Source organism: Triticum aestivum, chromosome 3B, assembly GCF_018294505.1.
Source record: "Triticum aestivum cultivar Chinese Spring chromosome 3B, IWGSC CS RefSeq v2.1, whole genome shotgun sequence".
In the NCBI taxonomy this organism is placed as follows: Eukaryota; Viridiplantae; Streptophyta; class Magnoliopsida; order Poales; family Poaceae; genus Triticum; species Triticum aestivum.
The window spans coordinates 812,225,277-812,297,054 of record NC_057801.1 but is presented as its reverse complement, the minus strand read 5'-3'; the positions used below and the strand labels follow the sequence as shown (position 1 = coordinate 812,297,054).

General features: G+C 43.6%; 3 protein-coding genes and 1 pseudogene across 11 annotated transcripts; 3 read left to right on the top strand and 1 right to left on the bottom strand.

The window, feature by feature from the left end:
- Positions 1-15,240: 15,240 nt before the first annotated feature.
- On the top strand, positions 15,241-16,329 carry LOC123066787 (uncharacterized). Its single transcript, XM_044489798.1, has 2 exons — positions 15,241-15,650; positions 16,016-16,329. Exons 1-2 carry the CDS (start codon positions 15,422-15,424, stop codon positions 16,117-16,119), a joined length of 333 nt encoding a protein of 110 aa, XP_044345733.1. The 5' UTR covers positions 15,241-15,421; the 3' UTR covers positions 16,120-16,329.
- A 66-nt stretch (positions 16,330-16,395) lies between these two features.
- LOC123066786 (epidermis-specific secreted glycoprotein EP1-like) lies at positions 16,396-18,213 on the bottom strand (annotated as a pseudogene).
- Positions 18,214-36,506: 18,293 nt separating this feature from the next.
- Positions 36,507-59,172, top strand: LOC123072595 (uncharacterized). Of its 8 annotated transcripts, XR_006435272.1 has the most exons (14): positions 36,512-37,102; positions 42,018-42,138; positions 42,787-42,932; positions 43,606-43,701; positions 44,217-44,444; positions 44,670-44,785; positions 45,053-45,240; positions 45,466-45,581; positions 45,672-45,813; positions 46,609-46,750; positions 53,660-53,865; positions 54,679-54,846; positions 56,118-56,456; positions 56,558-59,172. XR_006435272.1 is itself a non-coding variant. In XM_044496175.1 (2 exons), the coding sequence occupies exons 1-2, from the start codon at positions 36,875-36,877 to the stop codon at positions 42,961-42,963; spliced, it is 405 nt and encodes a 134-aa protein (XP_044352110.1). In that variant the 5' UTR covers positions 36,507-36,874; the 3' UTR covers positions 42,964-43,179. The 8 variants fall into 8 exon arrangements, 1 of the variants encoding a protein (XP_044352110.1); XR_006435271.1 differs by having other exon boundaries at positions 42,018-42,932; positions 44,688-44,785; XR_006435267.1 differs by having other exon boundaries at positions 36,513-37,102; positions 42,018-42,932.
- A 10,027-nt stretch (positions 59,173-69,199) lies between these two features.
- Positions 69,200-70,484, top strand: LOC123066785 (uncharacterized). Of its 2 annotated transcripts, none has more exons than XM_044489796.1 (3): positions 69,200-69,491; positions 69,829-69,986; positions 70,100-70,484. In XM_044489796.1, the coding sequence occupies exons 1-3, from the start codon at positions 69,270-69,272 to the stop codon at positions 70,326-70,328; spliced, it is 609 nt and encodes a 202-aa protein (XP_044345731.1). In that variant the 5' UTR covers positions 69,200-69,269; the 3' UTR covers positions 70,329-70,484. The 2 variants fall into 2 exon arrangements, with proteins under 2 accessions (XP_044345731.1, XP_044345732.1); XM_044489797.1 differs by having other exon boundaries at positions 69,201-69,491; positions 70,105-70,227.
- Positions 70,485-71,778: the final 1,294 nt, after the last annotated feature.

Genomic DNA, 71,778 nt, shown 5'->3' with positions numbered 1-71,778 from the left:
TTGTCCGATGTTGCAATGTTAGGAGTCTTAGTGTTAATTGTGTAAAAGTTTTCACAAATTTTGCGTGAAAATGTTTTTTAGCCATTTGTGCAACCGGGGCAGCTTTGCTTGTGCAACCTGTTATATTGAACTCACCAATTTCATGTTAAAAATAGCCAACCTAAATTTTTGTTTTTGATTGAATTTTTTATTTTTGGTTGGCTGTTTTTTTGGTACAGCTAGGCAACAAATCATGTGCAACTTCTTTTTTAATTCAACCAGGGTAGTCTTTTTGAGGCTGTTGTTTTTTCAGTGGCACAATGCGGATGCAAACAATGTGGGTCACACGGTGATACAAAGGCATTTTGTAGCCAAATTTGTTTTGCAACTAGGTAGGTCCCCTTATCCAAGTTGTTTTGATTGGCTTGCCAACCAAGCAGTATAATCGTTTCTGGGTGGCAATTTTTTCACTCACCCAGGTAGAAATTCATGTGCAACTTTCTTTTTAATTCTTGTGCAACTTATTATCTTGAGTTGCCAACTTCATATTAAGAGTTGCCATTTTTTCTGCCCATGTGCAACTTGTTAGTTTCACTTGCCAACTTCATATGTAAATGTAGCGTACCACACCCCCTTTTTGCCCCCCACCCCCTCCTGTGCAATTTTGTTAATTTTGACTAATATGTTTGTTCTTTTCTATTTTGCAGAGACAAAATGGTTGGTGAAGGAGAAGTGCCTGGTAGTGAAACAGAGGTTCATATTTTCTTTTTCTTTTATCCTATGACCATTTTTTATGCTATTTTCTTTTACCCTCTTAGTAGTTCAGTCTTTTTTGCTCATTGTAGGGTTCTCCAAATAGGACCTCTCGACGGAACTTAAAACGGGTTGCTAAGCAGCAGCCACATGGCACTAATAATGATGGGGATGGAGAGGATGATGATGTGTCATAGAGAGTATCTGACTGAGCTGGCATCCTCAGGCTTTTCTAGTTGCACACGAGTACCTGATTAGTTGGCATGCTCAGCATTTCTAGTTACACAATACCATCCAACTATTTGACATCTTTAGTCTTTTTGTAGTTGCGTTGACACACTCATCATTTTCTTCTAGGAGCCTGAAACCTGAATGTGCAATTTTTTCATTGGTCATGCAAGTGTTGAATATTTCTTTTCCCAAGAGTATCTAATTAATTGGCATCCTCAAGATTTATAGTTGCACAAGAGTATTTAATTAGTTGGCATCCTCATCATTTCTATTTGCACAAGCAGTATCCAACTAATTGACATCCTCAGCCTTTCTAGTTGCACAAGAGTAACTATTTTTTAGTCCCATCATCAAATTTTTTAGGGTTGCCCAAGAGTATTTAATGACTTGGCACCCTCAGCCTTTCTAGTTGCACAGGAGTATCTACTTAGTTGTCATCCTGAGCATTTTCAAGATACACAATAGCATCTAACTAGTTGACATCCTAAGCCTTTCTATTTGCACAAGAGTAACTATTTTAGTTGGCATCCTCTGCATTTTGTAGTTACACAACTAACATAATACCAAATTGGCATCGTCAACCTTTTTTATCTAGTTTTTCTGAACAACAACAAATATTTTGTATGCAGTGTTAACTAATCACCTTTGGCACTTTTTGTTTAACCTCAGGTGAGGACGTCGGAATGTGATCACCTTTGGCACCTTTTTCCGATGACAAGAAATAGAATGTCATTTTCTTTTCTGTTTCAATTTTAGTATATAAAACATCCTATAGAATATATTCCCCCTATTGCAATTTGTGTGAGACAAGACTACTTGTAGGCTCCTTTTTAATATTGTTCTTGTGCTTTTTCTAGTCTGGTTTCTTTCCTGCACACATTTAGAACAAAAGTTGGATTTGGATCCAAGTTTAGCTGCATTATTATATGTTTATATTTGCACAGACAGCAAATCCAGTCTTTTTTAGTTTCATCTAGTCTGTGTGTTGGTTGCACACATATTATTGTACACATTTTTTGCAGGAAAATATAGAATGATGTAGTGTTTGTGCAAATAGAAGCCCATATTTGTGCCAACTAAACATGGATCCAAAACCAACTTTTCCTGCAATGTGTGCAACTGTTGGGGAACGTAGTAATTTCAAAAAAATTCCTACGCACACGCAAGATCATGGTGATGATATAGCAACGAGGGGAGAGTGCTGTCTACGTACCCTCGTAGACCGAAGCGGAAGCGTTGACGCAACGTAGAGGAAGTAGTCGTACGTCCTCCGGTTCAACCGATCCAAGTACCGTTACTCCGGCACCTCCGAGTTCTTGACACAGGTACAGCTCGATGACGCACCCTCAATCTCCGATCCAGCAGAGGCGCCGAGGGGGAGTTCCGTCAGCACGACGGCGTGGTGACGATCTTGATGTTCTCCTGTTGCAGGGCTTCGCCTAAGCACCGCTACAATATGACCGAGGTGTAATATCGTGGAGGGGGGCACCGCACACAGCTAAGGAACGATCAATGATCAACTTGTGTGTCCTAGGGTGCCCCCTTACCCCCGTATATAAAGGAGGGAGGGAGGAGGTGGCCGGCCCTAGGGGGGGCGCGCCATGAGGAGGGGGAAACCTACTCCAAGTAGGTTTCCCTCTCTTTTCCTTATCTTATTTGGAGGGGGAAGGAAAGAGTACTAGTATTAGGAAGTAGTACTAGTAGTAGTAATAGGAAGAGAGGGAAGGAGAAAGGAAAGGGGGGGGGGCGGCCCCCCTCCCCAATTCGGATTGGGCTTGGGGGGGCGTGCCCCCTTCCCTTGCTCCTTCTCTCTTCCTCCTACATGGGCCCAATAAGGCCCATATACCTCCCGGGGGGTTCCGGTAACCTCCCGGGGCTCCAAACTTCTCCGGAACCTTTCCGGTGTCCAAATATATCCGTCCAATATATCAATCTTTATGTCTCGACCATTTCGAGACTCCTCGTCATGTCCGTAATCATATCCGGGACTCCGAACAACCTTCGGTACATCAAAACACATAAACTCATAATATAACTGTCATCGAAACTTTAAGCGTGCGGACCCTACGGTTCCAGAACGATGTAGACATGACTGAGACACATCTCTGGTCAATAACCAATAGCGGGACCTGGATGCCCATATTGGTTCCTACATATTCTACGAAGATCTTTATCGGTCAAACCGCATAACAACATACGTTGTTCCCTTTGTCATCGGTATGTTACTTATCCGAGATTCGATCGTCGGTATCCAATACCTAGTTCAATCTCGTTATCGACAAGTCTCTTTACTCGTTCTGTAATACTTCATCTTATAACTAACTCATTAGTTACATGCTTGCAAGGCTTAGGTGATGAGCATTGCCGAGAGGGCCCAGAGATACCTCTCCGACATTCAGAGTGACAAATCCTAATCTCGAAATACGCCAACCCAACAAGTACCTTTGGAGACACCTGTAGAGCACCTTTATAATCACCCAGTTACGTTGTGACGTTTGGTAGCACACAAAGTGTTCCTCCGGTAAACGGGAGTTGCATAATCTCATAGTCATAGGAACATGTATAAGTCATGAAGGAAGCAATAGCAGAATACTAAACGATCAAGTGCTAAGCTAACGGGATGGGTCAAGTCAATCACATCATTCTCCTAATGATGTGATCCCGTTAATCAAATGACAACTCTTTTGTCCATGGCTAGGAAACATAACCATCTCTGATAAACGAGCTAGTCAAGTAGAGGCATACTAGTGACACTATGTTTGTCTATGTATTCACACATGTATTATGTTTCTGGTTAATACAATTCTAGCATGAATAATAAACATTTATCATGAAATAAGGAAATAAATAATAACTTTATTATTGCCTCTAGGGCATATTTCCTTCAGTCTCCCACTTGCACTAGAGTCAATAATCTAGTTCACATCGCCATGTGATTTAACACCAATATTCATATCTGTATATGATTAACACCCATAGTTCACATCATCATGTGACCAACATCCAAAGGGTTTACTAGAGTCAATAATCTAGTTCACATCGCTATGTGATTAACGCCCAAAGAGTACTAAGGTGTGATCATGTTTTGCTCGTGAGAGAAGCTTAGTCAACGGGTCTGTCACATTCAGAGCCGTATGTATTTTGCAAATATGTTATGTCCACAATGCTCTGCACGGAGCTACTCTAGCTAATTGCTCCCACTTTCAATATGTATCCAGGTTGAGACTTAGAGTCATCTGGATCAGTGTAAAAGTTTGCACTGATGTAACTTTTACAACAAACTCTTTTATCACCTCCATAATCGAGAAACATCTCCTTAGTCCTTACTAAGGATATTCTTGACCAATGTCCAGTGATCTACTCCTAGATCACTATTGTACTCCCTCCAAATTCAGAGCAAGGTATACAATAGGTCTGGTACATAGCATAGCATACTTTATAGAACCTATGACTGAGGCATAGGGAATGACTTTTCATTCTCATTCTATTTTCTGCTGTGGTCGGGATTTGAGTCTTACTCAATTTCATACCTTTGCAACATAGGCAAGAACTCTTTCTTTGACTGTTCCATTTTGAACTATTTCAAAATCTTGCCAAGGTATGTACTCATTGAAAATCTTATCAAGCGTCTTGATCTATCTCAATAGATCTTGATGCTCAATATGTAAGCAGCTTCACTGAGGTCTTGCTTTGAAAAACTCCTGTCAAACACTCCTTTATGCTTTGCAGAATAATTCTACATTATTTCCGATCAACAATATGTCATTCACATATACTTATCAGAAATGTTGTAGTGCTCCCACTCACTTTCTTGTAAATACAGGCTTCTTCAGAATTCTATATAAAACTATATGCTTTGATCATACTATCAAAGCGTATATTCCAACTCCGAGATGCTTGCACCAGTCCATTGATGGATTGCTGGAGCTTGCACACTTTGTTAGCATCTTTAGGATTGACAAAACCTTCTGGTTGCATCATATACAACTCTTCTTTAATAAATCCATTCAGGAATGCAGTTTCGACATCCATTTGCCAGATTTCATAAAATGTGGCAATTGCTAACATGATTCGGACAGACTTAAGCATTGCTACAGTTGAGAAAATCTCATTGTAGTCAACACCTTGAACTTGTCAAAAACCTTTTTGCGACAAGTCAAGCTTTGTAGATAGTAACACTACTATCAGCATCTGTCTTCCTCTTGAAGATCCATTTATACAATATGTCTTGCCGATCATCGGGCAACTCCACCAAAGTCCACACTTTGTTCTCATACATGGATCCAATCTCAGATTTCACGGCCTCAAGCCATTTCGCGGAATCTGGGCTCATCATCGCTTCCTCATGTTCGTAGGTTCATCATGGTCTAGTAACATGACCTCCAGAACATGATTACTACACCATACTGGTGCGGATCTTACTCTGGAAGACCTACCAGGTTCTGTAGTAACTTGATCTGAAGTTTCATGATCATCATCATTAGCTTCCTCACTAATTGGTGTAGCAATCACTGGAACTGATTTCTGTGATGAACTACTTTCCAATTCGGGAGAAGGTACAATTACCTTATCAAGCTCTACTTTCCTCCCACTCACTTCTTTCGAGAGAAACTTCTTCTCTTAGAAAGGATCCATCTTAGCAACGAATAACTTGCCTTCGGATATGTGATAGAAGGTGTACCCAATAGTTACCTTTGGGTATTCTATGAAGACGCACTTCTCCGATTTGGGTTCGAGCTTATCAGGTTGAAACTTTTTCACATAAGCATCGCAGCCCCAAAGTTTAAGAAACGACAACTTTCGGTTTCTCGCTAAACCACAGTTCATAAGGCGTCATCTCAACGGATTTTGATGGTGCCCTTTTAACGTGAATGCAGCTGTCTCTAATGCATAACCCAAAAACAATAGTGGTAAATCAGTAAGAGACATCATAGATCGCACTATATCCAATAAAGTGCGGTTACGATGTTCGGACACACCATAACGTTGTGGTGTTCCAGGTGGCGTGAGCTGTGAAACTATTCCATATTGTTTTAATTGAAGACCAAACTTGTAACTCAAATATTCATCTCCATGATCAGATCGCAGAAACTTTATTTTCTTGTTACGATGATTTTCCACTTCACTCTGAAATTCTTTGAACCTTTCAACTATTTCAGACTTATGTTTCATCAAGTAGATATACCAATATCTGCTCAAATCATCTGTGAAGGTCAGAAAATAACGATACTTGCCACGAGCATCAACACTCATTGGATCGCATACATCGGTATGTATTATTTCCAATAAGTCAGTAGCTTGTTCCATTGTTCCGGAGAACGGAGTTTTAGTCATCTTGCCCAAAAGGCACGGTTCGCAAGCATCAAATGATTCATAACCAAGTGATTCCGAAAATCCATCTTTATGGAGTTTCTTCATGCGCTTTTATACCGATATGACCCAAACGGCAGTGCCACAAATAAGTTACACTATCATTATTAACTTTGCATCTTTTGGCATCAATATTATGAATATGTGTATCACTACGATCGAGATCCAACAAACTATGTTCATTGGGTGTATGACCATCGAAGGTCTTATTTATGTAAACAGAATAACAATTTATTCTCTAACTTTAAATGAATAACAGTATCACAATAAACATGGTCAAATCATATTCATGCTTAACGTAAACACCAAATAACATTTATTTAGGTTTTACACTAATCCCGAAAGTATAGGGAGTGTGCGATGATGATCATATCAATCTTGGAACTACTTCCAACACTCATCGTCACTTTACCCTCAATTAGTCTCTGTTTATTCTGTAACTCCTGTTTCGAATTACTAATCTTAGCAACCGAACAAGTATCAAATACTCAGTGGCTACTATAAACACTAGTAAGGCACACATCAATAACCTGTATATCAAATATACACTTGTTCACTTTGCCATCCTTCTTACCCACCAAATATTCAGGGCATTTCCACTTCCAGTGACCATTTCCTTTGCAGTGTAAGCACTCAGTTTCAGGCTTTGGTCCAGCTTTGGTCTTCTTCACGGGAGTGACAACTTGCTTGTCATTCTACTTGAAGTTCCCTTTCTTTCCCTTTGCCCTTTTCTTGAAACTAGTGATCTTGGTAACCATCAACACTTGATGCTCTTTCTTGATTTCTACCTTCGTTGATTTCAGCATCACGAAGAGCTTGGGAATCGTTTTCGTCATCCCTTGCATACTATAGTTCATCACGAAGTTCTAGTAACTTAGTGATGGTGACTAGAGAATTCTGTCAATCACTATATTATCTGGAAGATTAACTCCCACTTGATTCAAGCGATTGAAGTACCCAGACAATCTGAGCACATGCTCACTAGTTGAGCGATTCTCCTCCATCTTTTAGCTATAGAACTTGTTGGAGACTTCATATCTCTCAACTCGGGTATTTGCTTGAAATATTAACTTCAATTCCTGGAACATCTCATATGGTCCATGACGTTCAAAACGTCTTTGAAGTCCCGATTCTAAGCCGTTAAGCATGGTGCACTAAACTATTAAGTAGTCATCATATTGAGCTAGCCAAACGTTCATAATGTCTACATCTGCTCTTGCAATAGGTCTGTCACCTAGCGGTGCATCAAGGACATAATTCTTCTGTGCAGCAATGAGGATTAACCTCAGATCACGGATCAAATCCGCAACATTGCTACTAACATTTTTCAACACAGTTTCTCTAGGAACATATCAAAAACAAACATATGAAAGCAACAACGCGAGCTATTGATCTACAACATAATTTGCAAAATACTAACAGGACTAAGTTCATGATAAATTAAAGTTCAATTAATCATATTTCTAAAGAACTCCCACTTAGACAGACATCTCTCTAGTCATCTAAGTGATTACGTGATCCAAATCAACTAAACCATGTCCGATCATCACGTGAGATGGAGTAGTTTCAATGGTGAACATCTCTATGTTGATCATATCTACTATATGATTCACGCTCGACCTTTCGGTCCCCGTGTTCCGAGGCCATATCTGTATATGCTAGGCTCGTCAAGTATAACCTGAGTATTCCGCGTGTGCAACTATTTTGCACCCGTTGTATTTGAACGTAGAGCCTATCACACCCGATCATCACGTGGTGTCTCAGCACGAAGAACTTTCGCAACGGTGCATACTCAGGGAGAACACTTCTTGATAATTAGTGAGAGATCATCTTAAAATGCTACCGTCAATCAAAGCAAGATAAGATGCATAAAGGATAAACATCACATGCAATCAATATAAGTGATATGATATGGCCATCATCATCTTGTGCTTGTGATCTCCATCTTCGAAGCACCGTCGTGATCACCATCGTCACCGGCGTGACACCTTGATCTCCATCGTAGCATCGTTGTCGTTACGCCATCTATTGCTTCTACGACTATCGCTACCGCTTAGTGATAAAGTAAAGCAATTACAGGGCGTTTGCATTTCATACAATAAAGCGACAACCATATGGCTCCTGCCAGTTGCTGATAACTTCGGTTACAAAACATGATCATCTCATACAATAAAATATAGCATAATGTCTTGGCCATATCACATCACAACATGCCCTGCAAAAACAAGTTAAACGTTCTCTACTTTGTTGTTGCAAATTTTACGTGGCTGCTACGGGCTTAAGCAAGAACCAATCTCACCTACGCATCAAAACCACAACGATAGTTTGTCAAATAGACTCCGTTTTAACCTTCACAAGGACCGGGCGTAGCCACACTCGGTTCAACTAAAGTGAGAGAGACAGACACCCGCCAGCCACCTTTAAGCACGAGTGCTCATAACGGTGAAACCAGTCTCGCGTAAGCGTACGCGTAATGTCGGTCCGGGCCGCTTCATCTCACAATACCGCTGAACCAAAGTATGACATGATGGTAGGAAGTATGACTTATATCGTCCACAACTCACTTGTGTTCTACTCGTGCATATAACATCAACGCATAAAACCTAGGCTCGGATGCCACTGTTGGGGAACGTAGTAATTTCAAAAAATTTCCTACGCACACGCAAGATCATGGTGATGATATAGCAACGAGGGGAGAGTGTTGTCTACGTACCCTCGTAGACCGAAGCGGAAGTGTTGACGCAACGTAGAGGAAGTAGTCGTACGTCCTCCGGTTCAACCGATCCAAGTACCGTTACTCCGGCACCTCCGAGTTCTTGACACGCGTACAGCTCGATGACGCACCCTCGATCTCCGATCCAGCAGAGGCGCCGAGGGGGAGTTCCGTCAGCACGACGGCGTGGTGACGATCTTGATGTTCTCCTGTTGCAGGGCTTCGCCTAAGCACCGCTACAATATGACCGAGGTGTAATATCGTGGAGGGGGGCACCGCACACAGCTAAGGAACGATCAATGATCAACTTGTGTGTCCTAGGGTGCCCCCTTACCCCCGTATATAAAGGAGGGAGGGAGGAGGTGGCCGGCCCTAGGGGGGGCGCGCCATGAGGAGGGGGAAACCTACTCCAAGTAGGTTTCCCTCTCTTTTCCTTATCTTATTTGGAGGGGGAAGGAAAGAGTACTAGTATTAGGAAGTAGTACTAGTAGTAGTAATAGGAAGAGGGGGAAGGAGAAAGGAAAGGGGGGGGCGGCCCCCCTCCCCAATTCGGATTGGGCTTGGGGGGGCGCGCCCCCTTCCCTTGCTCCTTCTCTCTTCCTCCTACATGGGCCCAATAAGGCCCATATACCTCCCGGGGGGTTCCGGTAACCTCCCGGGGCTCCAAACTTCTCCGGAACCTTTCCGGTGTCCAAATATATCCGTCCAATATATCAATCTTTATGTCTCGACCATTTCGAGACTCCTCGTCATGTCCGTAATCATATCCGGGACTCCGAACAACCTTCGGTACATCAAAACACATAAACTCATAATATAACTGTCATCGAAACTTTAAGCGTGCGGACCCTACGGTTCGAGAATGATGTAGACATGACTGAGACACATCTCTGGTCAATAACCAATAGCGGGACCTGGATGCCCATATTGGTTCCTACATATTCTACGAAGATCTTTATCGGTCAAACCGCATAACAACATATGTTGTTCCCTTTGTCATCGGTATGTTACTTGTCCGAGATTCGATCGTCGGTATCCAATACCTAGTTCAATCTCGTTATCGACAAGTCTCTTTACTCGTTCTGTAATACTTCATCTTATAACTAACTCATTAGTTACATGCTTGCAAGGCTTAGGTGATGAGCATTGCCGAGAGGGCCCAGAGATACCTCTCCGACATTCGGAGTGACAAATCCTAATCTCGAAATACGCCAACCCAACAAGTACCTTTGGAGACACCTGTAGAGCACCTTTATAATCACCCAGTTACGTTGTGACGTTTGGTAGCACACAAAGTGTTCCTCCGGTAAACGGGAGTTGCATAATCTCATAGTCATAGGAACATGTATAAGTCATGAAGGAAGCAATAGCAGAATACTAAACGATCAAGTGCTAAGCTAACGGGATGGGTCAAGTCAATCACATCATTCTCCTAATGATGTGATCCCGTTAATCAAATGACAACTCTTTTGTCCATGGCTAGGAAACATAACCATCTCTGATAAACGAGCTAGTCAAGTAGAGGCGTACTAGTGACACTATGTTTGTCTATGTATTCACACATGTATTATGTTTCTGGTTAATACAATTCTAGCATGAATAATAAACATTTATCATGAAATAAGGAAATAAATAATAACTTTATTATTGCCTCTAGGGCATATTTCCTTCAGCAACCAACAGCCAAAAGGCTAGAACAGATGGACTCCAGTCTGGGCTGTTTTGTTGCATACATTTGCATAAAAAGGTTGGCTTGGACCCATGCTTAGTTGCACAAATATGTTCTTGTTTTTGCAGAAACAGTACACCTAGTCCATCTTTCTAGTCTGGGATGTTTTTTTTTGCACACATGGTGCAGCAAAGTTGGTTTTGGACCAATGGCATAGTTGCACAAATATGTGTTTCTTTTTGCACAAACAGTACATCCAGTCCATCTTTCTAGTCTGGGTTGTTTGTTGCACACATTTTGCAGGAAAGTTGTCCTTGGATTAATGCTTAGTGTGCACATATATTTACTCTTTTATAGTTTTGGTTGTTGGTTGCACACATTGCAAGAAAATTTGGCTTCAATCCATGATTTAGTTGCACAAATATGTACTCCTTTTGCACAAACAGTACATCCACTCCATGTTTCTAGTATGGGCTGTTTGTTGCACTTTTTCTTTTTTGCAAAACTACTACCTTGTGTCCATTTGCACACATCCAGGCAGACGTTGGTTTTGCTACCGGGTCTAGTTGCACAAAGTGGTGTTTAATTACAAAGACATCAGAAGGGAATTGTTGCTAGTCCTTCCAATTATGGAGAAGACCGGTGGCAGATGCAGAGGCAAAGGGGAAGGGGAAGTGAAGAATTGAGGATCTGGAGCCATAAGGGAACTTACCCTTGATTGATGATGCATGGCACGCCTCTCTCCTCCCTCTTGTTACCAGTTCAGTTTTACCATAGCAGCTCTGTAGGTTTTTGGATCCAGGATGGGATGCCCTTTCTTTGATGGAGAAGAAGAAGGAGACATTGTGCAAGAGGAAGTGTGGGCGAGGGAGACATGAGAGGCTTCTGGAGGGTAGTGGGGTGACGTAATAGCGACCGGGCATGATGTTTCTGTTCATGGTTTTCACGTGTCGGAAGGACGCTTTCCTTTTTGGAAACTGGGGAACAAAAGTTTTCCTTTTTTGGCCGGCCGGCGGCCAGACGCGGGAGGTGAAAAATGCACATCCACGAGGTAGGGGGGAATTGCACATCAACTATTAGCAGTTGGCCGAGCGGCACATGGAGTTGCACATCGTCTACTAGGCAGGTGGACAGGTGGACGAGACAACAAATGAAGTTGCTCATTATGTGAAGTTGGTTCATGTAGCACTAAAATTGCACCAAGCAGTATTATAGTTGATTGTGGTAGCACAAAAGTTGGTTTAGAAAATAGTTGCATCTCATAGTATAAAAGTTGCACCATCTAGTACAACCAGTTGGCAATGAAAAAAGTTCATCAAAACATATATAAGTTTTAAAGATCTCGTCGCGAGGGTTCCAACAGTGAAAACGGATTTTAATTTCGACATGTAATTCGAAAGTTATAGCCTTTTGAATTTTTTGGAATGCAATTAATTGCCTTTTTTGCTTTTTATTACTGGCACATGGCAGAGCACATGAAAAACAACTTGGGCCAGCGTGAAGGCAAGTGCGTTGGATGATGCTTTTCATTTTTAGTTTATCAGGGATCAAGCAGACTTTCCTAATCAAGCGATGGGGCATAAATTTTCCTAATATAGCCGACAGCCGAGGAGCGCTAGCAAGCGCATGGCTGCTCCCTAGACGCGTCCTTTTTGGAAACGACATTGAACCGTTCTTCGGTTTTATCTAAACCGCCTAGATCGATGATTTTTACAAAAACCGGCCGATTTGAATGGTTTTTCTGTTCGATTGTTCGTACGGTCCGATAGGCTTAAATAACCACCAGCACTGGTTTGGTTTTTGCCGGTCCGACCAACGGTCCGGTTCGGTTTTTAAACTATGACGGTGCGTGATTTTGTCACTTTTATGTGCTCACATAAAAAGTATTTCATCAGGAAAATTCACAAGTACTCCCTTCCACCCCGAAAGTCCTATTCTAACCACGAGCTCAAATGCACCCGATAAACAGTAAAATTAAAAGAAAAAAGTTCAAAAATTCTGAATTTTTTGTGTTAGTCTTTGAGAAATGTTGTGTATGCTTAACAAACTTAAACACGAAAAGACATTCGTGGGAGTCATGGAAAAAACAGCACTCCAAAATGTTTTCAAAATTATCATTTTCTGGAGCATTGATTTTTTTCCCACAACTTTCAAGAATGTAATTTCGTGCTGAATTTTTGCAAGCATACAAAATATTTGTCAAAATTTACCACAAAAATACAGAATTTTTGATATTTTTACTTTTTTATTTTATTGTTCATGAGGGGGCATTTGAGCTCGGGAGTAGATACTTCACGTCCCTTTGATCCATGTTTTAGTGTTAGATACATCAGTATCTAGACAAAATTAGGACAAGTAATATGGGCCAGAGGAAGTGGAATACATACATATGTATGTGTGTATTTTTCTAAAAATGTTTAAAACTTAACTTTTTGAATTTTAAAGTTTTCAAATAAAGGACTCCGTGGAGATTGAGCTCCATTAGGCATTTCAGCTATTAAACCCTCGAGAGAATTCACTATGAGACGTCAAGAAGCATGTGAAAAGTATGTCAAACTAATATTTGGGGTCATACAAGATCGCTTTGTCATTGTTGATGGCCCTGCAAGATTCTGACACCAAAACGGTTTAGTGGCACATCATGACCGCATGCATGATCCTGTATTATATGATCATAGAGGATGAGCGGGAACGGCCGCAAGATTTTTGCTATGAGAATGAGGGGAACAAAATTTATATATTGAGCCATAGAGGGGTGAAAGATGATTTCAAAAGTTTGTTGAAATGCAACGGTAAATCGAAAACCATGCGGGGCATGAAAAACTTTGTGATGATCTTATTGGGCATTTGGTCACTTCTTAGTCAATAAACTTATTCATGTTGTTTTTAGTTCGGATGATTTAGACCATTTGTTATGTTTACTTTGGATATTTCTGACCATTTGTTATGTTTCAATTTGAATTTTGAACAAACTTCATAAATAGTGGTTTTGAAATGATGAATTATGTGTGTCAAAAATAACATTATTTGAATTATTTTGTTGATAAGAATAGACATGCATATGCCCTCGGCCTTGTGCTTGTCAGATTAAGTGGTGCATTGTGCTAAGTGCTCGAATCATCGGTTGATTTCAGCTGTATCGCCTCATACAAATTAGGTCAGTTTGTATGCTAGCTTAGAGATAAATAAATAAAAATAGCTTTTAGAGAAAGATGCATCAGGGCTTGCTAAAGCACCACACCTGAGTGCTCTCCAGTCCCCTAAAATTGGTTAGATGAGTAAAAAATCGGTTTTACTCCTCTAACAGGAACCTAGCCGAAAGCCTAAATCCTATAATGGAGTAAATATTTTATTCCACGCCGAGCCGAATGCCTAAATTTACTCCTCGGCTTGGTCACCGAGTAAACGCACAACACACTCTCTCTACCTCCTTTCCCACCCTATCCCTCACAGCCCCACGTCATCGGTGACCCTTGTAGTGTTCCCGCACCCGCGCCGCCATGGCTGAATCCCATGGCCATCGTTCCCCGTCGCCCATCCGCAGCTCGCATCCACGCCGCGGCGTGCGGAGCGCCGACCCATCTCTCCCCCCCCCCCAATCGCCGCAACGCTTCCTCGAGCGCCGCCCCATCTGCCTCCCGTGGCTGGCTCTTCGGCTTCCCCGAGCTCCTCGTGCCGCCGCCGTCATAGAGGTCGTACATCGGCGTGCGGCAGCGGGTATGGGGGACGTGGATAGCCGAGATCATGGACAAGCACACCCACAAGAAGCTTTCGCTTGGTTCCTTCCACTTAGCCAAATAGGCTGCCCACGAATACGACACTTGGTCGGTCCGGCTGCACGGCGTCAACGGCCACAAGAACTTTGAGTTCAGTGGTCTCTGCGTGGGAGAGGAGGGAGGGCCAAGAGGCGAGGGAAAGGTTGGCGGCGGAGGCCTCCGACAAGGCGTACATGGCAGAGCTCCACCGCCTCTACCCAGAATAAGCGGAATATTATGAATCGGTGTCGAATTTCGGTTTGTATATTTGTTTGAATCGAATTTGCGTTTATCAATACCCAAATTTTACTCCGTTAAATTTACGAGATCAGCTAGAAACGGGCAAAATTTAGAGCAGTAAAATTACTCCAGTAACGTATACTTTGCGGTTTAGTTCTTCATCTTCATTTTCTAGGATCGGCTAGAGATGCTCTTAAGAATGGAGAAACTATTCATATCACTCTGAGAACATTAATTGGATTTTGTACACATAACCGAGAACTTGCCGTGATGCATGTGTATCAGTATATGTGTAGTGCTCAGGAGTCACCCCAGGCATAAAAACTGAAGACCGAAGACCGAAACCGAAAAGACCGAGACCGAACCTGAAAAGACCGAACTAAAAAAGACCGAATAAAATACGGTATGCATAAGTAGAAGACCGAATTAGTTACGGTCTGATCGGTTCTCTAGGACCGAATAGACCATATAGACCGAATAGCCCATACGCAAGAGGCCCATGTGGCCAGCCCAATGGTCACACACAACACGAGTACGCGTCCTCCTCCTCACATCACGGTTCACAGGAACGCATCCGGCAGCCAATTCACTCCCATTTCTCTTATCCTCTCCCACTAGGAACCCTAGCCGCCGCCCGTCGCCCACCCGACGCCCCATGCCCATGAGATGTGAGCCGGTGATGGCCGCCGCATCGAGGCGTGCGGCGTGCCCATGCCGACGAAGATCGGCGCCCCGAGCCCCGACCCCAACCAGTGGAGACCGGCGCCCCATGCCGCCGTCCTCGACCCTCCGTCAGTCGCTCCACTGCCCACGACACGGCCGTCCGCCGCCGGTGACGACCGCCGCATCGAGGCGCGCGGCGCGCCCCTGACCGATGAAGATCAACACCTCGAGCCAAGGCCCCAACCAGTTGAGACTGGCGCCCCAACCAGTTCAAAAAGTTGGTTGATTTTTATCATTGTCAAATTGTATTGTTGCTATCTGCTCTAATAGCGAGTATCTTTTTTCTCTTTTGTAGATATATAGCCAAATCTGAATCTGAACATCATGATGCACACATAGTAATTTGTTTGATTGTTTGTTCCTCATCTTGTAGTAATCTTCAAAACTGTACTAGGTACTGATTGCATTTGTCATCAACCAAACACACTCCACTCCAGAACTCTCCATTTTTCATCAACCAAACACACTCCACTCCAGCACTCTCCTCGCATGCTAGAAATCAACCAACTTTTCCATGAACTAGCAGAAGATGTTACCAACACTAAGATTATGAAATTTTACTGAATACTTGACTTGTTGCAGAGACAATTGAAGAATTTGGGGACAAGGTGAAGGGAAAGCACAAGGTCCATGGTGGTGCCGAAATTGATTTGTTTGATGTCAAGTACTATGTTATCAACTACTAAGTGATGGTTGTCTGCTGTTTGCTGCTTGTCGATTCCAATATTCCATGGGCTGTTGTTGCTTGTGATCTTATTACTTTCTGTCAAATATAAATGGTGTTGCTTGTTGTCTTCTCACTTTTTGTCAAATGTAAATGTTGTTGCTTTTTAACTTCTTACTTTCTGTCAAATATAAATGATATGCATACATGAATCTTGTTGCTGGAACATAAATCATGAATCTTCTTACTTCGTGTCAGATATGAATCTTGTTATTTCCTGTAAAATATAGACATAGAATTGTACTGGAAGTATCATGAATCTGAGTTGTACTAATTAATTTGGTCTGTTTGGTCGGGACCGAAGACCGAATAGTTAAGAACCGAAAAGACCGAAATTATTTCGGTCCTCAATTATGGAAGACCGAATTATTAGAAGACCGAAAAGACCGGACCGAACAAACCGAAAAGACCGAACGCCCGGGCTGACTCAGGAGAGTCCTCAACTCCTCATCAGATCCTGCCTGACTTGGCCTGCACCTTGATATGCATGGTGGAGTTGTAGTGCACCTCCTCCGGCCGTACCGTCTGCAGCGACAACACCTCCGACTGCAGGTAGCAGAACCCGTCGCCGGCGTCCGGGCCGTAGTAGAACTGCGCCGCGGCGCACGCGCAGTCGTCCAGGCACGCCTCTTCGCTCACCCTCTCCACGGCGTGCAGGCTCGTTGCATGGTCGTTGAAGTAGCCCGTGCCCGGCAGCGACACCAGCCGGTGCTGCGCGCGCCGCCCCGGCGATGATGAGCCGCATGACGTCGGCGGTGGATTCGTCGGGACGCAGCCGCGGTTGGGCCTCCGGAAGTTGGCCGCGTCGGGGCAGCTGCACTGCGTGTCGTCCGTGCACACGCCGTACGCGCCGCAGACGGTTGGGTACGCGCACCCGCCGTCCGGGAAGAGGCGCAGCACGTCGAACACCGGCGCCCAGCCCGAGCCGGAGCGCCACTCGTAGAGCCGAAGGTGGCCGTCGTGCTCCAGCCTCATGTACTGCACCGTGCCGGTGCCGACGGTGGGCAGCTGGATGGTGGCCAGGGCTGGCGCTCCGGGCCGGGCGGACACAGTGAGGCTGCCGTTGGTGTACGTCGCGTAGGCGCCGGCCGCGGTCTCGCCGAAGCCGAGGTGGTAGTAGCGCTGAGGCGGCGTGGCATTGATGTATGCGCTCAGGGCGTCGTCCTCGACGGCGAGGTAGAGCCTGCCGTCGCGCAAGTCAGCCGTTGACGTGTTGGCGGTGAGCCGCGCGCCGTGCTTGAGCGACTGCCCGACGAGCAGCGCGTCCGCGAGGTGGTCGAACGACTGCCACACGGTGGCGTTGCGCCCGTCGAGCAGCACGAGGTTGCCGTCGCTGCCGATGGTCACCCCGGCGACGGACCGGCCCTTGGTGCCGGCGAACCACACCGCCGAGCCGTTGGCGGACCTGAGTACCAGGTCGCCCTCGGCCGTGAGCTCCGCGGCGGCGCCCTCGCCCACGGGGCTGGCGCGGTTGGCCGACCAGACGACCTGCGGGACGCCGGTCGTGGTGGACGTGATGAGCGCACCGCTGTTGCAGTACACGACGGCGACGCCGAGGAGGAAGTCGGCGTGCAGAAGAAGCCGAAGGCGTAGGAGGGGCCGAAGCCGGCCGGGTTGAGCCGCAGCAGGGCCACGCGCGCCACGGAGCCGTCGATGTAGGTCACGTGGTGCGGCAGGCCGGCGTCCGTGTTGGCCCAGGTCGTGGCGAGCCTCGCCGCGGGGTAGTCAAACCGCTGCTGCTGCTGCGCTCGAGCCCCGCCGCCGGCGAGGAGGCAGCCGATCAGCGCGACGACGCCGACAATCGTAGCACGGTGCATCATCGTCGTGGGCTGTGTGTGCATCATCGTGATGTGATGAGATAGTGGATCGAGCACTGTGGTGCAAGAACGATCGATGGAGCGTGGTTTTTTGTACTATAAGCGATCGGTGGATGGGTGGATCGCGGCGACCAGGACGCGGATCGGGATCGGTATGGAAAGGAAGCATGTTGAATTCCGGTGTGGAAGTCGTCGTCGCGGGATGGCGCCGCCGCGTGCCATTGGTTGGCGACCCGTCAGCGCGCGCATGTACGTACGTACACGCAACGTGGCGGCGCCGACGAGTTGTGGCGGTGACTACTACTAGCTGATTGCCCACTGGATGCATGTGCAGGATGGATGCCCACGTAGTGATTTTGTATTTTGTGTCCAAAATTAACCATGTCCTCCCTCCGTTCCTAAATGTAAGTCTTTGTAGAAATTCTACTACGAACTATATACATATGTATATAGATGCATTTTAAGTGTGGATTCATTCATTTTGCTCCGTATGTAGTCCATCCAGTGGAATCTCTATAAAGACTTACATTTAGGAACGGAGGGAGTATGTAATTAAATATATACTCCCTCTGTCTAAAATAAGGGTCTCACTCGTAAAAAATAAAATAAAAATTATATTAACTTTAATACAAAGTTGTACTAAGTTTTAGACACTTATTTTAAAGGGCAGTACTCTGCGTCGGCGCACCGGCGGAACGTTTCGGCCGGTCAAACCAGAGCCGCTCGATCTGGACGCGCGTAACCGTCAGATCAGCCCCGCATCTTCTATCGTCATCCTCCCCCATGGGAAAAAAGAGGAGAAAAAAAGCAAGCGCCGCCGCCGCTCGCGGGATCCCGCACGATGGCTTGCGCTGCTCTCGCTTGGACCACCGTTGCCCCTGCTCGTCGCCGGTGCTCGCAGCCTCACCGACGCCCGCGAACCAAAACACCACCCGCCTTCACCGCCGGTTCCAGCAAATTTTTAGGATGGTTCCAGCAAAAACAAAACAAAAACAAAGAGTGGTAGCAAAAACTCCTGATGCTTTCAGGAAGACTATGGTAGTAGCAAAAACTCCGATGGTAGCAAATGGCATCTCCGATAGTAGCAAAAATCTGAGATGGTTGTAGCAAAAAAAAGCCATCACCCCCGTTGAGCAACACCGCCGTGGTTGGATGTAGCAAAAATTATTTTCAGTTCCAGCAAAATCAAAATGTGGTTGTAGCAAAAAAGACAGGAAAAACAGAAGATGGATGTAGCAAAAATCGAACAACACCGGTAGTAACAAAAAATTGAAACGGTTGTAGCAAAATGGTTCATCGGTTGCAGCAAAAATCACCCGGTAGCAAAATTTTGGGCGGGTGGGTGGTAGCAAAAATTAATGGTGGTTCCAGCAAAAAAAGTAGCTGGTTCCAGTATAGTTTTCCTATTTTAAATGTTTTCCTATGTTAAATGTTTTCCTATTTTAAAACGGACGGAGTATAAAGTATATGCTACACAAAGTATGTTGTTGGATTTGTATTTAAAGAAGGTTTTCTACAGTATAGTTTTCATAATCTATATTTTATATTTTATTAGTTAAATTACTGGTCAAACTTTGGCTAAAAATGAAAAGAGCCTTATAAACTCGGGCGGAGGAAGTACTGTTCTTCGCTAAGCACGGTGAACACGTTGAGTCATTGGGTGCATGTTAATCCACGCACTTATCGTGCGGAAAAGAAGATCCCACAAAGCAAACACTCTCTCCTCCACCGACCGCCGCTGTTTCAGGCGCCTGTTGTTATAACTCTTTACGCAAATGCCTCAAGCGCACCACACCTACGCAGCTGGGCCGGCCCATATATCTCCTGCCTTTTTTGTTAAAACATTCAAAAGAGATGCACCGTCGGAGTTCAAACTCACGATCACTTTCTTCGACGCCAATGACAGTAACAATTATGCCATGGAACAACTATTGCTTTCTAACTTGTGTTGTATTGTTCTCTTCAGCAGCGGGAATTCTTCGGTTTTGGTCCCGGTTCGCTGGTCATTTCCAAAGTGTTTTTCTTTTTCTTTTTCTTCTTCTTCTTCTTCTTCTTTTCTTTTTGTTCTTTCTTTTCGAGAGTACTCTTTTATTTATTTTTAAAATGCAAGTTTTTAAAATTAGTTTTTTTTTCAAAATCATGAATTTTCCATCTTTTTGCATTTTTAAAAAAAATCGATGAACTACTCAAAATATATGATTTTTTAAAAAAATTGATGACTTTTTACTAAATTGATGAATTGTTTTCCACAATTGATCATTTTTTCAAATTTGATAAACTTTTTTTATAATTTGATGAACATTTGTTCAAATTCAATGATTTGTTTTCAATTTCGATGAACTTTGATCAAATTCTATGAACTATTTTTCATGTTTGATGAACTTTTTTCAAATTTGATGATTTTTTTTCAAATTCAATGACCTTTTCCATATACAATGAACTTTATTTGATTTTTTTTGAAAATTTCATACACATTTTCGAAATCTTGATATTTTAAGTTTTTTTCGTATTTTTTCAATTTTTTGTAAGTCAACTATGTCCTGTTAGCAAACGATCAAACACCGAAACGACGTAAGGGAACACGGCCCCGTTTTGGGCCGGGCCCAAGAGCGTGGTTGCGTGTGCACCAAAACCCCTACTTGGTGCCAAAGGCGCTGACTAGGAGTTGCCGACGCTAACAATGTCTAACATTACAGATTAGAAAAGAGGCCCAGTTATCACGTACGTGAAATAAAACCCAAGCGCTCAGTACATTTGTTTACATTGATGTCATAAGAGTGCAAAGCTCATTTTACTGGTTTCGGTATCTACTGCTGGAGCATCCACAACTCATTTTACTGGTTTCGGTATCTACTGCTAGAACAAGATCAATCTTGAATACATTTAAACATGCTTAAATTTCAACCTTCCGAATGAGTGAAATATGTTTTCAAAAATACGTGGAATAACCTTTTTGAATTTAGTCAAACCAATTTTTTGTAATGAGTGAAATTTGTTTTTCATGCATGTGAAACATATTTTAGTGTGAAATATGTGAAACTTATTATTCACAAAAATGTGAAACTAGTTACTTATACACAATGTGAAGCTGATTAGTTCAAATTAGTTTTAAAATGACAATGTTTTGAAATAAGTAAAAAACGAAGGCCATGACACCGTTGGCCGGGATGCGATTACATCATGTGAAACGAGTGAAATTGTTTTGTTAAATGATAGTTTTTTTAAATATATGAAATTGGTACTCCGTCCGTAAACTAATATAAGAGCGTTTAGAATACTAAAATACAGGGGGAGTATTTTTCAAATATGTGAAACATATTTTAGTCTGCAACGCGCGCATCTGCATCTAGTACAACTCAAAGAAGATGTATTAGACATCCCTCACTGGGAGTATCTTGCCGTGATGACTTAACCAGACATATAATAATTAATGTCAATCCATGAAGCGCGTATATCATATAAAAGCATCAAAAAAGTTCCGCAAGCTATATCATGCCCAGCCATTATTCGAAGAAAAATAACCTGGCAGTACCATTTTTTCAAAACCATAGTAAATGAAAACCTCAGTATTCGAATGCATGGGCAGTGAATACTTTAGTTTTTAGAAACCACCGTTTCTCTCAGTTTTAGTAACACCTTGTGGGCGTTTGGCAAGCATAGTTTTTTCTCACTTTCCCTGGGTTGACCGCTGAACCAAACCCAACTACCCTGAACGAATTACAACGACCTGATCAAGCTTGTTCTAAGGCAGATGCATGCATGTAGTCCCCTCCTAGATGCTAGGATTTATAGATAAGAGTTATCTCTACTCATCTCTTGTATCTCTGGCCGCATAGAATTGATTGGTCTACGACTGCTCCAATGATCGATCGATCTACTTGCACTAGTAGAAAAGGGGGCAATGGCCCAGACCAGTTCAGCCCATTAGTCCCGGTTCAATCCAGAACCGGGACCAATGGAGCTATTTGCCCCGGTTCGTGAGCCCAGGGGGCCGGCCGGGCCACGTGGGCCATTGGTCCCGGTTCGTCCAGACCTTTTGGTTCCGGTTGGTGGGACGAACCGGGATCAATGGGCCTGGCTCCTGGCCCACCACTATTGGTCCCGGTTGGTGGCATGAATCGGGACCAATGGCTACCCGTTAGTCCCAGTTCATGCCACGAACCGGACCAATAGTGCTGCCTATATATACCCCCTCGCTCGCGAGCAGAGCACTCCAGTGCTTTGTTTTTCTCTTGCCGGCGAGGGGGGGCTTTGTGGTGCTCTAGCTCACCTCCATAGCACATGAGGTGTTCGATGAAATGCCCGAGCCACACTACTTAAGCTTTCTCCTCTCCAAGCTCGACCTCCAACCTCTATTTTCCTCAATATTTGTCTAGGTTTAGCGGTCCATCACGCCCCGTCCCCGTCTTCACCGCCATCGATCACCCGCGCCGATCTCATCGCCAGCACCACCGTGTTGAGCCTCTTGTTCTTATCTTCTTTCTGAAAGGAAAATTATTCTTACTTGTATTATTTTCTTACTTTTATTATTGCATCTTATATAGTGCGATGGTTTTGGTATCCGCCCCCGTCGGCCCTCGTCCTGTCTATGATTCGGATGTGGTATATATTATCTTTTCATAACTATTGGTTCATTTATTGTTTATGAAAATATGCCGACCAACGTGACATAGATTTATTTATCTAGGAGGTTGTTGAACTGGAAATTCCAACCGACCCTATTGTCGAGAGGTTAAATTTAGTTGAAGAAGAAAACAATTTCTTGAAGGAAAAAATAAAAAAACTTGAGGAGGAGAAGATGATATTGGAGTTGCATGTTGCGGATGTCGTCGATGATCACAATGATCAAGATGGATGCAATGCGCTTGAAGATGAGAAAGATTAGAAAATATGTCATTCATACCGAGGCTTGGTATCATTATGCCGTTGGATCAGTTGTTACCTTGGTTGCGATTATGATCGCATTTGTTTTCGCACTGAAATGTTTTACATAGTTTCAATGTATGGTTTAATTAATTTAGATGCTCTGCAGAGCTTTATGTTGTTAGATGAGAACTATGTATGTACTTTGGTTTTTATGTGATGATGAACTTCTATTAATTTGGTCACTTAATTATCTATTCATGATGTTCTGTAATGATTTTTGACACACTTAATTATATATAATGCACGGAGATGAACCTGCAATGGATGTACGGTGACAGACACACCTCCGAGTACATTAAGGGCGTGCATGATTTTCTCAAAGTGGCTGAGGCACACAAGCAGAATGGTTTTATGTGTTGTCCATGCCCTATATGTGGGAATACGGAGTCTTACTCTGACCGGAAAATCCTTCACACCCACCTGCTTTACAAGGGTTTCATGCCACACTATAATGTTTGGACGAGGCACGGAGAAATAGGGGTTATGATGGAAGACGGCGAGGAAGAAGAGTACGATGACAACTATGTGCCCCCTGAATACGGTGATGCTACTGAACATCAAGATGCACCAGACGATGTGCACGATGGTGCTGCAACGGGCGAAGCTGCTGAAGATCAAGAGGAACCAGACGATGTGCCCGATGATGATGATCTCCGCCGGGTCATTGTCGATGCAAGGACACAATGCAAAAGTCAAAAAGAGAAGCTGAAGTTTGATCACATGTTAGAGGATCACAAAAAGGGGTTGTACCCCAATTGCGAAGATGGCAACAGAAAGCTCGGTACCGTACTCGAATTGCTGCAGTGGAAGGCAGAGAATGCTGTGCCTGATAAAGGATTTGAGAAGCTACTGAAAATAACGAAGAAGAAGCTTCCAAAGGATAACGAATTGCCCGACAGTACATACGCAGCAAAGAAGGTCGTATGCCCTCTAGGATTGGAGGTGGAGAAGATACATGCATGCCCTAATGACTGCATCCTCTACCGCGGTGCCTATAAGGATCTGAACGCATGCCCGGTATGCGGTGCATTGCGGTATAAGATCAGACGAGATGACCCTGGTGATGTTGACGGCGAGCCTCCCAGGAAGAGGGTTCCTGCGAAATGTCTGTTCAGAAACGGAGAGCATGCCAAGTTGATGCGATGGCACAGTGAGGACCGTAAGAAAGACGGGAAGTTGAGAGCACCCGCTGACGGGTCGCAGTGGAGAAAAATTAAGAGAAAGTACTGGGATGAGTTTGCAAAGGACCCAAGGAACGTATGGTTTGCATTAAGCGCGGATGGCATTAATCCTTTCGAGGAGCAGAGTAGCAATCACAGCACCTGGCCCGTGACTCTATGTATGTATAACCTTCCTCCTTGGATGTGCATGAAGCGGAAGTTCATTATGATGCCAGTTCTCATCCAAGGCCCTAAGCAACCCGGCAACGACATTGATGTGTACCTAAGGCCATTAGTTGAAGAACTTTTACAGTTGTGGAATGGAAACGGTGTACGTACGTGGGATGAGCACAAAAAGGAGGAATTTGACCTAAAGGCGTTGCTGTTCGTGACCATCAACGATTGGCCCGCTCTCAGTAACCTTTCAGGACAGACAAACAAGGGATACCATGCATGCACGCACTATTTACTTGACACCGATAGTATATACCTGGGAAGCTGCAGGAAGAATGTGTACCTGGGCCATCGTCGATTTCTTCCGACCAACCATCAATGTTGAAAGAAAGGAAAGCATTTCAAAGGCGAGGCAGATCACCGGAAGAAGCCCGCCATGCGTACCGGTGATCATGTACTTGCTATGGTCAATGATTTACACGTAATCTTTGGAAAGGGTCCCGGCGGACTAGCTGTTCCGAATGACGCTGAGAATCACGCACCCATGTGGAAGAAGAAATCTATATTTTGGGACCTACCCTACTGGAAAGACCTAGAAGTCCGCTCTTCGATCGACGTGATGCACGTGACGAAGAACCTTTGCGTGAACCTGCTAGGCTTCTTGGGCGTGTATGGGAAGACAAAAGATACACCTAAGGCACAAGAGGACCTGCAACGCTTGCACGAAAAAGAGGGCATGCCTCCGAAGCAGTATGAAGGTCCTGCCAGCTACGCTCTTACGAAAGAAGAGAAAGAAATATTCTTTCAATGCCTGCTCAGTATGAAGGTCCCGACTGGCTTCTCGTCGAATATAAAGGGAATAATAAATATGCCAGAGAAAAAGTTCCAGAACCTAAAGTCTCATGACTGCCACGTGATTATGACGCAACTGCTTCCGGTTGCATTGAGGGGGCTTCTACCGGAAAACGTCCGATTAGCCATTGTGAAGCTATGTGCATTCCTCAATGCAATATCTCAGAAGGTGATCGATCCAGAAATCGTACCAACGCTAAGGAGTGATGTGGCGCAATGTCTTGTTAGTTTCGAGCTGGTGTTCCCACCATCCTTCTTCAATATCATGACGCACGTCCTAGTTCATCTAGTCGACGAGATTGTCATTCTGGGGCCCGTATTTCTACACAATATGTACCCCTTTGAGAGGTTCATGGGAGTCCTAAAGAAATATGTTCGTAACCGCGCTAGGCCAGAAGGAAGCATCTCCATGGGCCATCAAACAGTGGATGTCATCGGGTTTTGTGTTGAGTTCATTCCTGGCCTTAAGAAGATAGGTCTCCCTAAATCGCGGTATGAGGGGAGACTGACTGGAAAAGGCACGCCTGGAAGGGACTCAATAATATGCAGGGACGGATATTCTTGGTCTCAAGCACACTACACAGTTCTACAGAACTCTACCTTGGTGACCCCGTATGTCGATGAACACAAGAACAGTCTGCGCTCCAAACACCCGGAGCAGTGCGACGACTGATTACATGTGAACACATCAGGACTTTCAGCAGTTGGTTGGAAACACGTCTCAGAGGTGACAACACTGTTTGTGATGAGCTGTACTTATTGTCCAGGGGACCATCTTCGACTGTAATGATTTGGAAAGGATACGAGATAAATGGGAATACATTTTACACGATTGACCAAGATGAAAAGAGCACCAACCAAAACAGCGGTGTCCGCTTTGATGCAGCAACCGACAATGGAAATGACACATATTATGGTTACATAGTAGACATATGGGAACTTGACTACGGAGTAGATTTTAAGGTCCCTTTGTTTAAGTGCAAGTGGGTCAATCTGTCAGGAGGCGGGGTACAGGTAGACCCACAGTACGGAATGACAACAGTGGATCTGAAAAATCTTGGGTACACTGACGAACCGTTCGTCCTAGCCAATGATGTGACACAGGTTATCTATGTGAAGGACATGTCTACCAGACCGAGGAAAAGAAAAGATAAGGAAGCGAATACATCATACAATGAGCCAAAGCACCACATAGTTCTTTCAGGAAAAAGGGACATCCTGGGAGTGGAGGGCAAGACAGACATGTCTGAAAAGTATGAAAAGTTTCATGAAATTCCCCCCTTCAAAGTCAAGGCTAACCCAAGCATCCTGATAAACGATGAAGATTATCCATGGTTACGGCGCAATAAGCAAACGACACAAGCGAAGAAAAAGTGAAGACTTTCTCCCGCAACTATTATGATGATACCATGCCAACTTTGTAACAGACGAGTATGATACCATTGTCCATTTTGTACATGCACATGCTATGCCAACTTTTTCAGAGTTCATTTGAAAACTATGAATTTGAAAACCTCGCCAACCGAAGGGCGCTCACACCGGTTTATAAGCCCGTCCCTCTACACGCCTTGTTGAGCTCACAAACTTGTGATTCACACAAATTTCAAAGAAAACTAATGGCACAAACAGAAATTTTATAATTTTGCTGACCTAAAAGCAAAAAGAATTAAAAAATAAAGCAAAAAACCAAAATAAAATAAATAATGCAGAAAACAAAACAAAAAAACTTGAAATAAAAATAAAAATAGCAACAATAAGTATTTTGTTGTAAGTAGAAACAAAATAAAATAAATAAATAAAGCAAAAAAGTGTTTTCAAATTTGAAAACTAATGGCACTAACAGAAAGTTTATAATTTTTCTAAAACTAAAAGCAAAAAGAATTAAAAAATAAAGCAAAAAACAACAAAAAATAAATAATGCAGAAAACAGAACAAAAAAACTGAAAAATAATAAAAATAGCAACAATAAGTATTTTGTTATAAGTACAAACAAAATAAAATATATAAAGCAACAAAGAAAACAAAAAAAGTGTTTTCAAATTTAAAAACTAATGGCACTAACAGAAAGTTTATAATTTTTCTAAAACTAAATGCAAAAAGAATTAAAAAATAAAGCAAAAAACAACAAAAAATAAATAATGTAGAAAACAGAACAAAAAAACTGAAAAATAGTAAAAATAGCAATAATAAGTATTTTGTTGTAAGTACAAACAAAATAAAATATATAAAGCAACAAAGAAAATAAAAAAAGTGTTTTCAAATTTGAGAACTAATGGCACTAAGAGAAAGTTTATAATTTTTCTAAAACTAAAAGCAAAAAAGAATTAAAAAATAAAGCAAAAAACAACAAAAAATAAGTATTTTGTTGTAAGTAGAAACAAAATAAAATAAATAAAGCAACAAAGAAAACAAAAAAACAAAAAAAGTGCCACCTACTGGGCCCCCACGGCCTGAATACGACTAGAAACCCTACCATGGGCCAGGATTCAGGCCCGCAGGAGGCCCAGTAGGCCCACAGGCACAGATTGCACGGTCAGGCCTGAAAGCCTGCAGTTGAGAGGAGCTCGAGAGGGTGGGTGCAGCAGCGCTTATAAACAACTCTCGAGCTCTTTCAACTAGCGAGGTGGGACTAAACTTTTCGGCGCGGGGCAGCACAAGGCCTTTGGTCCCGGTTGGTGGCACCAACCGGGACTAAAGGTGGTCATTAGTCCTGGGTCGTGGCACGAACCGGGACCAAAGCCTTTTCTATATAAGCAAAGACATGGCATTTTTTCAGATTTCATCGCCAGTTCCCCGCCCCGACGACGCCGCCAGGCTGCCCGAGCTCGCCCCGACGATGCCGTCAGGCTGCCCGTGCTCGCCGTCGCCGTCGCCCCGCGCCCCTGCCCCGTGCTCGCCGTCGCCGTCGCCCCGCGCCCCTGCCCCGTGCTCGCCGTCGCCCTGCCCCTGCCCTGTCCCGCCCCCGCGCGCCGGCGCCCTCGCCGCCCCCGCCGTCGCCTCGAGCTCCCCTGCTACGGGCTCGCCGTCGCCGCCCGCTCCTCGTCGCCGTCGCCCTGCCCCCCTGCCCCGTCCCGCCCCGCGCGCCGGCGCCCTCGCCTGCCCCCGCGCTGTGAGCCGCCGCCCGGCTCTTTTAATGTTTAAGGTCTTTTTTTTATTTTTATGCTCTGTTTTTTTATGTTTTAATTTTTTTGTTCATATGTGATGTATATGTGTATGTGGCTATAATGTATATGTGTATGTGAACAATGCAAAAGATAGTTTTTTAGAAAAAATAGGATTTTTTTCTGTTCATAGATTTTTTTGGTGATATTAATTATTGTAAATATGCAAATGTTTGTATATTCATATGAACAATGAATTAGGCAATACTACTTCATGTATTTTTAAGAAGGACGAAGAAGAAAAAGAATGAGAGGAAAAAGGAAATAAGAAGAGGAAGAAAGGAGAAGAAGAGGGGAGAGGAAGAAGAGGAGAAATAAATAAGAAGAAGAAAAAAGAAGAAAAAGAAGAGGAGAATAATAAAGGAATAGAGGAGAAGAAGAAAAAATAGAATTTTTTTTCTATTTTTTCTTCTTCTCCTCTATTCTTTTCTTCTTCTCCTCTTTTTCTTCTTCTTCTTTTTCTTCTTCTTCTTCCTTCTTCCTTCTTCCTCTTTTCTTCCTTTTTCCTTATTTTCCTTTCTCGAGGGATAAGAAGAAAAAGAAGAGGAGAAGAAGAAAGAAAGGAATAGAGGAGAAAGAAGAAACTTTGACACGAGGGGGGGGGGTACCGATACCCCCTCCCCGATAACATTATTTTCCCATGTATATGTATGTTGCGTCGTTGTCGATATAACGAGGGTGTCGAGGATCACCGAGGGGTCGAGGGTCGGGAACTAGGGTAGAGGGTCGAGGGTCGTTAAGGGGTCAAGGGTCGAAGGTTTCAGGGTCGAGGGTCGTTAAGGGGTCAAGGGTCGAAGGTTTCAGGGTCGAGGGTTCCTATAGTGTCAAAGTATTGAAGAAATCCATGGCTTCATCATTAGCCGGAAGTAACCATGGCATGATGGTACGAAGTCCTCCAAAGTTATTCTGGAATGGAGTCCCGGATAGGATAATTTGCCTTTTTGTACGAATCTCAGCAAAGGCCTTTCAAATAACGATATTCGGAAGGTTCTTGCTGAACTTTGTACCAAAAAGCGAATTATCCTATCTGGGACTCCGTTCCAAAATAACTTTGGAGAGCTTCGTACCATCATGCACCTGTTACTTTCGCCTAATGATGAAGACATGGTTTTGTTGAATCCTTTGACACTAGGCAACCTCCCGACCCCTCGGCGATCCTCGACCCCTTGACCCTCGACCGCTCGGCAATCCACGACCCTCTACCCTACCGCGGGCGTCGATGCCCACGCCACTTGTGGGACATAGATGTAGTGTTCAACGCCGACCCCCTCCCGATAGCTTCAACACGTGGGGAGGGGTCGATATTACCCCCTCCTTGAAGCGTTCTCGAGGCCACCCCCTAACCCTTGAAGCGTTGTCGAGGCCACCCCAAACCCTAGAGAAGCAGCGTCGAGGCCACTAATATGATTCCTTATTGTGATTAGCTAGCTAGTTCTACGTTTGCCACTAATATATCCATATCTGTCATGTTTGAATAATAATTGCCATGTTGTAAATATTTGTAGAAACTATGGACACCCCCCGAGACGAAGCACAAGAAGCGTTGTTGAGGGACATAATTGCACAAGGAAGTGATGCCGTCTCCTCGTTGATGTTTCTCAACGACAATGATGGCCTGGAAGGAGAGGGTGAAGAAGCAGCTGGCTATGATTTACATGGCTCCGATGACCCAATGCCGGTGCAAGAAGGAGAGGGTGAAGAAGTAGACCGTGAGGACGGCTCCGGTGATCACCAAACCGGGTCCGGCCAGGTATATATATTAGTTAAGCCTATGCTGACTAGATAATTGATGCATTCATTGTTTTGGTATGTACACATATTAATTAACTCTCGTCTTTGTTCTTTTTTCTAGCCCTCCGGATCGAGCACAATTTCGGTAAAGAGACGAGGCCCGAAGAAAAAGTTGAGCTCGGATGAAAAGTTTGAGATCATACAAATCACGCGCGAAGGCCAACCGATTGAACCCTACCGGACAAAAAAGGCATTTGTTGCTCAGTGCGGGGTTCTGGTTAGGGACAAGATCCCGATCAGCATCCACCAATGGTATAAGCCTAAGAACGAAGACCCTGAGGTGTCTTATGTCAATGATATGCAGAAAAAGAATCTTTGGACTGAGCTGAAGTCAAATTTCACCCTACCGCCGGAGGATGATTCGGAGAAGCCAGTTATAGAGCCATTAATCAAGTCTTTTGCTCTGAAGAAGATGGCAGACCTATTCAGGAATTGGAAGAAAGACCTCAATAGGTATGTCGAAAAAAATGAGACACCAGAATTCAAGGGCAAATATGAGAAGATCAGAGATGACTGGCCCGCATTTGTGGCCCACAAGACATCGGAAAAGAGTAAAAAGATGTCGGCGACAAACAAGAGAAATGTTGAGAAGAAGAAGCTTCACCATCGCACGGGGTCAGGTGGCTACCTCGTAGCCCGACCTAAGTGGGCCAAGGCTGAGAATGATCTGCTTGATAAAGGGATCGAACCAGAGACAATGAACTGGCCAGACCATTGCCGGACTTGGTTCTTTGGGGCCGGCGGATCCTTGGACCCTATAACAGGGAAGTGCATTTGGACGGACGAACAATTGGACATACTAGTCAAGAGGCTTCAGCAATATATCGAAGCAGCGTAGCAAGGGACGTTCGTTCCAGACAGGGAGAAGGACGAGCTCACAATGGCCCTCGGCAATCCTGAGCACCCTGGACGGACACGAGGCACGCCAGGCTCCATTTTGTGGAAGGCTGGATTTCCGGACGCAGGGGGTTACAAAACCCAGGAGAGGAGGAAGAAACTGGAGCAGAGCCAACTACAGGCGCTGCACGAAAGGGTAATGAGGCTAGAGGAACGAGAAGCAGATCGCAGCAAACGACCTGCCGAAGCTTCCCCCGAAGCTACCCCGCCATCTCAGCGGAGAAGCAGCGTGGCTTCCACCGAGCTGCTTCAGCCAGAGCATGCCTTGACGGCTCATGCCAGCTATCCCGTGGATGCTATCACGGATGCTGAAAATTGCCACCTTATGGCACAATGGAGCAATTTGAAGGTCAAGGCGGCTGTTGGCTATGTTTATCCTACTAAACCCGACTCAACTTTTCACTGCCGGCTGATTCCAGAAGGATATGCTAAGCTGATGGTCGATGAAATAACGGAGGGATTTGAGGACCTCCGGCTTGACCATCCTACCGGTGAAGGGGAGTATCGGCTGGGTTCTGCTCTGAAGACTCCATGCCTATGGTGGAAGGATCTCATCAACCTTCCGAACTGGACGCCTCCTCCTCCGGCGAGTCAGGGCACTCCGCCTCCTCCACCGCCTCCTCCTCCGGCGAGTGACGATCAGGGCACTCGGCCGGCTCCTTCTCCGGCGCGTGGCGGCACTCCGCCTCCTTCTCCGCCTGTGCCGGCGCGCCCGAGCAGCCAGCCTCCTCCTTCTCCGCCGCGTCAGCAAGGGCGGAAGAGACCCGCCGCCGCTCCGGCTGCTCCGGCGCGTCGTAGTCCTTCTCCTCCGCCTCGTAAGCAAGGGAAGAAGACATCCGCTCCGTCTGCTCTGCCGGCGTCTAGCAGTACAGCCAAAGGCGGGAGGAGATACAGATTCGGTCCTTCTCTGAAGACTCCAGAGAAGTTACCGTACGAGAGGAGCGAGGAGGAAAACGCGAAGATCGCGCAGACCGAAGTGGATGACTGGTTTCAAGGGTTGAAAGCAAAGAGACATCCACCTCCGGAGGAGAAGGTAGATCCGGTGAAAGCGAAGCGCACTCTGGCTGCCCTGACAAAACCACCCAAGTCTTCGCCGAAAGGCAACTATGAGCGCATTATTGGAAAGGCATTTGCCGAAGCGGAGAGGTCGGGAAGTACTAAAAGTGATCAAAGGATGAAAGAACGACGAGCTGGGAAACAAATTGCCCAGCTCGGCGAACAAGCGAAGCAATCGTGCCCCCCGCTCAAGGTGCCTGCTAGCGACATCGTCGATCCGAGGATGGTGCCCGGTTATGGCAATCCTGCAGATTACCTGCCCGACGATGTACATTATGATTTCTTGGAGGTGCAGATACAAAGATACGAGTACGGGAAGCCTCTCGTCAAAGATGAAAGTTCTCTACAACGATGATGCGAAGATTGCATGATTGGTACATGAAAACCCGCAAAGAGTCTGAGGGGAGGAGTACTTTGTATGTGAGAGTTAAAAAGGAGCATGACCTCCTTGGAATTGAACTGTGCCTATTCCATTTGAGGAGTTCTATCAGTTTTTCAATCAATTGGCCATCGATAAAGCAACGGTCACCTGCTACTGTCTGTAAGTAGTACTACTTCTGTCATTAAGTCTCTCTATATAACTCAGCCCTTTCATTGCATGTATTTATAATTATCCTCACTATATTATGCAGATTGAAGATCGCCGAATTGAAGAAAAGACAAGTGGGAGATATTGGGTTCATTAACACGTATCTCATAGATGCAACTGAGGTTCAATATCGTGCCCAAGAAACCGAGGCCAACTTGCTACGATCGTTGGAAATAAATGAACACAAAGATATAATACTCTTTCCTTACAACTTCAAGTGAGTGTTACTGTCTTGTGGCATATTCGGTTTCCTTATTAGTCCAGGTTATAGTAATGTAATATTGATGAGTTATGCATGTGTGCGCAGCTACCACTATATTCTCCTAGAGATTAAGCTTGAGAAGGGAGTAGTAACTGTCTTAGACTCCAAGCGAAAAGATCCCAAGGAGTATGCGGACATGACTGAAATGCTCGAGAAGTAAGTTAAATCGATCATTATCCACCATATCAACAACTTTGTTCATTTCTGATATCAAGTAATTGTTTTCTTTGTATGGCAGGGCTTAGAGAAAATTCACCAAAAAAGCTCCGGGACTACCGAAGAAGCTGCAATTTAGGCACCCGAAAGTAAGTACTATATAGTAGCATATTCCACGCATCTCCTAGTGATTCAAGCGCTAGTTTCATCAATACCATTTAGCATGCTTGCTAATTATCAGTTTGATTGACCTCTATTTCTTGTAAAGTGGTTGTGGCAGGAACAAGGGAATGATTTCTGTGGATACTACATTTGCGAGTCCATCCGCCACACGACCTGTGAGCGGGGCTACTCCGACAAACAATATGAAGTGCGTAAATAACAATATTCACAATTTTATTTTATTACCATCATTTGTGTTGAGTTTCATTCATTCATATATATATGTGTATTGACCCCCTTCTTAAAATTAGATGTTTCGGATGCGGGATGAACTCCTAGCACCAGATCGCATGCGAGCAATTCAAGAGGAATTGGCGGCATTCTTTCTTGACCACGTGATCGCTGAAGACGAAGAATACTATGTGGACCACGCATCCGTATTTTAGGAGATTATATATTTGTAAAAGATAATTATTGTATATATGTAGCCGGTAGTGTCGGATAGATATACGAGAACTTGTTGTTCGACCAATCTCTCGGAGAAGGAGAGGTGGTCGATATCACTTCTCTCTGTATGCATATATGTTCATGACGATCTTCTGTTTGCTTACTAGCTAGCTAGGGTGTCTAGCTAGTCCTCTCTATACGTATATATGGTACGTAGCGTCGACCAAGCACGGACAAAAGAAAGGACACTTCTCTCTATTAATTAGCTAGCTGTAGCACAATATATGAAACACCTAAATTAACCCCCCAAAACCCCCCAACCCCCCCCCCCTTTTCAAAAAAAAAACAAAACCCCCAGCCACAGAAATGCTGACGCGTGGATGCCTATTGGTCTCCGTTGATGCCACCAACCGGGACCAAAGGCCCTCCTGCCTGGGCTCAACGGACAGGCCACGTGGAGGCCCATCTGTCCCGGTTCTGGATTGAACCGGGACTAAAGGGTCAGGGCATTAGTACCGACCCTTTAGTCCCGGTTCATGAACCGAGACTAAAGGCCCTCACCAACCGGAACTGTAGGCCCTTTTTCTACTAGTGTTGACGTTCTAAGCCTCGGCATGCCTGTGTTCCCGGCTTTGTTGTAGTGTTGTACATGCGCCTCTGGCCGGATATGATCCAAATTCTAGCTAGCTTACTATGCGTGTTAGAAAGACAGGATCAACAGGCTGCTGAACGTATTAAAGACATCAACAACGGAGTAGTCATGTGGAGGTCGGACGTAGGAGTGGCAGAGTAGTCAACATAGAAGAGCACATACTTTTCTTCCCATGTTGGCTGCAGAGAAGACAGGACAATGGCGGATGATAATGGTTGGAAGAAGACAGGACAATGGCGGATGATAATGGTTGGAAGAAGACAGGACAATGGCGGATGATAATGGTTGGAAGAAGAAGACGAGGGAGCGTTTTCCAGTTTACAAGAAAAAGAGGTCTGGACCTCCTTTTCAAATACCACAAAAAAACCACAGTATCCGACAAATTTTTGAAATAAAGACCAGGGGTATATGCAAATATGACAATCAAAGTGGCCAGGGAAGGGAAGGTGATGCATCTTTGTCAGAGGGAAAGTGCACATTACCAATAAGTAGGACAGAATCTAGGGATAGCGAATCAAGTAGCTAAAAGCCTATATACTACGGGTCTAGGCTAGACTATACATTGGGATCATTTTAAAGTGGTCATTCAGGAGAACAAAACTAAAAAATGCACCTCCTCAGGATATCATTCAGGAAGATACTCGATTTTGTAAACTAAATTTGTAATGTCCTATGGCTTTAGCCTAGCTCGGCAGACCCAAAGAAACTAAAAGTATTTTCTTTTCTGTTTCATAAAGGTTACTCTAATGGATTTACAGCTCAGCTTTGGCCCATATTTAATTAACCAGAACAAGAGATATTTAAGAAAAAACACAATTCGTTGTTGTGTTTGCACAACAGGTTCCAATCTCACTGCACCTAGTACGTACGCCCAGCTGCTCACCATACCACATACTGTACATAACGTACGTATAATAGTACGTAGTAGCTTTTTTCGTATTCCAGCGAACGAAGAATTGATTCATCTATTTTTAGGACAAGTATTTCGGACGGAGGGACGGAGTACCAAATTATCGTACGACAGTACACAAACAAAACACTGCTGGCCCAGTTAAATGCATGCATCTTCTAATTACTAGTTCATGCAAAAAAAAAAAACCCTTCTAATTACTAGTACTCTCTCCGTATCAAAAACATAAGACTCTTTTTGATTTTGCATAGGGCATAAAAGAAAGAAGTCTTATATTTTGTTACCGAGCAACGACGGGATGTGCACTTGGAGCCAAAGGAGGCCGAACCATGCATGAAGAGAGCACGTGGCGGCCGTGACGAGAGGTTTCTGCCGATGCATGAGCCCCTTCACGGTAAAAAGGATGGGTGGAAGAGGATTTGATCCGATGATCTCGACGGTTCAAGCACAGACCATTGGAACACGCGCAAGTTCGTGCATGTAACAAGTTACATATACAATCTATTGATGCAAAAAAAATCAATTGAATTTAAAGTTCATTTAAATAGGTCGGGCAAAAAAAACCTGAGATTTTTCAAAAACCCGGTTCTTCTCGATTTGGTCTCCCCGTAGGAAAAAAATCCCCTAAGTTCCTCATTTCAACTTTCTTCCCCCCCACCCCTTCGTCCAACCTTCCGTGTATATGATAATCAATCACCTTAATTTACTTACCTTCTGAACCAATTCTATTTTAATTTACTTACCAAATTTCTAATCAAAATACTATAAGGTAATTCACGGACAGAATTTGATGAACATTTATTTACACAATTGCATTATTGTTGACAGGTAAATCACGTAAAATTCACCTACTACAATATTTATATCCCGTTGCAACGCACGGGCATTGTTCTAGTCGAGAAAAAATGCATGATTTATCATTTTGGGTGGAGGAGAGGGAACAAACGGTAACCCATGGGTGGGTGAGTACAACACGGTGAAAATACTTTGTGCATGCAGTTAAAAAAACATTTGAACACTTCCAGTTTCATATATTTAACTTGATTTTCTTGATTTGTCCAGATTTTATGGTGAGACATGAAAAAAACTTGGATCGAAGCGGGTGGCCATCGGGTATTAGGAAGCATGATCCACGTAACATGAGATGTCCGTCGTCGGATCTGATAGAAAAAGAATGAACGGCTGGGATCGGCAGGGGAAGGGGGTTCGATCCGTGGGATGTGTAATCTGACCAATCATGGCATTCGATGGACTCGCCCACGCTGGATCGCCGAAAACGTTCCCGCTCATCAATCCCGCCGCGCGCGATCTGCGAAAATTGGTTCAAACGACATCAAAAGTACCCCCGACCCAACCCCAAGCAGCCCAAAGCCATTCACTCCCAAATCCTTCCTCGTCTCCCCAACCGGCCGCCGCCGAGCTCTCCTCTTCCCCAACCCCACCGGCGGGCGGCCTTCTCTCCTCCATCCCCGCCGGCGACCTCCGACGACCTCCTCCATCTACCTCGCCACCGGCGCCCCCTACCCTATCCCTCTCTCCCCTTTTGATGGACACCTCAGATCCAATCGTGCAGCTCAGGCCGCGGCTTGCGCACACCGGCAGAGGACGACCGCCGCCTCCTCCTTCCATCCCCTACCCTAGCCTCCTCCACGGCGCCCGAAACCCTACCCCTCTCTTCCACCCATGGATGGATGGGGCGTGAAAGATGGCCACGGATCTGTTCCGGCGACGACGGCGCCGGATCCGCACCCACCTACGGCGGCAGCAGCAGCAGCATCCCGATGGAGGCCGGCCACGAACCATAGCCGACCGCAGCAGGATCCGCCCCCTGCTCTCGGTGGGGCGGGGCGGGATTAGTGATGGCCCTCGACGCCGGCGACACCTGCAGCATCTCGCTCCCGTCAGGCTGCAGGACCTGTACTCTACGCCCAAGGTACGCCTCCTCCTCCTTCCTATCCCCTTCCTATCAAGACCGCAGCTTGCTGATGTGTCGATTAGTGGCAGTGATTCAAATGGATCTGGCACTAGGATAAATTAGCGACTAATCCATCATGGATTGGATTACTGTAGTTGTAGTTAGGAGGCTGGCATGCAGTACTTGGATTAGTTCCTACCGCAACTTGAATTGGCCTAAATGTTTGCTTGAGCATATATATATATACAGTGCGATTAAATCTCACTAGCAGTCTACACAACACAGGTGTGGTTGGAGTTTGAAAATAACAGCAGCAGCAGCTATTTGATCCTCCCGCCTAGCCTAGCCTGCATGTGAGGAACGAATCAAGTCCTCCAGCAGTCTACACAACACAAAAACACCATTGTTTATTTATGTTCTGCATATACGTGATGGCTGCCTGCCACATCCTTGCTTAAATTGGACAGAAACACCATTGTTTATTTATATTCTGCATATGCGAGTCTGGGTTGGTTGGGCATTTCCTGAATCCTGATGTTTTCGATGGATACTGGATCTTTTGTTTTCAGCTGCTGTGTGTTTTGTATTACCATACTCCCGAATCAGTCTGTGTGTAGTTGTACTGTTGCTGCATGTTTCCTTCCTTGTGTGCAAACTTTTGTTGCCGGTTGACCTGAGGATTATCACATTCAGGGTTGCGTTTGTGATTGCAATATTTCTCCTGCTGATTGCAAACTTTAATGCTTTCTTTAATTTTTGCAGCCTTTTTTTTTGAACGGTCACCGGGGTCCCACCTGAATATATTACCACTCAAAAGGGTTTTAGAGAATTACAACAGAGATAAGTTACTACATCAGCCTTTTAGGATGTAGCTGAGGATAGGAAGTACAGCCATTGCTTAGCGAATAATTTGTCCTCCTTCTTTTTGAACCTAAACACCCAGAGAGAGAAGTCATTTACAATGTTGCGAAGCGTGGTTCTGTGAGAATGATCCTCGTTTCTGAAGACTAGTGCATTCCTTGAGTCCCAAAGTTTCCAAGATATAGTGAGCGCGACGGATGGCCAGATGTTGGGGTTGAGGCCTGGAAGCGTTTGGTGTTGAAGCAGGTTTTCGAGAGAGGTTGGAGCGTGCAACCCCAAGGCAGCCCATACTTGTGTAGCATAAGAGCAGCAGGAGATGAGGTGAAGCGCATCTTCATGAGGGTCTTGACAGCGGGGACATGCAGCTGTTTGAGCAATGTGCTTGCGAAATCAGTTGGCCTTCGTGTTTAGCCGATCGCGTAGGAGTAGCCAGGCGAAGATCTTGACCTTGATCGGGACTTTAGAGGCCCAAACAAGGTCGTGATATGGGTCGATGTAGTCTTCAGCAACAATAGTGGAGTATGCGTTCTTTGCTGTGAACGGCAGACCATGTGTGAGCGACCGTTTGTCCGGTTGGTCGACCTGTTGGAAATCCTGCAACAACAACAACACGCAATCCAGCTCGCGAGCAGCAGCATTAGATAGACGATTCCGCAGGTTCGTTAATAAGCTGGTTTGCCAGACAGTAGCCACTAAAACCTTGTCATCAATGGAGTGTGAGTATAGGTTGGGGAAAACTTTTTGAAGTGGTGATTGCAGCAGCCATTTATCTAGCCAGAAGAAGGTGGAGAGGCCATTGTATGTGATGACAAAGGTGTGCTCAATGAGAAGTGGTAGGTTATGGTTGATAACCCTCCAAAGAAAGGAGGGCCGTGAAGTTTTTGCAGCAATACCTAAAGGGTGTTGTTGGTTGAACTAGAGGGTCCATGGGACATCTGGGTGTTGCAGAATTTTGGAAGAAAATTTCATAAGCAAGCAGCGGTTTTGGATCTCAAGATTTTTAATGCCTAGACCACCAGTATCTTTAGGTTTGCAAACATTTTCCCACGCGACAAGGCAGCTTGCCCCAGTGCATGTAGACTCGTTAGACCAGAAGAAGGCTCTCCGAATAGCGTCAAGTTTGGCTAGGATGGATTTTGGTAGCTTGAAAACAGACATGAAATAGACCGTTAAGGAGTCCAGGACAGCGGTCAGGAGGGTGAGTCTGGCCCCTCTAGAGAGAAGGTGCGCCACCCAGCCAAAGAGGAACTTTCGAAAGTTATCTATGATAGGGTCGAAAGCTGTCAGCGGTAATTTTGAAGGGGAAAGTGGAAGGCCTAGGTATTGCAGTGGGAAATCGGATGTTGAGCAACCTATAGTAGCAGCAATGTTTTTTTGGGTTTCAGGTTCCGTAGCAATTGTGAGAAGAGCAGTTTTGTGGTAGTTGATCGTCAATCCTGTTGCCATAGTGAAGTCATGGAGTGTTTTTTTGAGAATCAGTGTTGCTGCATCGCTAGCAGCAGCGATTATGAGAGTATCGTCTGCGTATTGCAATGTCACCGGAGGTTCATTGGGTCTTAGAGGGTGGCATAGGATGTTAGGTTGAAAAGCTTTGGCAATTAATCTTTGGAGGACATCTGCGACTATGATGAACAGATATGGAGAGAATGGATCGCCCTGTCTAAGGCCACATCGACATTGTATCCAGGGTCCAGGAACACCATTCAAAAGGATAGCCGTTTTGCCAGTGGAGAGGATATCATGGACCCAGTCGCAGAATATGGAGGGGAAGCCACGTACTGTAAGAATGCGGATGAGGGAGGTCCAGTTTATGGAGTCAAATGCCTTTCTGAAATCCAACTTAAAGACCATGGTTTGAGCTTTATGAGTGTGGCATGTACTGAGAATGTCTGCAGCATAAATGAAGTTTTCGGCAATGTTACGTCCATGGAGGAAGCCCGTCTGATCATAGTGAATGAGAAGCGGTATTAGAGGCTTAACTCTGTTAGTGAGGATTTTTGCAACAGCCTTTGGCGTGCAGTTTTGGAGAGAGATTGGTCTAAATGCATCAGGGGCCGTTGGTGCTTGAGTTTTTGGTAATAGTACCATGTAGGCTCGGTTGAAGCGTTCTAGTGAGCATGTTTGATCCTGGAAGGCAGCAAAGAAAGGTAGGATGGATGGTTTGATAATGTGCCAAAATTTTCTGAAGAAGATTGGCCCAAAACCGTCGGGTCCAGGGCTGGCATTGGTGTTCATGGAGAGAAAGGCTTGGTGGATTTCATCGTGTGAGAAGGGTAGTGTTAGGTCACGAAGCTGGGGGAGGGGAGAGGGGTATAGCTGCAGAAGACTGAAGTTCCATGCTGCCTGTTTAGTGGTGCCAATCAGTTGTTGGAAAAAAACTTTTAGAATGTGTGCTTTTTGTTCGTGGAGGAATACTTCTGCGTTGTTGTGGATAAGCATAGGGATTTTATTTGTTCTCGAACGTTGGGTTGCGGAGGCGTGAAAAAAACGAGTGTTCTCGTCACCGTCGATGGCCAAACGTACCTTCCCCCTTTGTTTCCAAAAGGCGATCTTTTGTTTGATAATTAGTTGAAGTAGGTTGGCGAGCGTAAGGCGCAACTTTTGTTCGAGCGGGAGAAGTGGGGCGATTTCTTCGTTCAAATCGAGGGCCTGGATAGCCAGTTTACAGTCAGTCTCTCGTTGATAGATGGGCTTTAGGGTTTTGGCCCAAGACTTTAGAGCCGAGCGAGTAGATTTGATACACCCAGCGAGGGCGGCGGCCTAGTCAGTTGGCCTGCGATGAATAGGGGTGGGCTGCCAGAATTCACGCACAGTGTCTGCACATTTTGGAAAAGAGGCCCAAAATTTTTCAAATCGAAAAATGCGGGAAGATGGGACGGACGTAGATATTGTGACTAGGAGTGGTACGTGATCCGAAATGAACCTAGTGAGAGAGGTTAAGTGAGAGTTTGGGAACATAGCATCCCAGGCTAAGTTGATTAGCACTCTATCTAACCTAATTAGAGTGGGGGATTGTCTTTTATTTGACCAGGTGAACTCTCTGTCAAGTAGAGGCAACTCTATGAGGGCAAGGTGGTCGATTGTATCGTTGAAGGCGTCGGCCTCTGATCGGCGAAAGTTATTGTTATTATGCTCGTGGGGGAATCTGGTGATGTTGAAGTCACCAATCAGGAGCCAGGGTGATTGCGTAGGGCTTTATCAGAAAAGATGCATCAAACAGTACTTGTTCTCCACGTGAGCGACCAGTCAGTAGCCAGGTCTAGAAGTATAGGGCTTGATTATGCACTGATTGGTCGATCATGTGGAGCACAATGGTTTGGTTCATCTTCTCTGAAATTCATTGTCTGAAAATTGGGTTGATTCATCATTCATGTATCATCCTAAACTTCATGAAAGTATGTTGGCTAAATTGTAAATATTGCTAATTGTCTTTCTCTAAATTACTTCGAGTCTCGTTCTCATCTTGGTACAAAGCGTCTGTACTTTATTTATGCAATTACAGGTTTCTTCTGTTATCCTCAAATCAGCATGTACTCAATATTTTTGTTCTCCTGCTCGCAAGCTGTGGTTCACACAGTAGATTGTGAATTGCAATTCACGAGAGGCACATTGGCCACAACTTGAATTGGCCTGTATGTTTGGTTGAGCATATATATGCAGTGTGATTAAATCTCACTAGCAGTGCACAACACAGGTGGGGTGGGAGTTTGTAAATAATAGCATCAGCTAATTAATCCTCCTGCCTGGCTTGCATTTGAGGAATGAATCAAGTGCTTGGTCTGTCTCTACGTGTGTGTAAAGCAAAAGCAATATTGCTATAAACCTTTTGTTTCCAACGGCTGTGTGTTTTTGTAGTATGATACTCCTGATTCAGTCTGTGTGAGGAATGAACCTCTCGATTAGTTCCAGCAGTGTTAGCTACAAGGCTGCTGCATGTTTTCCTTCCCTGTGTGCGAACCTTTTGTTGTTGTTTGACCCGAGGATTATTACATTCAGGGTTGCTTTTGTAGTTGCAATTTTTCTCCTGCTAATTGACTGGAGCGACCCATAAAAAATACATTTTTATTTGCAGACAGGTGAAGCTCTACTTATACCAGAAGATTGAGAGGTCGTTGCTGCGATGGTCCTTGACGATGATGAGCTAGGAGACTGCTGCAGCATCCCTGACAGGCCTGTAGAACCTAGACGGCCAAGTTATGCCTCCCCTCTTTCCTTCCCCTCCTGTCATGTCCATAGCTTACTTATCATGCTGTCCAGATTAGATAAATTTCTACAAACGTTGCCCTCGGATTCGAGCTCATTGGTTCGTGATTAGCCGGAAAAGTACATTTGAGGAGAATAATATCTGTAGCTTTATTATACTCTAAAGGACCCAGAGAGGCTCTTAATGTTCACTAGCTTACTCGCTGGCTCAGGAAAAGAAGCATATACTTGATATGTCTGATTTTTTTTGAAGGCTTTCTTTAATTTTTGCATAGTCTTTTGTTATCAAGTAAAACAATCAGGACATACTCTCGTGTGTGCGTGTGTGTGTGTGTGTGTGTGAAGCACAACAAAGCAAATCAGTCTTGCTCGTCAAGTGCATGTCTCTTGCTTTTTTCTGTAGTCTCTAGTCAAGCAAAGTTTAAACAAACTCGTTAGCAAGTTAGATGTTGGTCTGCTCAACTTATTTATGTTCTGCATATACGTGATGGCTGCCTACTACATCCTTGCTTAAATTGGAAGAAATACCACTGTTTATTTATGTTCTGCATCCTTGCTTGGCGTTTCCTGAATCCTGATGCTTTCGGATGATACTGGATCTTTATTCCTGGTGCTGCTGTATGTATGTGTGTACGCAGGTCGCCGATGGACCCCGGGATGAAGGCGATCAAGAGGCTGATTGGGCTGCCTGGAGACACATGATATCCGGAAGATACCGGATGGACACTGCTGGGTCGAAGAGGACAATGGCAGCTTTGGTTGGATCTCAAGAGCATATGGCAATGTACGGAAGACATTCTACCACTCCCTTGTAATTTTCTCTTATTGTCTTTCGTGTCATGTTGATAGAGGAAACTTCGATAATCAACAATGAAAAACATATTTGTGCAATTGACAGTTGGATACCAGTCAGCACCAGAGCTATAGCTCTAGACTGAAACTGCCCCTTGTACTTTTCGCTGAATTACTTAGCAGTTGACTTGAACAAATCTGTTCCCTCTTGGTTTTGGATGACAAGTGCATCAGCCTCACCCCATTTTATTCTAATGAGATCAAATTATCATACATTTCAGTATATAGAGGTTTTAACATAAAGCTGAGTCAATATGAAGTCGCTCCTTTCCTTTGTTCAGTGTTTTTTTAATCTAGCACTGCCATCTTATCTCCTATGCAATTTGTATTCCTCTTTGTATATCTTCCACATTGATATACTTGTAGTCTGTATGGAATTGAATTGAACATAAACTGCATTAGATCTCCTGAGTAAGTGTCCAATCGAACATAAATTTTATCCCATCTTCTCAACAAATATTTTCTTATCTTGTTTGCTGCACATATTAACAGATCTCAGTCTAAGCATGGTTTGTTTGTTCCAGTAGTTAGGGTGGGTTGTTCGACTTGGTAATTGATGTTATTCGTCATATCATCTGTTTCTTTGACTTGTATTGTTCATACAGGATGCAGATAAAAAAGGCTTGGCTACTATTGCCGGTGAGGTGAAGCAGTTGGCTCTAAGGGTAAAGGATAAAAGTCTAAAACCAGAAGATTATGAGGTACAGACCGAAATATATTTCTGGAATGTTAGAGTATTCAATAGTATTTGTCATTGATAATATGTGCTAGCCATTGAGCCGTGGCTATCTTGGCATTGTCATCACGGTATGGTTAAATGATGGTTAGCCTATCTAAATTTTCCTTCTTCCAAACACTGCTAGTGAATGCAAGTTATTTGTTCCACTGTGGTCTCTGAATGTTTATAGTATGCTTGCACATTTTTATTTAGGATTGGCATACAATTTTCACTCTTAAGCTATTAAAAGATTACTTGTTGTTAGTCATTCAACATCTGGATAACCTAAAAATAAAGTTGTTGTACTTAGATGATGTGCCCAGGAAATGTTGATTCCATATGATTCTTATTATATATGTCTCCAAATTGAGATTTTAAAACTGAGGTTCAACTTTTCACAAAATTCGTTATTTGTTTATGTGCTTCCGTCGAAGTTTCTTTTATCATAAATTGAAAATAGTACTTGGTCTAACAATGCTTTGTTTGCTTGCTAATTAGGTACGAACACCTGGAACAGGTTTGAGATCTGGGTGCACAAGAGGGTCATCGACCTTGTCAGCTTCCTTGATGTTGCCAAGCATATCATCATGGAGAGGGTGATGTGACCAGCAGCAACGTAGTCGTCATGCAGGGAGCCAAGGACATGTGGCTGTTGGTGAAGGGCCTGATTAGGATGCCTACCAAGTTGCTCAACACCACCACCAGGAAGTTTCCCTATGGTGCAAGGTGACCTCTCTCTACCTCTGTTGGATCCCATTTACTTGGGCGATTTGTATTGTATCTGCTCCTGCCCTGCCTATACTGCATTGATCTTATCCTTTAGTTTTATGAGAAGAAGAGACACTACACTGATCTTATACTTTTTTTTTCTGAAAAATGTCTTGTACCTTGTCCTGCTCTGTGTAGTTAACACTTATTTGATCCATGCATCTCATATGAGTTATCTTATAGGAACATTACCAAGTGTAGGTGTGTGTGATGTCCTTGATGCTTGGCTACTATTGCCAATGAGGTGAAGCAGTTGGATCTAAGAGCAAGGGAACAATCTAGAACCAGAGGATTATGAGGTATAGACCAAAATATGTTTCTGGAATGTAAGAGTATTCAATAATATTCGTCCTTGATAATCGTCCTTGATAATTGTTTCTGGAATGTAAGGGTATTCAATAAGAGTATTCAATAATATGTCTCAAAATTGAGATTTAAAAAATTGAGGTTCAGCTTTTCACAAAATCAATTATCTGTTTATGTGCTTCTGTCAAAGTTTCTGTTATCATAAATTGAAAGTAGTACTTGCTCTAACAACACTTTATCGCTTGCTAATCCTGGAATAGTTTTGAGATGCGGGTGCCCAAGAGGGTCATTGACCTCATCTGCTCCCTGAATGTCGTCAAGCATATCACCATCGAGAGGTTGAGGTGATCGGCAGCGACCAGTTGTTGTCGTGAAGGGAGACATGCAACTATTGGTAAAGGTCCCCATTAGGATGCCTACCAAGTTGCTCAACACCACCACCAGCAAGGTGACCACTCTCTACCTCTGTTGGATACCATTTACCTGCGCGATTTGTATTGTACCTGCTCCTGCCCTGCCTATACTGCACTGATCTTATCCTTTAGTTTTATGACAAGAAGAGACACTACACTGATCTTATCCTTTATTTGTCTGAAAAATGTCATGTGCCTTGTCTTGCTCTGTGTAGTTAACACTTATTTGATACATGCATCTCATGTGAGCTATCTTACAGGAAAATTACCAAGTGTATGTGTGTGTGTTGTCGTTGATGCTTTGCTACTATTGCCGATGAGGTGAAGCAGTTGGCTCTACGAGCAAGGGAACAGTATGTAACCAAGGGATTATGAGGTATAGACCAAGATATGTTTCTGAAACGTAAGAGTATTCAATAGTATTCGTCCTTGATAATTTTGATGCTATGCTTTGCTTACAATTCAGGATTGGGCTCTTTGGCTTGGGTAATTGTGTCATCAATGGATTGGCATGATGCTATGGGCATCATCACCCTGCTTGTTATCAACCAGTACAGGCCACTTTCTTCCTCTGTCGTGCCACCGCAACCGGGCTGCTAGTTGTACAGGTGAGCACCATTACCCTCCCTGTTTATGCAAACCGTGTTCGTAGTAGGATTCATGTGTTTGATTCAAAAGTTATGTTGCAGCATATACTGTACATATATTATTTTTGTGTTATATGCCAATCATATAAGCATTTTTTTCCTTCAAAAAAATTGAGCATTGAACAACTGTTGGAGCTGCTACCGTCTTTTTGCCTGCGGCTTGCCTAAAGAGAAAGGGAGGGTTGCGAGTTTCCAACTTGAAAGTTCCTTCATTTGCTGCTTGTGGATGTCTTTAATCAACCCTGATGATGCTAAACTAAGTTATTCCTAGGACGAGGTTCTAAAACCGATGGTTAGCCAGTCTATTTTTTGCTTCTTTAAAACACTAGTGGTCAGTGCAAGTGGCTTGCTCCACTGTAGTCTCTGAATGTTTATGATATACTTGCACAATTTTATCTGCGACTGCCTATGATTTTCACTATAAGCTATTAATAGATTACTCATAGTTAGTCATTTACCACTTGATTAACCTAAAATAAAGTTGTTTGTACTTAGGTGATGTGCCGAGAAAATGACGATTCAATATGGTTCTATTGGTATATGTGCCAAAATCACACTTTTTGAAATAGACGTTGAAGCTTTCACAAATCAGTTATCTGTTTCTGTGCTTCCGCTGAAGGCAACTATCATAAAAAGAACTTTCTCTAACAACGCTTTCTAGCTTGCTAATTAGGAACCAGTACCTGGAATAGTTTCGAGATGCGGGTACCCAAGAGAGTCATTGACCTCATCTGCTTTGCGAATGTCGTCAAGCAGATCATCGAGAGGTTGAGGTGATCGGCAGTCACCAGTTGGTGTCGTGAAGGGAGCCAAGGACATGCAGCTATTGGTGAAGGTCCCAATTAGGTGCCCACCAAGGCGCTCGACAACACCACCAGGAAGACCCTTGTGGTGTAAGGTGATCCTATCTAGACCTACCACTTTTAAAAGCACTTTGGTTCAAATGATGCCACTTGTCAGCTTTGAACCATCCTTTTCAAGCTCTCTTCTACACATTTTTGGTACAGTGCTATGTTTTTGTTTGCCTCGGTTTCGTTTGATTGATGGTTGTGATTTGAATCTTACCAACGCTTTTGATTAATTCATTAAATACAAGAAAAAACTATTAGGAAATGATTTTCCAGAACCCCGTGATTAGGATTCTTGGCTCGTTAAGGGAATCCACAAATTTGTGTCCATGTCTTGTGTGATCAATATTATGTTGTAGTAGTTCGAGGTTCGTAATAGTGTGTAGCAAAACAACCAAAAACAATACTTTTACTTAAATATTTTCAAAATATTAAAAATGTGGCATGCTTTGATGAAATAGTGTCAGACTTCCGTTTCTTCGGGCTAAGCAGAATAAGAGCTTGCACTTGTCTTGTTTTTGTTTTGTTTTGTTTAATTGATAGTTTGATGCCAGCTAGCGTGCATATAATCTCTATGGCCTTTAACTAATCTCCTCACCTGGATAGAATTTCTTACAAGATCAGAGCTTCCTTATCTACTTGTCACTTAATTACTTATCTCCTCACTACAAGAAATATGTCAACTTATGACCACCACTATTGGTCACTGAAAGGTCACAAATTTCCATTTATGACCTTTTTGTGACCAAAAACAGAAGGTCAAAAGCTGTCCATCGTAAACTGACTATAGCGACATTTCTTCTGGAATGGTTAAAGACGTTTACGACCAAAATATTCCTACTGTGGCGTTTTGGTCACTAGCAACCTCCCCCAGGCCATGTAGGCATCCAGCGTGGCAAGCTGATGTGGCACAAGATTCAGCCTGGTCCAATTCGATTTTCTACATGGGCCGAGCCCAACAATTCGGCCTTTTTACTGTATATTTTCTCTATTAATTTTCTCTAGCTACATGGGCCTAGCCCAACAATTTGGCCTTTTTATTTTATGGGTCATGGCCTTTTTGTACAACAGTTTTAGTTTTTTTTATAAAATGGGTCCACTAGTCAAACAGATCCCACTTGTCAGGTTCTGATAAGTGGGTCCTAGCTATTAGGCCCAGATTCTTCATATTTCAATTTGACAATAAGAAAATAACTAGTAGTTAAATTGGCAAGGAAAAACACACAAGATACTTCAAATAACAATAGCCAGATTCAATACAAGCTCTACAAATGACACGTCCTACAAGCTGTAGCATACACAAGCTTATTTACAAGCTCTACAAATGACAAGTCCTACAAGCTGTAGCATTTACAAGTTCTACAAGTTACACGTAATACAAGCTTAGCTGATACAAGCTCTACAACTATGAGAATCAGTTACAAGCTCTACAAGTATTTTCTTCTTCTACATGTAGCTCCTTCAATAGCGATCAAATGCCGGCTCACTGGAGAGTCAGGACTGGGCCTTCCACGGATGCCCTGTTACATGAATTAGCTGATGAAAATTAGAAAAACTGGAGGCAATATATTATGAACATTCCATTCAAAAAAGGAGTAACTCAGTTGAAGTGCACAAAGCAGCAGTTTTTCTCATTGAAGTGAACGCAGCAACAGTTTTTCTCATTGAAGTGAACACAACAGCAACAGTTTTTCTCATTGAAGTGAACACAACAGCAGCAGTTTTTCTCATACAGTATGTGTCTTAATATAACTCCTAAGAAATGTTCACAACCTGAATTAACTACACCTTTTCTCATTGAAGTGAACACAGCAGCAGTTTAATCAACAACCCCATACTTTACTATAGAATGTTTCTTCTGAATGCATAGCTTAAAGGCGGGGCGGGGCTGAGAATCATCATAACAGGATATGTATATATATATGCAGAGAGAGAGAGATCACCTTAACAATAGATGGTGGGCATCCTCGCCGGATCGGAGCAGCTTGTCCCTGGCCCTCCCCACGGGATGGTACCAAACTGCACACACACCAAGCAAGAGAGCACGCATCAGATCATATGGTGTTCTCTATATATTTCACAAGTTTGAACGGCCACTATATATAGAACATAAATTAGTACTAGTGCTCTATATATGGTGTTCATTTATTTCAGCATCATATATATGGACTTTGAATGTAAACAAGCAGCCAGATTTAATTTCATGCCAAAATTTCTAGATAAGGCACAGATTAGGTGATGGTTTAAACTGTAGCACCAAACTGTAAAAACAAGCAAAGATTAGAGGATGGTTTCAAAAACTGCATATATATTCATCTACATTACTTCTTCAGTATAGTATAGTACATAGCATGGATGGGTTTGAGCTCAAATGTTTGCTTGCACGTTTACTACCCATATACTTAGGCACATGGAAAATCAACTACAAGCGGGAACACGATGAGTCAAAACAAGCTAGTAAGACACTAGCAGTAGAGCAACCATAATGTGAAGCAAACAGAGGAATCACAAGGTAATTCTACTAATTTCATTGAAAGAATAGTGACAATTTTAGGCAGTGTGCTAGATGAGGTACAAACTGAATACTAGTACAGATTAAAGCAGGTTGAATGTTGAGCGGCACATATAATATGATGGTAAGAAAATGATGGCATCAAACAGATTGACAACAAGAATTTCTCAGCTTGGGCATGGAGAGCTCTGTATAATTGACAGATCCTCAAAGCAATTTTCATTACGTCAGGATTACATCAGTTACATCTTACAGCTTACAGGTTACAGTACTAACATGTCCTGGGCGTCAACACATCCACTCTCAACACAGAGAAACACTTGAGCATTGTGATTAGTTTGTTCATGTGGGTTGCGATTGGTGCGACAGTGCCGGTTGAACCCCCGGGTTTAGACCATTTCAGTTTGTACGGCATCAAACCAAACCACCCCAGTCCAGTTCGATTTTCTGTTCAACATAGACTAATCCAGTCCGTTCCTATTAAGCACCCATTTGAACCCATACGTACCAAACTAGCCCAAAGCAACAACAGAACCAAATAAACCAAACTAACCCGCCTGATTCCCATGTTGAATGGACAGCAAGCAAGCACGCACTCTATTTTGATAGTACAAAGCTGTGCAAGCAAGCACACACTATAACATGGACAACAAGTTCAGAGATTCAGTGTATAAGCGGAAACCGGGAAGCAATGATTCTCCAAGAACTCACCCACGAGGCCAGGATCGGCACTGGAAACAGCGACAACCAGTGCTGGAGGAGAGCTGGAGGAGATGAGGGCGTCGGCTGTGCGGGCGGATCTGGAAGGGGAGAGAAAGGAGGCGGGGGGGGGGGGGGGGATGTAAAATTACAACAGGGCAGAGGTAGGGTTTCGGGGATGGTGTGGAAGGGCTGATGACTGCCGTTGGATCCACGATCATCCGACAGTATTCGATGCATGATCCGCGTGATGCGTCCACGGACCAATCAGAATACAGTACGACGTTATGACCATCTAAATTGGTCAAAAAAATTCATTTTCTATTTTTCGAGTGCGTAAATTGAGTTTTTTTTAAATGACCTACCATATATTTGTTGCAAAATGGGACCAGATCATTTTTATAATATATTAGGCCATATTTAATGTTCAATTGACAAAATGATTGGTTGTCAAAAGTTTTCATTTTCTTTGGACGAAAAAACCATTTTTCATTTTCCGGGTGCCCGAAAGGAGTTTTTTTTGTGAAGGAACTACCAAATAATTGTTGCAAAATTGGACCAAAACAATTTTCTAAAATACTAGGACATATTTAATGCACAATTGACAAAATGGTTGGGTGTAAAAAGTTTTGATCCACCTCTCGTGAAAAAGACAAATTTCCGCCGATTCAGCTGGAAGCGGGTCAAATTTGAACTGCAGCTGCCTCATAGTTCACTATTTATTTTTTACAAAAATCATTTCTAGGTACATAAGTATCTATTTAATCAGAGAAACACCAAAAGTTTTCCAAGATTCAACCACTAGCTAGGAACGGTCAAGCCCGCCGTTTTGACCGCATTTTGAAACGGGCATAAAAAATTCAAAAAAAATCAAAAAATTGGGAAACCTTCGCATTGTGTCATTATATGTGGCCAAGTTCCCAAGAAAAATAACAAACTTGTAATACGGCAATTATTTTAAAAAAATGTTCTCAGAAATAAGCTATCATCTCTGAAGATTCATGGCTTTCAAGCCAAATGATCAATCTTATGGCCACATTCGTGGCATAGTTTGTTCAAATGATCTCATATTGTGCACAAGGGTGCATATTGGAATGGCAAACAATGTTGCCTAAGGAAGTTTTCATTTTCTTTGGACGAAAAAACCATTTTTCATTTTCCGAGTGCCCGAAAGGAGGTTTTTTTGTGAAGGAACTACCAAATAATTGTTGCAAAATTGGACAATATTGATTTTCTAAAATAGTAGGACATATTTAATGCACAATTGACAAAATGGTTGGGTGTAAAAAGTTTTGATCCACCTCTCGTGAAAAAGACAAATTTCCGCCGATTCAGCTGGAAGCGGGTCAAATTTGAACTGCAGCTGCCTCATAGTTCGCTATTTATTTTTTACAAAAATCATTTCTAGGTACATAAGTATCTATTTAATCAGAGAAACACCAAAAGTTTTCCAAGATTCAACCACTAGCTAGGAACGGTCAAGCCCGCCGTTTTGATCGCATTTTGAAACGGGCATAAAAAATTCAAAAAAAATCAAAAAATTGGGAAACCTTCGCATTGTGTCATTATATGTGGCCAAGTTCCCAAGAAAAATAACAAACTTGTAATACAGCAATTATTTTAAAAAAATGTTCTCAGAAATGAGCTATCATCTCTGAAGATTCATGGCTTTCAAGCCAAATGATCAATCTTATGGCCACATTCGTGGCATAGTTTGTTCAAATGATCTCATATTGTGCACAAGGGTGCATATTGGAATGGCAAACAATGTTGCATAAGGAAGTTTTCATTTTCTTTGGACGAAAAAACCATTTTTCATTTTCCGAGTGCCCGAAAGGAGGTTATTTTGTGAAGGAACTACCAAATAATTGTTGCAAAATTGGATCAAATTGATTTTCTAAAATACTAGGACATATTTAATGCACAATTGATAAAATGGTTGGGTGTAAAAAGTTTTGATCCACCTCTCGTGAAAAAGACAAATTTCCGCCGATTCAGCTGGAAGCGGGTCAAATTTGAACTACAGCTGCCTCATAGTTTGCTATTTATTTTTTCCAAAAATCATTTCTAGGTACATAAGTACCTATTTAATCATAAATACATGGTTTGGTGGTGATACGTCGAGGTTTGGGCGGTGGCCGAGGGCCCCATCTCTAGAGCGCGTAAACTCGCATGCCCGCCGCGTGGTCACCGCGTGACCGTGGTGTTGCCATGTGTTCTGGGTGGCCTAGGCATGTCTAGTGGGTTGGGCACTCCCCAGGTTGGTGCTAGGAAGAAAATTACAACATAAGATTCTCACGAGGAGACCAATCGATGCTCAAACATGAATTAGCAGCCAAGTGTTTGATTAGCGGTACGGGAAACGTACATGGCTAATGGGCGTGAGTTTTGGCTGAGGATGATCAGTTACTAAGAAGACCATTTTCACAAATTTTCAGCTCAAAAGGAGGAGCCTAGGTGGTACTTGCTTTGCAAACCACCACACTGGACATAAATACGAATGTTGATGCTCGGCTCAAAATAATGAATGGATTGAGCTGGCATTTGGTGGAGGATGGTTATTCGGGCATAGGAAAGCACTGTAGAAAATGGATACTATTTGGACATGCCAAAGTGGTACTTCCTTCACAAACTGTTACTCTGAACAGAATAAGAAAATGAATATTTTTGAATTATTTTTGAACTAGGCAAGGAAGGTTTTTACATATTTGACGAAGATATGACCCAAAGAATTTATGAGATTTTTTTGGGAATTTTGGGAATGACAAAAATATAGGTTGCTTCACAACCTAGGGCAAAAACTGCCACATGGACATGACACATAGGCGAAACTGATGAGGTGGCGCCTAGCCATAGCAACCCACCACAATTTACAAGGCTATGACCATCTATATTGGTTGTTAACAACTAGAAATAAGGCAGCGGACTAGCGCTGTTAGCTTTATAACCATTTCATGTAAAGAAATTATGACCTTTCTGACCAAAATGGTCACAATGGTTTAGGGTTTGGAGCCCCTCGAACAGCTTTTGACCAATTGGTCTCAAATGGTCATAAATCTATGACCAATTCTTCCAGGGTCATTGACAGAAGGTCATAAGTTGACATATTTCTTGTAGTGCCTGACATGAACAAGTCAAATCCCTCTTGGTTTTGGGATAAAAAGGGCATAGCCCATTTTATTCCAATGAAGCCCAAATATTTTCCATTACAGTTCATGTTTAAACATGAAACAACAAAGATGAAGCCGTTCCTGTGCTCTGAGCGTTTCTATCTTGCATGCATTGCCATTTTAATTCATATGTAATCGTGTATTCCTCTATTTATATCTGCTGCTTTGATCTAGTTGCAGTTTGTATTGTACTAAATTGAACACGTATCGCATTAGCTCAATGGAATAAGGGCCTAATCGAGCTAAGCAGAGTAGGAGTTTGCACTTGTCTTGGTGGTATAATTGGTACTGTCATGGTGTTGTGTTCATTTAGTACTGTCACCATTGATGAATTGGAGTCCATCTACAATTTAAGACTAGTTGGGATCCAGAACATTGATATCTATAGTAATTTTTTTTCACAAAGCACCAACATGCTAGGCATACGGATTTTGATGTCCTTCATTATCTGAATTTACGCAAAACTTCCTTTTTCTTGCATAGTGTCATGGCAAAATGAATTTTCTTTCTATGCAATCAACCATACATAGTCCTGACGCTGATGATTATCGTTGATCTTGTTTTTGCCTGCACACAAGGTTGTTCATGTTGTCCCTATGGCCCGCTGCTCCGCCAGCCTAATGTCGCATCAAGACGCATTTGGACATTGGGGTAGTGGCACGGAGTCCCAACTGCTGCTCCCGCCATCTTGAGCCTGCATGCTCTCGACGGAAGAACCACAACCGGCACTGTCATGTGTTCCTCACTCCCGCCCAAGGAGGCTAACCTCTTCAAAGTCATCGTCGTAAGCACAAGACCCCTCCCTTCTCCCATCACTACTCGAATCGATATAGTTGACCTCTGAATCCACTGCTCCGTGGCCGCGCTGTGCTCGATTCGCCAATATGGATGCAGCCAAGTGATTGTGTGTCCATACACAGGGGTTCCGTTGCCTGCGTGCTTGCTCGGGTCGCTGGGTTATTGGGCCGAGCTGAAGCTTTAATTTGTGATCATTGGATTAGTAGCTTTCGCAGAGAAGCTGTTGCTTGGAGACATTGGTTTCTCTAGTAGAATGGCTAGTTGCTTTGCAGTTGGGGGTCAACCTGTATTTTATTGTGCAAGGCTGAGTTTGTGAAGTTGTTGGTGCTAAAAACCAAAGATATAACTTCTTCTAGATCTTGTTAATATTTGTAGTTCAATAATAGTAATGAATTCATTTCCATGTGATATCTAATGTGACATCAACTCGTTCTGGTAGCTTCATGCTAATAAATGTTATCTTGTCATGGGGACTTGCATTTTAAAATTATCCAGCACCATTGTGTGATAGTTCAAAGGTTGGGACTGGACTCTCTCTCTCTCTCTCTCTCTCTCTCTCTCTCTCTCTCTCTCTCTTTCACACACACACACACCCACACACACACACACACACAGATGCGCCAGCCATCAAGCCATTGGCGATTTACTGTTTGGATCTGTGGTGGTGTTCTTGTGTGATTGTGAGTGTGATCATCATCTTTCTTGCTGATGAATTGCAATTCCGTGTTGGGCCCTTTTTTGCACTGCATCCTCCATTTATTTGTGTAATCCATATTCTAATGTCTACTCCCCATTGCAGGCCCCATCCATAAGGCCTGCCTCATCTCGTAGCACGACGCCTTTGGACATGGGGGTAGTGGCACGGAGTCCTGACTACTACTTCCGTCGCCTTGAGCTTTGCTGCCCTCGACGCTGCCATGGATTGCTCGCTCTCACCAAGGAGGCCAACCTCTTCGAAGTCATTGTTGTAAGCAGCCTGCCCCTCCCTTCTACTATTGCTACTCAAATTGATCTGTACGTAGGGGTTTTGTTACCTAGGTGATTGCTCAGGTTGCTGGGTTGGTATCAGAATGAGGTGAAACTCTAATTTGCGATGCTTGGATCAGTAGGTGTCTCAGAGAAGCTTCTGCTAGGAGGTAGAAGACACCAATGCCGCTAGTAGAGTGTCTGATTGCTTAGCGGTTGGGCTCGGCCTGTGTTTTATCATGCAAGGTTGACTTCGTGAAGTTGCTGATGCTAAAAGCCAAAGATATTACATCTTCTAGACTTTGTTTATATTTTTAGTTCAATCATAGTAATGATTTCAGTGTCATATCTAATATGGCATCAATTCCTTCTTGTAGTTTCATGTTAATAAATGCTATCTTGCCTTGTGGACTTGTATCTTAACATGGTCCAGTAGCATTGTGTGATAGTTCAAAGGTCGGGACTGAATTGGCTGGAGTTTTACTATATTGGTCAGTTCAACCATTATGATGACTTTCACATGTATGTGTGTGCGGTTAAGCCATTCCTGTTTTTGTGCCAACTTCTAGGTGTTGAATAAAGGTTTTGTTGTTGTTATAGGGGTTGAAGTTCTTAAATCACGTATCCATGTTTGTTTCTCTAAGTGTTGAAGTTAACCTTGTTAGTTTGGTAGGCTGGTGCTATTTATTCAAGTGAAGATGAGATAGTGTCCACCACACGCACGCCAGTAGTCGGCTAGCTAATTAGCAATAAGTGCATACAGATTAGATTAGAGAGTGTGTGTGCCTTGCAGTCTAGCCTGCTGGGAGTTTGCGTCTGTCAGCTGACTGCGCCGCAGTGGAATCCCCGGCTGAGTCTGGGTCGTGGACAAATCAAACATATCGAGAAGAAGTATGATAACTTACTTGAGGCTTGCATCTTGTATGTGTACTGCCAACCTTATGCATACTTGGTAGCATGACGCACACACATATTATCTTTTGCTCAAGTCTTGAAACTTCCTTGGGGAATTTCGAAAGTGGTGGGTGCTACTAATAAGTACGCCTCTTGTCGCATTAATTAATTTGTTGGCTGCATACTTCTTTATTATTGGTGGCTTCATATTTGCTATTTGTAACTATGTAATGTATGAGCTCAAATTTTCTTGTAGCTAATGTTTGTTCAATGCCCCACTTTGTGATCTCTAGAGAAGAAAAAGCAAAATGTTAATCTGTTTTGGGGCATTTAGTATAATTGTTGCACTAGGTGCTCACTTTTATTTTGCTGTTGCAGTTTGGAAATAAACATGGAAGGGGGAATTGGTGCAGGTAGCAAAAGTACCAACTTAGCTGAAAAGCATACATGATTTGAAGCCAAGCTTGCCACACATTAATGGGTGGCCAGGCGCTGTCTGCTGACTCTTGCATCCTGCACGGACGCCTCAGGAGGGACACGTCCTGGGTGATCCATGGCATAGGATCTTGCCATGGTCGGCTTCACAAAGGTTTTCTGACCCTGCAGAAGTGGCCGCTGATGAGGCTAGTGGATCCTGTAGAATGCAGGCACAACACAACACACCGCTGCCTCCTCGCTGACCGTGGGCTAGGCCAGATCTGGTCGACATGGCCCAAGGTTTCTGTTTCCCCCATTCTTAATCCAATGTAATATTCATACCTTTGATTTTCTAATTCGATTCGCCTTCTAATATATGCATGCATGGTGGTCTTGCCCAGAACTAGAAGATGTCGGTTGGGAGAATAAATGGACTCATGCCAACATTTGCTCCTGTACTACTGCCAGTGAGCCCGTGATGTGCTGCTGCATTGACTTTGCCATGATGCCAACCTCGCTTCGGGCTGGTATGTGCTTTTTTCTCCCCTATGATCTTCTTCCTATTCTGATTTATCTATAGATAGTGTGTGATTGCTGATTTGCATAATTGATGATGTTCATTGAATCCATGACAACTCACTGTTCATGCTACTACTTGTTCATCCTGACAACATAAGGAAACATAGATTGGGAAGCTATGGATTTTGTAACGCTGCCCTGAATTGTTTTCGAAAACATAAAATGGATATCTGATGAAGATATGGATTTTGCTGCGTTGGGTTCAGTGCTAGTTCTATCAGTTGCATCTGTGTATACATGTAAACCATTCACTATATTCTGCTTTGAAACTTTGTGATGATAGAATTAATACTTCATAATCTCTATCCGATCATTGATCTGCTGATGTGATAAAATCCAATGTATATGCTTACAAAGTGAAACCAACTATACTCTGTACAAACCTTGCTTGTTACAGCCGAACACCAAGACTGTTGATGGTATCCCGTTCGCTAGCTGTTGTCTGTTGTTGCTGCTTATTTCCAACATGGCAATGGTTATTTATAGGTGTCTCTGATTATTATTACTTGAGAGTAAATTGTCATTTTTTCAACTGAATCTTGGCTTATTATTTCTTGAGAGCATATTTGAATATTGTGTCATATTCTTTGTATTGTGATATGTTGTGTTGAATAGTAGAGGCCTGACTCGATGCTTGGGTCCAGTTGTACCTCACTCAATTCGACGAGCAAGATTTACTTTCATGTAGTTGGGTCATAACCAAAGTAATCGTTTAGGTAAATGGTCAGATTACTACCTAAGGCTGCAACTAACAACTGAGAATTAAACTGTCTCCTTTAGCCAAAATCCTGCAAGTTATGTGAAGATTACAAAGATATAAAAGCTAACCATTAACCTAGCAATGAGTTATGTAGCAGCTGGCCTATCTGTTGACATCCGAGTTTTCAATTTGATTACCAAGGTTTAGAAAGCTAAATTTATTTTACTGTTCAACTACCTAGCCACAATAGAAAACCTGGATCATCGCTAAAACCAACTGAATTCATCTATGTTTCCTTTTCTTTCATTTTCGCTGATGAAAAGTGATCTAGCTGTAACAGCCACGTAGGCCGAGACAAAAATACGCTCATGTAGACAGCTGAGGAGTTTATCGTTTTACTCCTTAGATGGAGGCACTCCATGAGTTTTCGAGTTAGTACTCCATTGGGTAAGCTGCGGGGTACCAAATCATACAAGCCATTTGATTGGGGCAAATGAAGGTCTCAAATTAAATGGCAGGGTACTGTAAAGTGCTCTTGGAATATTCAGTTTTTTGCGAGTTCTTGGATTATTCAATGGTTTTTTTATTTTCCCCTCCTCCAAGTTTCTATAATATGTATTAAAATAAAATATAACAGTTGTGGCATCAACATCAACATATTCTTCCCAATGAAATCCTGAGTCCAATTTGCATAGGTATTGGTACCCATATTAGTATCGGTACCAGTAAACTTGCACTAGGAGAACATATTAAAGAAACCAAAAAAAGTTATGCCGGAGAGCTTAGCAGCAATGGTCTGTAGTGATAACATGGTTCTGAATCAGTTTTCCCAACGACACTCTTTTCAAAAACCGAGACAAATCCCTTGAAAAGGCTATTCATGACATATCCTTTCAGCTAGCACAACTATCTTTAGATGGCTAACATTAGCTACAAAGACCATGATACATGTGAAAGGAAGCTTATTGTGTTGTGGAGACGAGGACGGGCATGCGAGTAGTGAAGGGAACGAAATATAGTCCAACTTAATTGAAGCCCAATTCAGGTGCCCACGTAAGCATGGGAAGAGAAAGGTTTTCAGGGTCAAGGTAGAGGCATAGTTATCCACGACAAGGGACATGGGACATGGTGCTGCCCATGATGGTGGGTGTTTACGGTGGCTATAGGGTATATTTATGACGGTGTCTGAAGCGAAGTGCTCCTTCCTAAGCTTGATGAAGGCGTTGTGGGATGTTGATCCAAATTCAACAAAGGCACATGTTGCAACCAAGATTTATATTGTAGTGACTGAAGCATGATGTGCAGCGATATACTGTTGAATGATGATGGATGGCTCGGTTGTAACTTAGTGAAATAAAAAAAACTCCCGATGCATTATGCTGCCGAAATTTCTAACGAAAATGGTTGGTCTGACTGGGTACAGGTTACACAGTAGAGAATAAATACAACTACATCAGCGGGAGTTAGCGGTAATAAGTGCGGAGAGCGAATGTCCATGATTAGCGAACTTTTGTTGCACAGTTCTGTAGCTACACGATGTTGTGTTGAGCGGTTTTTGAGCCTATTTTTTCCTAAAACACGGCTACTGCAAAAGTTGAATTATATTCATGAATCTGAATATAGCACACCTGTTGACTAAGCCTCTTCCACGAGCAAAACATGATCAACACCAAGACTTCATGGGTGTTAGATCATTACAATGTAATCTATATTATTGACTCTGGTGCAACTGGAGACTGAAGGACATATGCCCTAGAGGCAATAATAAAGTTGTTATTTTATATTTCCTTATTTCATGATAAATGTTTATTATTCATTATAGAATTGTATTAACCGGAAACTTGATACATGTGTGGATACATAGACAAAAACAATGTGTCCCTAGTAAGCCTCTACTAGACTAGCTCGTTAATCAAAGATGGTTAAGTTTCCTAACCATAGACATGTGTTGTCATTTGATGAACGATATCACATCATTAGGAGAATGGTGTGATGGAAAAGACTCATTCGTTAGCTTAGCATTATGATCGTTTAGTTTTATTACTATTGCTTTCTTCATGTCAAATACATATTCCTTTAACTATGAGATTATGCAACTTCCGGATACCGGAGGAATGCCTTTTGTGCTATCAAACGTCATAACGTAACTGGATGATTATAAATATGCTCTACAGGTATCTCCGAAGGTGTTTGTTGGGTTGGCATAGATCGAGATTAGGATTTGTCACTCCGAGTATCGGAGAGGCATCTTTGGGCCCTCTCGGTAGTACACATCGTAAGAAGCCTTGCAAGCAAAGTGACTAATGAGTTAGTTGCATGATTATGTATTACGGAGTGAGTAAAGAGACTTGTTGGTAATGAGATTGAACTAGGTATGAAAATACCGACGATCGAATCTCGGGCAAGTAACATATCGATGACAAAGGGAATAACGTATGTTTTCCTAATGGTTCGACCGATAAAGATCTTCATAGAATATGTTGCAGCCAATATGAGCATCCAGGTTCCGCTATTGGTTATTGACCGGAGAGGTGTCTCGGTCATGTCTACATAGTTCTCGAACCCGTAGGGTTCGATGGTGATATTGTATTATATGAGTTATGTGATGTGGTGACTAAATGTTGTTCGGAGTCCCAGATGAGATCACAGACATGACGAGGAGTCTCGAAATGGCCGAGAGGTAAAGATTGATATATAGGACGATAGTATTCGGACACCGGAAGTGTTTCGGAGTGTACCAGGTACATATCGGAGTACCGGAGGGGTTATCGGAACCCCCGGGGAGAAGATATGGGCTATGAGAGGGGAGCACACCATCCCACAAGGTGTGCCCCCCTATGGAAGGAGGCCGAATAGGAGAAGGAGAATAGGGGGTTCGCCCCCCCCCTCCTTCTCTCTTCCCCCTCCCCTTTTGTTCTCCGGCAATTATGGAAGGGGGGAGGCCGAATTGGGGAAGACCCCAAGTAGGATTCGGCCTACTTGGGGCGCCCCCTGGCTGCCTCTCCTCCCCTCCAACCTATATATATGTGGGGAGGGGGGCGCCTAGAACACATAACATCAATTGTTAGCCACGTGCGGCGCCCCCTCCACAGTTTACACCCCCGGTCATATTCTCGCGGTGCTTAGGCGAAGCCCTGCGCAGGATCACTTCACCATCACCTTCACCACGCCGTCGTGCTGACGAAACTCATCTACTTCCTCAACACCTTGCTAGATCAAGAGGACAAGGAACATCATCGAGCTGAATGTGTGCAGAACTCGGAGGTGTCGTACATTCAGTACTTGATCGGTCAGAGCTAGAAGAAGTTCGACTACATCAATCGTGTTGTCAAACTCTTCCGCTTAAGGTCTACGAGGGTACGTATACACAGTCTCCCCCTCTCGTTGCTATGCATCTCCTAGATAGATCTTGCGTGAGCGTAGTTTTTTTTTTGAAATTGCATGCTACGTTCCCCTACAGAGGCAACTCATCGCACGGTGGTCATGTGGTGTGAAAATCACAGAGCAAGTAAGTTCATCATTTGGCCAGGTACGCAATTCAATTGTACGGATATGCATTGTTCTGTAGATCAATTGGCTGGTCATGCATTGTTGTGTAGATGAATTGTGTCCGGATATGCATTGTTTTGTAGATCAACTGTCCAGTGATGTATTGTAGCGTAGATCAATTGTGTCCGGATGTACATTGTTTTGTAGATCAACTGGCCCGTCATGCATAGTGGCATAGATCAATTGTGTCCGGATATGCATTGTTTTGTAGATCAATTGTCCGGATATGAATTGTTGACAATGTTTTATTTTGTAGCCTTTCCGAGCGTGTAATGTGTTCTTGAAGCTAGAGAAAATAACTTCACCGTCATGTATTGTTGGTTAAAGTTGAATGGAGAACCCACATGGAACCTATACATTGCCAAGACAGACGCTAATGGCACCAAGGAAGAAAATTGTGATCCAACCGACACAACAAAATAACAGCCCAAGAAGGTTAGAAGAGGGTTCCGAGGAAAGGAGTGGGAGGAGGAGAGGGCAGAGCAAGAAGGGGCGACAACCAGATGATGGAGAGGTTCGAGGACATCTTGTCGAAGAAGGAGGAGGCATACGTCAAGCACTCTGATGTCCAGGAGGAAAAAATGCAGAGATATTTAACATGTTGATGACTGATGGTGTCTTGGACTAGTGGGTGGAAACCACGTCGTCCCCTCAGTAGTGGGCCTGGCCGAGGACCCCTGGATCATCAACAAATGGGCCAAGACTGCCATGTGCCTCGACGTACTTAAGATGGATTCCTCCGAAGACTTGACGCATGCTCCAAGACACACTTGAATCTTCGGGATGTTTATCCCTAGATGTAACCGACATACTTGAAGTCCCTACACGCTCAGGCCAATCGTGCTGGACCTTGCCGCACCAGGCCCATTGAGCGGATCAATCGTGTCTCTTCCGGTTTCTCCAAAACCAAAAATGTTCATGTTTCTTCCGTGAGGAAAAATTAAACTAGACACACGTTCACATTTTAACTGTAGGGGAAAACCTAACCACTCCAAAAACATTGGTTATTTTTCGAAGTGCAAAATTTCATCTTCTTCCTTGTGAAAGTCTCCACCTTTTGTGGTTGTTTTCACGCGGTAGCTTAATTTTATATGGCAGTGGTGAATAAGTTTTCTCTAGATCTCTCACCAAAGTAGTGGCTTTTCAGCCCTCGGTCTTGGATCTAGGAGGAGGCATCTACGCCATTTTGAGTCATTCGGACTTGGACATGAGCTTCGTGTGTCTTCGTTTTGGTGCCCATGTAATGATCCCCTTCTTTCTAATTTTTTGGTGGTGATGCAGCCAGTGGCTTTGACTATGGAAGGGCAACCCTTAGGGGGGTGCCATCGTTTTTGCGGCAATGACGAGGATGTGGTCTCCATTTCTCCCCTTGGGTGTCCCCTAATGGAACATGCCGCTGTTTGGTGATCCATGCTCCCTCTCTATCAAAGCAGCACTCTCTCCATCGTCATTGCGAAGCTAACAAAAGTCTTTTAGGAGATTGTTCTTCTGTGTGATTTCTTATGGCATCTAACTCCTATATGGCCGTATCCTTGTTATTTTCCTCCGTATTCTTCCTCTTAGATGTAGCACGAAGAGAGTTAGAGAGAGCATAAGAATGAAAAAAGGTTATTTTTTCTATGAAAACCCACGCTCTCATCGTACTTCTAGAGTTTTTATATTTGTGCATATCGTGAATGCATATTTTTCTTGGGAAGAAATTTTGTGGGCTGCCATATTTTAACATATACTATCACACAAATTTTATTTATTTTAACATACACTGCGTCCTGCGAATAATTCACAATTAGGGCGTCGAGGCAGCTCAGAACAATAGGGAATGATAACTTCATGTGCTTATTTTATGGGGAATAATTGCATAGGAGGGGCCCTATGGTGGCGTTGAACTCATCATGGAATGAAGGGTGTACAAAGCGAATGGTGACAAAAAATACTGATGAGCAGGGTCTCTTGAAAATTTCCTACAGTTGTAGGCTACTCTGTGTGTAAAGAAATATAAAAAGTAGTGATCTAAACGCTCTTATATTTATGCAGGGAGCAATAGTTGTGCCTTCTGTTTTTCATAAGTAAATAGTCCTAATGCCATGTCCATCAAACAATATAAAACACAAAATCCTTTTTTATGCCACCCCAGATACAATTTTATACTTTTTATAGCTTACCCAAATGATAAACAAAGTTAAGTAAGAATGTCAAACATGATGATAATCATGTAACATTCGTTGGATATTAGCACCCTCGATGTTTTTTTGGCATAGTACTAAACTAACATAATATTAATATACATAATTTTGCCAACCATAAACACACTAAAATGCAGAAATGACCCCCAATCATGATAGTAGAACTCATGAGAACTCCCGGTGTATGTAGGAATGTTCTCACGTTGTCACAGTGTTGGACAGCACGCTAGCCCATCCTAGCTTCAAGAGACCCGGTGTTTACTTTAACAACTAGTGTTGTTAGTGCCCATTTAAATTGTTTATAATTTTTTACGTTATCTTCTATACATCTACAAATGTTTATAATGGATAAAAATAACATATAATATATATTCATGCAAACAGTCCAGAGTTTAATATTAATTCAATAATACTTAACTAACGAGCATCAGTCATCTCAACTCGAACTTGATAGAACTTAGTATGTTATTTAAGATTAATTCATACAATATTTTACCAACTAGCATCACCCATCTCAACTGAAACTTAACAGAACGAAGCCCGTAATTTAGGATCAATTCATACGGTACTTCACCAACAAACATCAGTCATCCCAACTCAAGCTTAAAATAACGAAGCCCATATTTTAAGATCAATTCATACAATACTTCACCAACGAGCATCACTCATCTCAACTTAAACCTAACAGAATGAAGCTTAGGTGGGGCATGCAACTGAACATGTCTTACAATCAACTTTTCAGATATTCAACTTGAGCACATATATCAAGAAGAGCCCAGCAGTAATCGAGCAGCGTCTGAACAATGCTGAAAGGACGGTTTAGACTTAATCTGCCTAAATGATCTAACTTTCTGTTGCGAATATCATACATGTTGATGCTGTCACCATTTAGGTAGTATATGCAGTTTGCGTCCACGGATGGCAGCTTATGCGCATCAACTGACAGGCACCTAGCACCGAGGAAGAGCGCCTGGCTGCCAATGTTCTTCACTGGTTTTAGCAGTTTCCGCTCAATGTCGACCCTGAAAACTTGCACCCTTTTGTGTCCGAGACAAACATGTAGCAGGTCTCTGGCAGACTCCACCAGGAAGTAGTCATCCGTGTAGTTGGCAGGTGACTTGGCAATCAGTTCACCGTGATAGTGCGGCGCCGTGCCCACGACCTTGAATATACCTCCATTGTATTCGACCGTGTAGAAGTGGCCAGCGTAGGAAAGTAGGCTTTTAAGGTCAAACGGGTCGTCCTCGAAGCCTTCGAACTGCACCTCGCAGAGTGGGCTGGTGGTATCAGCACAGTAAACATAAAGAGAGTTGTTGTCCAAGTAGTCTTCAAACGAGAAGAGAAGCGTCGGGCTAGAACTGGCCACGGCAGTGAGCACCCTCCTTTCCTGAGGAATCGGCGCCATGAAGGCGAGCATGTCACCAGTAAAGGGGTTGAGGAGACGAGCAGGGTGCAGGTCCTTGCTTCCTCCAAGGACGAGGAGACCGTCGGAGGTACAGACCAGGATGTTTTCGTCGTCCTCAAGCTGCGGAACACGGAGGCGGAGGATGCGCCCCGTGGAGGGCTGGAGGAAGAGAGCCACCGCAGGATTCTTATAGTTGTATTCGCCATCCGCGAGATCCTCCTGGTCGAGCATGACCCAGGACATCGGAGGCGGCTTTGGGATGGCAGCGCGCCAGTTGTGGCAGACAGCCCTCATCTCCCGGTAGGAGACGACGTCGCTGGTGGCCAACAGCGAGTCGCCGACCTTGCGGACGAGATCCATGCGAAGAGACGACCACACTACCATGCTTTGCTTCGACCTACTACCCTCTGCCATGGTGTTCGCTCACACGAAGTGGAGATGGATGTGGGATTGTTGAGCCCGCCCGTAGCTTCGTGCATATATATAGGAGTAGGAGATCTGATGGTTGGTTGGCCGGAATGCGTGTGGTCGCCGGCGGGACGCTTCGTTTCACCTCTTGGCCAACTCACGGTGTGTGCGGTCCTTCGCTATTCCATGATAAATGTGACCGGTTCGCGAAGCGGTGCACGCTCATGCACAGAGTCTCATGCGTCCCCTCCCAAGGTGAAGGTGGCATGCAATTCCTTCCGCCTTCCCCAGCTAGGCCGAGTTCATACCACAAACCAGTAGTATCATGCTGGAACACACGTCTAAGGGGGTGCTTGGATCCAAGGGACTATTTTTAGTCTGACTAAAAATAGTCTCTTTTAGAGGCTAAAGTTTCAAGCACCCCTGACTAAAGAGAGGCTAGGACTAGTCTTGAGGCTAAAATCTTTTAGTCATAGAAAACCTACTAAAATATGTATTAGCCCTCTCTCTCCTCATTTAATTTCTCTCCTTTAACGCATGCGAGTTCTGGATTGGAGGATTTGGAGGATAATAAATGCTCAATAACTTGATTTTAGTCTCTTTAGTATTTGGATCCAAGCATGGGTGAGGCTAGTAAGTTTTAGTCCCACTACTTCTAGTCATGGGAGTAAAACGTATCCAAGAACCCTCTAAATGTACCCTACGGCCGGCACCAAAAGCTGATCTTTCTGTCGCGAAATACGAGTCCTAGTAGCAGCAGCCGAATGAGACGGGTCAGAGATTCACAGTGAACAGCCCGCAGAGACGGATCACCTTGCCGCATCAGGCACATTTAGCCGGCGCAAACATTTCAGCCATGTTTTTCCAGACTGCTGTCATTTTTCACGGTTACGGCCTTGTTGGTTCATGAGTCACGAGACGACTACTCATCGGCGGGCGCGGGCGCGCACAGACGTGATGGTGGTGATCGGGTAACGGGTATCCGGGGCCGGGTTCATCATATATGGCGTGTTTTCGGTTTTTCTCCACCTCGGTTTCTCGGCGACTCATGAGATTGTTCTTCTGCTCGGTTCTTTGTTCCAGCCGAACAAGATGGCGGGTGTCCAGAAGGATCCCATTAGAGCATCTTCAATAGAGGCGTAGAAATATCAAACGCTAAAATAGTTTTACAGCGCCAGTGTAGCACTTAGCGCGTCACGGCCAACATTAGTTTTCCACATGCCCAAAAACGCACGCCCAAAAAAATATGCGGCGCAAATTTTGAACCGTGCGCGGTCCGGCGCCCAACATTTGCAGCGTGCGATAGTGCTTTTAAGCGTGTGCGTTAAATTCTTTTTCATGCGCACTATTTTGCAGCATCTATTGGAATGTCTCCGGCGCCAAAAAAAGATGGTTTTTAGCACGCGGAGTAGTATTTGCGTGCCTGATGGAGATGCTCTTAGCATACACATGATGTTTGGGTGCTCAATAAAACTCACATTGCCAATTTTTCTTGTCATGAATAATATCTGATCCCGTTTGGATGGTTACCAATATTTTGGCAAGTTAATGACTCTTTGTCCACAAAAAAAGATCTCAAATTTTCCTCTTCCTCCCGTCGGCATCGCCAACGGTCCACCCAATCTTCGATGGTCTTTCGGTCATGGAGGTGCGGAGAACCTCGGGTTCCCGCCGATGGGAGGGACCCCGTTGTCGTTCTTGTTAGGTTCAGCATCATGGTTGGGGCTATGTGGCGGCGGTAATGCCCCTCAGTAGGAATAATGTCTCCCACATTCTATCCCCGTCCCGATGGTACATCTAGCATCGTCGAAGAGCGTGTGGAGGTGTGTCTCCGTCGGATACGACGAAATTCAATCGGTGTTGGTCTTCGTTTGGATCCGTTCCTCGTTCGTCTGCATTTGGGTGTTTACAGGTTTGATCCTTCCGATGTACGACTTTCTGGATCGGTGACGGTTGCTGCTCTGGCGTGCTGGTCCTACGGGCCTTAGCATGACGACTTCCCGACTGCCTACTAAAATAAGGTTTGCCCGGTTCCAGCAAAGGACGGGCGATGATCACGACGCACCTTCAGCTCACACCAGTGCTTTTAGTTGTTGCTAGGTGGTCCACGGATCTGGATGTAATTTTTGTTGTTTATTTTACTGTCATGATTGAAGATGAATATATATGAAGTTGTCTTGCAAAAAAATGACTCTTTGTCCACTTTAGTTCAATTTTTCTGTCAATGTCGGTCAACCCAATCTTAAGTCATGTCCACTTCCTCTCTTTCCCTCCCTCCCCCTAGGCGCTAGGGAAACTCTCCCGTCCACACTTCACCGACGAGTCTATGGATTCGCCTCCACTACTTTGTTTGCCGCTTCGGCGGCTGGTGGCGAGGAGAAGAATTCTGGGGCCTCCGCTCCGGTTAATAGCTTAGGTTAGGCTTCTTTAGTCCTTGCAGGTGGCGGCGCTACTTCTTTGAGTTTGTCTTCCGGGTTTCGATCCATGAGTTTATCCATCTAGACGTAGTCGACGGAGCTCCCTACATAGATTCCTGCCATCTCCTTGAAGCGGTAAGGTTAGGGTTTCTTGCCATGTTGCGAAATTTGGGGTCGGGTGCGTCAAATCTAGGCAAGGGTTCAATGACGACGATTGTGGCTCTAGGACGTTTATCCTTAGGGCATGCACACGAAGACTTTCTGACTATAATCGACAAGGTCAAGCCAGCTCCGATAGGGGAGTGGCAACAACACCGCGTCGACGGCTCATTTTGGCGGAGGTAGTGGTCTTGAAATCTCGATGATAATTTTTATTATGTTGGACATATTTCATGCTTCCGCTGAACTTTGATAATATATTTGGATCATTTGCGAAAAAAACTCAATGGCAATAAAAAAAACTTAATGAACTAGAGTTCCCGGATTACTTTACTGATATCGATTTTCGCCTAAGCACGGCCTCTAGGTTAGTTCGAAGTGTAATACAACGAACTATCAGAACAGAACATACCAACAATCATCCGCAGCCCATGACACAAGATATCTCCTCTAGTTGGTCTCATCTGAAATGAAAGTTGCCTCCTCAGACCCGATAATGGGGACGAACCCCGTGGACATGTTGACAGAGACTTAGTGTTTCCGTATTTCCCTTGCCTTCGTTAGCCGTTTTGGTGTATGGAGGTGGTAGGACCATTGTTGCTTTGTATTGTGGTGTAATTTTTCCTCTCAAAGAAAGTAATATTTTCTTTGCGATGTTTGCATGTCTTTGATGGGGATCTGCAAGCAATGTAGGAAGTGTTCAATAGAATAGAGGTGACAACTGTATATCCATATTGGGCGTAGCCATCACGGTCTACTCCATATAGGGAGTGATTCTCATAGCTAATAAAACACAATAAAAGGTGACTACCAATGTATTGTTTTATGGGTATATTTTAAGGAAACATTTGTCGATTCCTAATACCCTCGATGTTGCTACGTCACTAGAATAACATATCGCACACTTATTTTCACAAAGGAATATCTGTCTTGGGCATAGCCGTCACGACCTACTCCCTATAGCCAGGGGTGCGCGAGAAGGGACCATGGCTCCCCGGGGATGTATGTGGTGCACCGGTCCCCGTTATACATTAAAAAATGTTCAGAAAATCTAAAATAAGTATAATGCATTGATACGACATCAGTTTATGTTGTCATAAAAATTGAAATCAAAATTTGAAACATTGCTCAAGATACAAAAAAGACTACTTTGACACGGAATAACACAAGTTGGGCTTCGGTTTTGACCCATTAACGAGCACTATTTCAAAGTTTGATTTAAATTTTTGTGACTACATACCCTGACTTGTGTCAATGCACTATTTTTTTCGGATTTTTTCAATGCACCCATAAAACGGGCGTACCCTTAAAATATACCCATAAAACAATACACTGACATTTTTTTCGGATTTTTTCAAACATTTCTGAATGTGCAACGGTGTCCTATGCACCGGTAGCACCAATTGCCCCGGTGCTCCAATACGTCCAATGGCTCCCCCCGGGTTAATATTTTGTTCTTTCTGAAAGCACCTCTAGATATATTTAGCTCAAAATATTGTGACGTAGGAGTGCACGCTGTCCACGTGAACTAACAGCCAACTCGTTTGAGTAGGGTTTGGTGTGTCACGCAGCTTTGTTACCGGGTGGTGTGGGTGTAACGTGACTGCGGCAGTACCGCGCGCGTCCCGGTATTATAAGTTACCGTGAAAGAAGCTCGCTAGCTAGGAGAGAACAAATCATACTATCTAGCTGAGGGAACAAGAAAGAGCTTCGATGGCCCCGTTGCTTCGGTTTGGCGCGAGGAAGGTCTGCGGCCATGCCGGCCTAGAGCGACCACTGCAGGGCAGTTTCATGGCGGCCAGGTCGCTCACCGTCGTCAAGGAGGAGCAGCCGCGGAAGCTGCCGTGGACTATTTTCCATGGCAGGCTGAGCTCACTCCACTGGTTCAGCAGCTCCCCTGAATCACCATACGATCCTCTCACCAACAATCACAGGGTACGAAACGTCGCATGCGCTCCTTTGTAAGTTGAAACAAAAGAATTTATTCTGTATGTTGAATCGAACCAAATCACCATACTGACTAACTACGTGTGTGTGGTCGTCGAACCAAAGAATTTACTTACTCGCTAGTACTCCCTCCATTCACAAATATAAGATGCTTCCCTTTTTTCTGCGTCGCTTGTATATAGATGCAGTGTACTATGTTTGTTCACTTTATTTCAGTCCGTGTGTAGTCTATATTGAAATATTCAAAACGTTTTATATTTGTGAACGGAGAGAGTAATTAAATTCTAATGCGTGCAAAAATTATCTACATTTCATTGCCCTGCAGCACTTCCCTGTGGGCCTGCGTCGATTGGAGGAGAAGCGGCAGGAGTTGCTCCGTTTGCTCCGTGAGATGGACGATCTCCAAGCTGAGAGATGCGCCATGGAGATCAAGAAGAACACCAAGCTGCTCCAGCTGCTTGGGCGACCCCCTTCAAAACCATCGTAATTACATATGAATATATATTTGGAATTACTGCACTATGTACCTACTTAATTTTTAGGTATTCATTGTTGATTAATTAATTCGTGACAATGTATGTTTAATTAATTCGTAGCTCAGCTGAAGATTTCAAACGACACTTTGGCGTTGATGACTTTAAGGACTTCATGCTATCCCTTCCATTTATGGCAATGGCACTCTTTCTCTTTGTCGCTTTCTCTATGATGACTATCTTTATGTTGCTTTTGCCCTTGTTCTTACTCTGTACATCTACATCTAGGACCGGCCAGAAATATAAGGAGCACACACTTTCCGAGAAAGATTTAGCTTCGACCAAGGAGTAATCTAGCTTATCATTTGGACCAATCTATTTGATATCGGAAGTGTGTGCTCTCCTACATTACTTCTGTGAAGAATGAGAGCTACATTTCAGCTGTACTATGAATGGTTTATCAACCAAATAAATGTTATTAACTCCCTAAAAATGTTGTTATTTTATATGGACGCAAGTTTTCTCGAGGAATTAGTGTCTTTGTATTGAGTATGTGAACTGGAGCTCATATATTCATAATCGTTGCATGTATTGAATCGGCATTGATGCTTTGCTATGCGTCGTTTCACCATCAAAGGTCGAAAGAAGAATATACTTCCCGTGCGCACAAAATTGAGGATATATTTTGAGGAGTTAACCCTTTCTAGCCCTTTCCTCAAATTTTTAACTCTTCAAGAATTTGAAGAGTTGTTCCTCAAACTTGTCTCTTTCTGCTCAAATTTGAGAAGAAGAAAACCTTTCTCCTTCAATTCTCTATCCTCCCCAACGCTCTCTTTCCTCCACCAATGCCAAGGGCGCTTTTCCCCGCCCTCCCGACCATGGTCTGGCCCCGATGCAAACACATCGCTGCCGACCCCTGGTGAGGTTCCGTTAAGAATCTAGCAAAACTGCACACGGCATAGAAGCACCACCATGGGAAAACCTGCGCGCACACAGATCAACACATATGCATTAAAACAAGGCTGATAGCCGCAACCACAGACTCCAAAGAATGGTTCTATCCTGGACCACGACGGTGCCACCAGGAGAAGTAAGAGGAGAAGAATTGATTTAGACGAAGAAGTGTCAAAACTGTAGCCCATTAAGGATGACTTCCGTCGAGTTTCTTGACTAGTTCCTCACACGTGTACGTGGTGCTCAATGAGCATCTATCAAATTTACTTTCGCAGACGGTCTATCCTAGGCCCTAGCTGGCTAGCTTGCTCATGTACATCATTTATTGGCCAGTGCCTTCGGCTGCAAACTCGATGTGACAAAGAAATGTGTGGGTTTGGGGGGTGGGGGGGGGGGGGGGGGCTATTTATGAAAAAAAAAGGGGGGGGGGAGAGGCTTCCACGTGGGGTCTTTATTGGAAGTCAAGTCTTCAGACAAGAAGTATTCCCTACGTCCGGTAAAGAGTGTACATCTAGAAATTTTAGGACAAATTAGGCTGCCCGTAATGGAAGTATCATAGGTAGTATCATGCATGTCAATTAAGCAATTTTGATGAGGTGGCATGAAATTAAATGAAGAAAGAGATGCTTGAGTATCATATCATGATACCGTATCATATTAAATGATGTGCTACTTTGTGTCATGCATGGCAATAAATATATTCCACTATGATACCACATATGATACTATGCATTACAGATGTAGTATCATACACTAGTATCATATCTATGATACTAGTATATGACACTCCCCATTACAACCAGCCTTATGGAGTTAAGTAAAAAATGCATTGGAAAGGTGCAAGCCAT

Bases quoted from the DNA above. Each gene is read 5' to 3' on its own strand.
- LOC123066787 (XM_044489798.1), top strand. From the start codon at position 15,422: ATGCCGACGAAGATCGGCGCCCCGAGCCCCGACCCCAACCAGTGGAGA. The intron at 15,651-16,015 runs GTTGGTTGATTT...GACTTGTTGCAG, and splicing joins CGCCCCAACCAGTTCAAAAA to AGACAATTGAAGAATTTGGG.
- LOC123072595 (XM_044496175.1), top strand. From the start codon at position 36,875: ATGGCCACGGATCTGTTCCGGCGACGACGGCGCCGGATCCGCACCCAC. The intron at 37,103-42,786 runs GTACGCCTCCTC...GTGTGTACGCAG, and splicing joins ACCTGTACTCTACGCCCAAG to GTCGCCGATGGACCCCGGGA.
- LOC123066785 (XM_044489796.1), top strand. From the start codon at position 69,270: ATGGCCCCGTTGCTTCGGTTTGGCGCGAGGAAGGTCTGCGGCCATGCC. The intron at 69,492-69,828 runs GTACGAAACGTC...ATTGCCCTGCAG, and splicing joins CTCTCACCAACAATCACAGG to CACTTCCCTGTGGGCCTGCG. The intron at 69,987-70,099 runs GTAATTACATAT...ATTAATTCGTAG, and splicing joins CGACCCCCTTCAAAACCATC to CTCAGCTGAAGATTTCAAAC.